The 66957-nt window shown below is 40.1% G+C and overlaps 2 protein-coding genes across 3 annotated transcripts; both read left to right on the forward strand.

The window, feature by feature from the left end:
- Positions 1-9539: 9539 nt before the first annotated feature.
- Positions 9540-24425, forward strand: LOC119647153 (lipase member H-A-like). Of its 2 annotated transcripts, none has more exons than XM_038047959.1 (9): positions 9540-9721; positions 16389-16442; positions 16518-16559; positions 16650-16704; positions 16754-16997; positions 18697-18854; positions 18910-19106; positions 24005-24170; positions 24237-24425. In XM_038047959.1, the coding sequence occupies exons 1-9, from the start codon at positions 9688-9690 to the stop codon at positions 24313-24315; spliced, it is 1029 nt and encodes a 342-aa protein (XP_037903887.1). In that variant the 5' UTR covers positions 9540-9687; the 3' UTR covers positions 24316-24425. The 2 variants fall into 2 exon arrangements, with proteins under 2 accessions (XP_037903887.1, XP_037903886.1); XM_038047958.1 differs by lacking the exon at positions 9540-9721 and adding an exon at positions 9941-10016.
- A 4105-nt stretch (positions 24426-28530) lies between these two features.
- On the forward strand, positions 28531-55960 carry LOC119646596. The gene is made up of 13 exons (XM_038047093.1): positions 28531-28929; positions 36933-37047; positions 41810-41872; positions 41986-42039; positions 42115-42177; positions 43937-44026; positions 44918-44959; positions 45053-45104; positions 45171-45414; positions 54439-54596; positions 54662-54849; positions 55585-55750; positions 55821-55960. Exons 1-13 carry the CDS (start codon positions 28531-28533, stop codon positions 55897-55899), a joined length of 1713 nt encoding a protein of 570 aa, XP_037903021.1. The 3' UTR covers positions 55900-55960.
- Positions 55961-66957: the final 10997 nt, after the last annotated feature.

Raw genomic sequence — 66957 nt, forward strand, 5'->3', positions numbered from 1 at the left:
AATCGGCAAGAGAGTTCTCTGACTGTCGAGTATTATCTCTCCCTTTCGAGGCCGATGTTAGTGCCTCTCTTGTTACGCAGATCCAGGAGATAACTCCTAAATCTGGTTCTGATCGCGAAGTCAGATCACCCATCACTATCACAATGTGCTCCTAGAGAGTATCCCTATTCACTATATTGGAAATCTCTGTTGGTGCATGCTCCTTAGCCTGTAGAAAAATACTCTCCGGAGTCCGGAGCATAACCGAAGTAGGACGATAATGTCCGGCTTGGAGGAAGCGACCAATCTGAGGACTCCCGGTACCGTTCTCGAGAGCACATTCCAGGCACCAATCATAATCTGTCTTCGATAGTCAAAGCCCTTCGGCGTGAGATCAGTCGCTATCTTAAGCGTTGTTGACGTTTCTGTATGCACTAAAATCTCAAAATTTGCAGGCGGCTAGCCCACTAATAAGTCTTAAGTGATGACACAGCATTTTTACTTAATGCGATCAGAATGGACTCCTCTAAAAACAGGCGGGTGGCTGATGGGAAGCGCATCTCCATTTGTAGTGATCTAAAATCAAAAATTTAAACGTTTGAATTCTGTGTACTTGCCTCTATTGTCCGAATTAGGAAAATCGATTTCTGGAACCCGAAAATCGATTTTTGGATTTCTGGAAAACTCCCTCAAACTGAGTAGGTAGGTATCAGTGGCCACTCTGAGGAGTACAATTAGCTTTCAGTTGATGCCACAAACTGCTGAGACCGTGACCGCTGTTATGAGAGTAAGGAGCATTCACGAAGGAAAACAGCTCTCCCACCCTGTACCTAGAAATCTCTCTTAGGTCCCCAAGAATGGTTTACCCAGTGTTGGTAGCCGGACTCTAGCTAGAGCTGGGCAATCCCAAAGGAAGTGCCTTTCCGTGGTTTCCCTCTCTTCTATGCAGCTTCGGCAATGCGAATTTTAGTGTATCCCGAGCCTGGCGGCATCGTCCCCTATGGGCCAGTGCCCCGTTTAGACCATCGTAATCTAGTATGCATTTGCACGCGTCTAGCATAGGAGCTATCGTGACTACGATTAATTATACGCGGGCCAAATCCTCCATCTGAGGCCCGCGGCAGCTAAGTAGTGGGAGTAGATTCCGTCCTTGAAAGTCGCCAGCGAGACACCGACTGTACCCGCCGGGGGACCGCCAAGAGCAAAGCCACGAATGACCAGTCCTTCAGCTTGCTCATTCTCCTCTATGTTCTTATGACCGGGAGCCCAGAGGAGGGTGGCCTTCAGTGCGCTGCTGCAATACCCTACCAGCCTGAAGGATGTCGACGCTGAGTTCAAGACCTTAAAGACGGCTTGGATGTCAGTAAGAATGGCTATGCTACGTTTGACGCTCGGATTATGCCTCAGGCATCGACAGGCTTCCAGTATCGCTAGCATTTTCGCTTGGAAACCTGGGAGACCATATGACTGGGATACACTGCGTGCATTCAAGAAAACTCCCACATCGACTTCAGAGACCATCTTTGATCCGTCGATAGAGAAAACTGTGCCTTGCAACAAGCCGCCGGTCTTTTACTCTGCCCTGGTTGGAAAGTCCATAGCAAAGTCTCTCATGAAGTTCAGCTTGTGTGTGGCTTAGTTCGTGGGAAATGCTCAGGTTTCCCGGGGTACTACGGCAATGGTGCTACTACGACTGTAGGGCTACGCTGTCATCATCGGCACTCACGTAGTCTGACGGGACTGCACGCTACAATGTATATAATGTGGAGGTCTAGGGGAAGGAGCACTTTTAGAGCATCTGCCGGTCAGGGTTACAGAGCCCCGGTAGCACCTGCACACGCAGTTCGTTGAATCCAATTAAGTTTCATTCTATTGTACTTTTTGTTCAAAGCCTGCCACCATACAATAGATCTGTACGTTATGATTAGATGTCCTATAGCTGTGTACATCCTCAGCCGGAGACCCCACTTCTTTGCAAAGATTCTCTTGCAGGCATAGAAGGTTATACAGGCCTTCTTGACTCTCAGTTCTTTGTTGGGATTATACCGAAATATTTTATATTGGAGGAAAGAACCAATCTTTGTTCATACAGCTGCGGTAGGTGGAATTCAGGTACCGTTATCTTCGTAGTATAGCATCAGTTCCGTTTAGGTTGGGTTTCTGCCGAGTTTGCATCTTGTGGCACACCTTTCCCAACGCTCCTCCCATAATGTCACTCATAATGGAAGAAAACATCCCTGACATTAATATAACCAAGTCGTCGGCATAGGCCATCGCCTTCACCCCGCTGCTAGGAATATTCGCAATAGTGGTCCTATTAACCAGTGCACCAGAGAGGTAGCACCACACTGGGGTGTGCTCTTTTTACAGCTCTGGTCAGATGGTTGCCTTTCAGATCCGACTGGATTATCCTGGTTCTTAGCATGGATATAATCCAATGCTTAAGATATCCTTCCAATCCAATACTAGTTAAGGCCACGGCACAACCCTTTCCTGCTGCTTCTGTAGCAGGACTGGCATTATGCAATCTGGACCCGGGGATTTGTATGCGTAGAAGCTGTTTAAAACACCGCTGATCTTACCTTCGGTTATTATTGATTTTATAGTCGCACGGCTGGGATGGCTGCAGACTCTCCAAGGAAGGCTCTGAATTACAGGCCTCCTCGCTCTCGGGAAAGTGCGTTTGAAGCAGCAGCTCCAAGGTTTCACCAGAAGAATCCATCGAGGAGCCTTCCGACTTTTTAAGAAGGGATGGGCTCCTATGTTTCTTGAACAGAATCTGACTGAACCTTGTGGATTCGCTGGTGTTCTCAATGTTCCTACAATAGTCCAAGCAAGACCTCCTCTTGGCGGTCTTGATGGCCAACTTGTACTAATTCGCTTACATCATACAAGTTAAAGTCGGGAGACACGTTTTCTTGGCTTCTACGATGTCGTGTCTCGCGCTCTGTGCTGGACATGGAATATCTCCTGCGGAATCGTATCAATACTCTCATGGTAAATGTATGGATGTATGTATGTATGTATATATGGTCTTTAGTGTCTGAGATACTGGACACACTAGCTGCTGGATTGTATGAATACTTTTGTCTGTGTTGTGTTGGGCACACTCCATGCTGGATACGTTAGCTGCTAGATCGTACGAATATGGCCTGAGATTTGTATATGATCATGATGGTGCGAAGATCCATTTTCCTGTGAAGAAGATAGCAGATGCAACTTAATATACGGTTCGCGTTATTGATATCGAACTCAAGTTTAACTCTTAAGTATTTGATCGATTTTGAACTGCTCGCTGTCGAGTTGCTGGATTAGAGCATTAAGTTGTTAGGCGTCCCTGTGAATGGGTGTCGAAGCAGAAAATCTATATTTTCTCCCAAAAAAGTGCAGATTTTGGTTTTTGCGTGGTAGCGTTGAGAGGGGTTTACTATATTTCTGATCAATAGGTTGAAATTGGAAGAAAAGATGAGCGCGTTATCACAAATTGGATAAGGTCGATGTCGATGTAAGGGTTTGGATGCAAAAAATTGAAATCTTTTAGAGGGTTGAACAGAGAACGAATATTAATTTTAAATTTACTGTCAGTAGGAAGAAAATTTCTTTTCAAGCTAACAAAGAAGTGCCTATCTTCAAAGAAAGGTTGTCGACAGTTAGTTAAAATAAAGCAATGCCAATTGACACTAGAATTGGCAAAGCTTATTTTTCTAAAACAATGTAATAGAGAAGAGAGTAAGAATGCCGAAAAACAATATTAGCCAAGATTAATAAAAATAGAAACAGTAGAATATAATTACATATATTGATAATAGTATATTAGTAATATAATCAGAGGCCAATGATCGAATTGGCTCGACATTGAAAAATAAGAATATTTGCGATAGAATATTGATTCTTTTCGTTCATTTTTAGCTCAACCTTCAATGTTTTTAATATAATTAACACCGTAGCTTTCATAGCTTATCATTTGCATACATTGAAGACCATTTAATCGCTAGACAACAAAGAACTTACTGCCGACTAGGAGTTGATAAGCTTTGTAGCCAATTCAAAACATTTCCCATATTTTTATATGTTCATACATACATATTAGTCAACTGTCCAATTCCTGATCAATAAACTTTGGCCTTCACCTTCCTATCGGCTTTTCACGGACTTCTGTGTTTGTTGAATTCAATTGCATATAAACTGCATAACCTTCTTATCGTCAACAAAACCCAAAATGAAACGTACAGTGTCTGACAATGAAATGTTTGCGACACAAACGTGAAGAAAAATCAAAATTGCAATTAACTTTTTTGTGCTTAACACTTTTCTTAACTGTTCTTCAACTCATTATACAAATATGAATTTCTCATTATTTAAATTAACTTAAATTTTATTCACGGAAGATGAGCTAAAGAAAAACTTACTTTTGGATGAGAGTTAGTGTTTTACTAGTAAAACATAAAAGTCTATGTGCGTGTATGTGGAATGTAACAAGTCGGAAATCATGAAACCAGACGCATATGAAAGGCCTCGTGGATTTATTATATTAGAATATTTGTATTTAATTTACATATATATAGATCGTATTGCATACGCTTTGAATATGCTCGATACCTGATGTGATACTGGAATTTTATCTCTCCAGGAGCAGTAATTTATTGAGAAAGGACCAAGTTAATAATAATAGTACGATTTTAAGGAAAACTCTCCGATGTGGCGATCCATATTAAGAATAACATTGCTGAAAAATTGTCCAGGTATGTTTTTAAAAAATACTTATAGAATACACATAATTGCAAAATATTATAATACACAATTCTTCAGTTTATTAGAGCAGATATCGTGACGCAGAGTATTTTGAGACCTAAATGGCATATACATGGGCCACCATAATTTTTTCACATCAGGAATAATGTAATTCAATGCATACATCAAATTTCATGTCAATACGTGTAACAGACAGACAGACAAACGAGCAATAATAGCATCAGGAGTTGCAACATTATTGGCGAAAATATTGCCGAACATAACCGGTCCAAACCAAAGCCGTCGGTTTCTTATCGCGAGAGTTGTTAGCTCGATTTTGCTTTGTGCTTCTTTTGTTTGGGCCTCGACATGGGAACATAAAGCAAATATGAAAAAAATGCAGGTCCACGCCAATTAAGTGCCTTGCAGACATCGTGCGCTTATCGTACAACATCAGCCGAAACAGCGTGCGTGATAGCAAGCATGGTTCCCAAAGACATCTTGGCGTACAAGGCTAGGGCATCTATGATCCAACATATGCAATAGGCGGGAATGTACCTCCCGTCGACAATCAGCAGAAAGTGAAGCTGAAGAAATGGCCAATATTTTTAAATGATATACTTTCCCACCGCCCCTCCCTCCCGATACAAAAAATTGGATTAACTATTGTCAGTGTTGAGACAAGAGTTCTCGAACTAAAGCGGAAAGATGGCGAATTTTGACCATGCATCCAAATACGGTTTGACGGCTTTACGTGCTGACTCGCCTTTGTATCCGCTTGCGCTAACTAGGTCGGTTTCTTCACAATTACGAACTATCCAGGTGTTGAGCGGATCTACCAAATTTTCCGATAGCTGTGACTGAGGGAGGGGAAGGAGCACATGGACTAGTGCTAGTATCTACGTATCAACAGTTCTTGGTAGAGGTGAACAGGTGATGGGTAGTGTAATATTACAAAAGTGATATCATTTAAAAGTGTGATATCATGTTAAAGTTTAATATCACATTACAATCACCGAGCGCAGAATAACTATCATCGAACATCATAACATCACAAACTCACTTAAATAACATCACTTAACATGCCTACATCACTCCATCACCACCTAGTCGAGAAATGATGATGATATTACTCTTGAATCGTTAGATACAATACTAAAATACTACGTCACAGTTTCTAGGGCAAGTAGCGGTGGCAATTGTCGAGTCGCGTACGCGACTATTGTTTGTGAATGCGCTAGTGTTATGATTGCTTGTTTTCTTGGCTGACTTTGGCTTAGAAAAATGATTTAGAGTTTGGGCATGAAAAGCTTTTAATTCTGGGAATTCTTCGCAATGCTGAGAAAAGCAATAGAAAATGTGTATATTTCTAAGTGATAAGTAAAGTTCCTTCGCAAGGATCGTAATTCCCTGCTCTCTTCCTGTATATGGGATCTTTTGATTTTTTGCTTCTCCTGCAAGAAAGGTTCATTGTTCACCCATACCCATAAGGCCTATGAAAGGGCCTTCCGAGAGAAAATATTTCGATTTTTCTTCTTTCTACCGTTGAATTTCTTTTTAACTTAGGAATAATAAAGAGGAATTGATTGATTTACGTAGTGTAACTAACGTGGGCATACCATAAAATTGCCTGGACTAACTTCTAAATTCAGATCAGAAGCTAAATCGAAAATCACAGAATTTAATTAGCTTTGCAGACGTTCACTGATTGGAATGCTTTAGAGTGACCGGCTGTAATCTAATTTGTCGTTAAGATGGTCTCAAAGGCTCTGCTCTGAGTATACAATTAATATAATTCAACGCGTGACTTCTTTCCAAAGCAGGGTATCAAAGCCGCTTCGAGTCTCTGTTGGTGTTCATCAAGGAAGCGCCCTCTCACCACTCCTCTTTGTTCTTGTTATGGACACCGTCACACGGGATATCCAACGACCAGCGCCCTACACACTGCTTTATGCAGATGATCTCTTCCTAGTATCTGATAGCAAAAATGATCTCGATGTTCAAAAATGGAATGATCACCTCATGCAATACGGTCTCAGATTGAATCTAAACAAAACTGAATTTTCGACAACCGATCCCCATGAAACAGGCACAACCACTGTCAGCGGCAATGATTTGCCCAGAACTGAGCGATTTAAATATCTCGGATCAATGCTATCAGCCAATGGCGAACTGCGTTATGAAATTGCTTCACGCATTAACGCAACTTGGATGAAGTGGCGTTTCACAACTGGTGTTCTTTGTGATTGACGTATCAACGAACGTCTCAAATCTAAAATCTACCGCAATGTTGTCCGTCCTATCGTTCTCTATGCTTCTGCGTGTTGGTCGACTATAAAAGACAATAAACGGCATCTTGCGGTAATGGAGACGAAGGTATTGCGTTGGACTAGTTGCGTGACACGGTTTGATCACACCCGAAATGAGGATATGCGTGATCATTATGGGCTTGCACCGATCGTGGAAAAGTTGCGAGAGAGGCGTTTTCGATGATATGGGCATGGAATTCTGGGTATACAATTCTTTGGGGCCCTCAGAGAGATTTTTAGCTGCAGTGTGGGAGAGCTGTTTTCCTTCGTGAATGCTACAGGCTGGCTCTGAAAATATGGGCTAGACACTGTCTCCTTGCTTTCATAACAGCAGTCACGACCTTAGGAGTTTGTGGCATCAAAACGGCGCACTGTAGTGCTAATCGGCTCCGCGGGGTGGCCACTGATACCTACCTACCTCACTGACCACAGGGCGTGCATGCAGCGGTAGAAATTAGATTTTTGTCTGCTACTTGTAGTCCAGCCTAAAATTAATTGACAAGGGGTAGCTTTGTTCAAACTACAATTTTTGCGCTCTTGTAGTCTCGGTTTCAATAATATTTGGGACAAAAAATATAGGGGGTTGTTGATATGAATCAGGATGACTTGCGCATTGGTTGTTCTTGCTACGAGCCCTGACTTTATTGTTTTGACTGTGGCTGTACTTACTACTGCAAAACCACCTAATCTGAATCCTAGTTTACCATTTCTTGGGGCAGCTGCTGGATGGCTTGTTCTTATATTAGCTTGCTCTGAATTTTGCCAGGTGGTCGTTATTGGCAGTTGATTCTGCGTTAGCACAACTCTGGGTTCTTGCGGACGTTTGTGGGGTTCCAGTGCGTTTTCGTTGGCACCCGTTGCAAGACCGGTTCTGTACTGCACTTGTTCTATGCTCTTTGCCTGTCCGCATATTGGTGGAAACGGCGGCGGCTGTGGTGTGGAGTCGCACACACACCACAGTCGTGGCTATGTTCTCGGAAGAGTTTGATCGTGTTATATATTAACTCACTAAAAATGTGGAAAACTCGTGGTCGCCTAGAGTTAACAACGCATTCCACGATAACCGAATTTAACGATAAAAATTTAACCGTTTGCAAAAACTGCGCTATTTTCGCAATCACTTACGCAATCGCAATCACTCACGTATCCAGGTCATCAATTTATTAAGTGATTAATCAATGTGGTTAAAATATGTTGTAATACTTAGTTAAATTACAATTATATGCATTAACATAAATTTATTATTTTTGTAAGTCAGGCAGAGGCAGACTGCCTTAAGCGGGGTTCCTACGCCGGCCGGCACCGTGGCTGCCATCCTGCTATCGACAGGTAGGCGAGCTGCTCTGGCGGGTAAGTTTCGAATTGCTCAGTCGTGGTGAGTTGTGCTGCGCTACTTTGGTGTGGAGCTCGGGTAAATCTGCCCTAATTGGCTCACACATTGCAGCGTCTTCACATATGCATGCATGATCTCTTATTGGTAGAATATTGTCCTCATTTGATATATTTATGTATATGTTTTATCTTTTATTTTAATTATTTTTTTATTATTTTATTTTTACGATTCTTTTAAAATTTAGTAATTTTCTACATCAGTTTATATTATGAAAATCTATATTGCAATGTATTTTGGCTAAATATTTCTGATTTGGGGACTCCCTTTTTCCCTACTCCTCCTGTTTAACCTATTAAAACTCTCATTGATAAGGGGCATCCTCCAATACGATGGGCTTACGATGCCAAGGCAGGGTGGGCACGTCTAAGGCTGCGTCTTACCATACATCTTAGCAGGAAGAACATCGATAGAGGATGTGATCCGCCGTCGATCGTCTCTTTTAATCGCGGCATTCGTGTTCGACATTTTGTGGCTCCACACGCGTGGTTAAGTTTTTTTCTTATTTCTGGGTTTAGCGATATTGCGCTAGGTTTGCGCGAATCCCTCGGGTTGTTTAATTTTCAGGGTCTGGTGCGAACCCATGCATCGGTAAGGAATGCATGAATTTTTGTACAATGACACGTGAGGGATCGAAGTGCGCAAAGGACCCTGTAGAAGTTACGCAGTTTCCCAAAAATAATTTCTCGCTGTCTTCTCTCCTCCTCTTGAAAACAGTACTAATTAACAGGAATTTTGAGCTAGAAAGACGAATTATAAAACGTTTTAAGTGATCTCCAGCATAAAAATAATACAAATTACCGAGTGGACTTATTTGTTTTGATATCACTTATCAGGATTTTCTCTAGGGGCTGGCAAATTTGTACGAATTAGCCAGAAGCATGAATAATCAGGATACGAAGTATCAGGATACCACTGTATCGTTAAACGGCAAAAGATGTTACTAACATGATATCATAAAATAAAAGAATATTGAAGTGCTAACATTTCATTGCTAGGCACTGTAACACTGTCCATCTCGCTTCACATATTCTGATTACAGGGTCCCAATAAAAGCAATAAAAACATACGTGGATTAATGACTAAAATCAGACAATCTCATTGAACCGACTTTTCGAATTTCTGTTTTTAGATTCTTATGCATATTCCCAAATCAAGGAAGCTGCCATTTTTGTGTATGTAAAGCGTTCAGATTTCGAGAAATCAGTTTCAGTTACAAAATTCATTTCCAAGAAGTCGTTTGACTTTGGCAGAGGAAATATAAATAATATTAACAAAATGAAGTTTATTGGGATTCTATTACTCGCTGCAGGTATTTATCTAATTTTTTTCCTTAAAAAATTCAGTTAATTTAAAGTTTTAAATTCTAAGACAAACTAGGAAATGTGTTTAATTATAATAGAGAAGTAATTTACAAAAAGTGATTGCATATCAAATGCTGACATTTTCGAGGTGATGTTTTCAAGAAATTGGTTTTGAATTAAATATCGTATGTGATTGGTTTGGGGGTAGGCAAGTTGGAAATCGGAAGCACGGTGCTATAAGAATGAAACGCGGATTTTTCTCAAAATATTTGTGGTACAATAGTTCAACTTGTACGGAGCCAGGTACGCAACTGAGTGGATGACTATTTACTTTAACTTGATATGAGACATAGTACGATGTCTTAAGTTGAGGGAATTTGAGACAAAAAATTAACTTCAGCATATTTATATCCTTAATAATTATGTTCGGACTTTCACCAAATTTTCTAGTATTGTATTCCAACTCCACACTTTAGACTAAGTTAATTTCCCAAATATAATAATATTCAATTATTGATTTTCGTTAGGGAGATACCGGAATGGTTGATATTTCGTGAAGTAGGAGTCATATTGGAGATCCCAATACATTTTATAGATTTTTAGGTTCGATAGTTTCTGAGAATGATTCTTTATTTTAGTTTATACTTTTCAACTTCTCGTTGACAACTAGGTCTACAATTACTAATTGAAATTTTTTATTTAATATATATCTTCTATATCCCCGTCGAGTTATGTGTCAATAGGTGAAACGGTTTCTTAATAAATTAAATGTGAAGATAGACAGATATATTGACAACTGGGCAGATAATTAGACTGACAGATGGATTGAGTGGAGAATCTTAATAAATAGCAGAGGACAAGTGCTGCTAGACGTAAATATTGAAGGCACGCGACATTCTGCTTGTAATTACTAGAAACTCCGTAACCTTTGGAAAGGAAAGAGCGAACTCAATAGTGGGTTTCATTTTTATTAACAACACCCTAGTATATAGTCTAGTTGTCTGGCACGTTAATGAACCTTTTACGTTCAGCGATGACTTCTAACCGGTTAAAAAGGAAAGTAGCAGGCAAAACGATAGAGAATAGGAAAAGTCAGAAAAAATTGCAAAATTCAGAAAATGTTGATAAAGAAGTTTTAGCGGAAACCTTAAGTGAGTGCTGCAATCTAACTGGAAAGCCTAAGAACGTTGCGTGATGCTTCTATGATTAGGCGGGCAAATAATAAGCATAGAGAGCCTACCAGCAGCAGGATGTGTATAAAGCCTCGAAGAGAAAGCTGACCCATAGAGGAAAGCAAACCTAGCTAACACAAGTAATTTTTTTATTAGGTGGACATCGATCCCTGGGCGTGACCCTATAGGGTAGTTACGGTTAAGCTTAAGGGGAAGAGATCATCACAAATTAGCTGTGTGGTAAGCAGCGGGTACTCTGTTTCCTTGACGGCCAAAGAATGTTGACCTCTTGCCTAGGATCAGTACTTAGTGAGGGACGTTCGCTGCGCATGTCGACGCTAAGAAATAATATCGCATATGGTTTGAATGAAATTCTTAATAAAGCAGTTATGGTTGAAATGAAACCGGATGCATTAATCGGGGTCTTCATTGTCTTCTCGCGATAGGGAATATTTCCGAAGAAGCGGAAAGTTTAGATGTTTGTGCATTAAAGTGGGGTAGCCGCCATACGAGAAAGAACTACAGACAAATTCTGGTCCGCGACCTAGTATAATATAGAAGTTCTGCGGGGAGACAAATAAGAGTGACCACCTGTGACCATGTACATAAGTCCAACGACTGGAATTAGAATTATGCATCGAAGTTTCTGTATCGGTTGGTTTGATTTTATTTTTTTTATGCAAGCTCGGGAGGAAAAGAGGTTTCTTTTCCTATTCGCATGTTTTCGATCATTTATCACCATCTTTTTCGTATTTTATTTTATTATTTACTGCGACCTTATTTATTTTCTGAGCCCTATTTTTATTCTTTTTATTTTGATATTTTATTTGTATTCCTATAAATATTTAGGTCTTTTTGTTTTGTTTTATTTTATTTTTTCATATATACATTTTCTTCGGTATCTTTATTTCTTTCTGTTTACGCTTCGTATGTTTTTCTTCTTTTTTTTTTAAATATTTTTTGTTTTTTTTTGGTTTGATCAACGGAATACTTTGATGGAGTTTCAATCAGTGTCTATGATAAAAAAAAGAGAAAAATTACTAAAGGAATCTTTCTTGGTGAATGCCGACGGGGTCGCTTTGGTGTACTAGTCACACTTCAAATTCCACCTTCTGGATTCCTGTAGGCCAGCTTAAGCTTGGGGAAGAATTCCTCTTGGATTTGTAAATTTTTTCTCCAATATTGAAGAAAAATACAGGTTGGCTGAAGCTCCGTACTTTCATCCGTACAATGAAGATTTTTGGGAGCACCTTTGTAAATAGCATTCACGACATCGTGAAAATTACTGGGTTATGAAGAACTGTGATATTACTCGCGCAATACAATGCACTCACAGGGACATATTGTGAGAGGCATCGACTTTCTTATAATGTCTTTAATGATCTAGAGAAGTTGCCAAAGAAGAGTCCTTTAGTCATTCCTTCTCTTTCATCATGGCATGATCACGTCCAATCCAACGTCTAGCGTCCTAAACACTTCTCTATGCAAATGATATTTTACTAGCGTCTCATAACAAAATTTATATTAAGTACCTCGTCCCGACATGAATTGATCGCACCATTTAAAAATGAACGACCCTAATGAGACTGATGACTCCCCTCTCAGTAGCATTAACCTCTTCAGATATGAAATATTAAGGTAGCTCGCATCGGTTCCCTATAGATAGGAGTCACTAACGTCGTGTATTATGAAGTATTATGGAGATGAAGACGAGAGTTCCTATCTATCATAGAGAAGCGCAAGTGAAGTATCTTCGATGTTGCAGTTCTTTTACCTGCACTAATGATAACTAGCTTGCAAGGTATAGTTTTAATAACCAAGATGATAGAAAACGACACAAACTCCAACTGAAACCATGATAGCTTGATACGCTAGGCAATTACATAAAGACCTTTCGACTCCACTGGGAATGGCCTTACGACCGAAGAAAATAGCAAGGTCAATGCTAGCGAGCCGTCAGAGGCTACAAGAACCACTGAATTTCTGAAGGGCATTTTCTGTCTTAAAATTTTGAAAGAAGAAAACCTTATTAAAATTGATTCAAGGTGTGTCTGTCTGCCTTTTTTTAACGGGGGGAAATCTATCATACGCATCTGAAATCTAGGACGCACCTGCCAGACTCTTACTGACTAAAACCTTCCATATTCACCACACTCCCCTCGCGGGACCACTGTTTTGGTATTGCTTCCCGGTGCTGTACAATTCTTTATTGTTCAGTCTACATCAGCTGCTGCCGCTTTGCGTGGTGTTAATTGCAGTAGCTTCCATTCTCTGCCTCAACTCTGCTGCTGTTTCTTTTAGTTGCCGGTGGAGCCGTTTCACCATTGTAACCAACGCGTCCTACGCTGTATTTGATTGCATCATTTGTCTAATGAGATTATCCATCGTTAGCTTTCAAATTTTGGGCAGGTGAAGGAAACGTGTTCTGCATCTTCGCCTCACATGTAGGCCAACCGGCGATTCATCGATACCGAACCTATAGAGGTACTTTCTGTAGCCACCCAGAACTGAATCAAATCGTACCTCGTCTTACCGTGGTTTCACATTGTCTAGATACATATTTATGTTTGGAATAAGCCTGTTGTCCACCGGCCATTCTTCACCTGATCTCATGCTGTTTGCGTTGCAGCCAATGCCATTCGCTCACTGTTTAGGGCTCTTGCTTAGGCTTGCTTTCCGCTTCTCGAACAAGCGGCTTGTCTAATGGGTTAAAATATCCACCGTTATCATTCCGCAATTTCGCATGCTGCCTCATAAAATGTTGTTCTTTAGGCGTGGCATGTTTGGAGAGGGCTTAGCCGATATGCAGCAGGAGGCTGTCTGCGATTTTCTATGATTTTAATGGTTGATGCTTACACTAGTACCGCGTATAAACCACTCGCCGTAAAAGTAATCGTCGTCTGTATTTCGGGCCATCTACATATATTTAGAGCCATCCTAATGTTGAGTTGGTGGTCGCTGTTTTCTGTCGAGTAACCTTAAAGTCGGTTTTAAAGCTCCGCTTCGAGTTGAAAGTTACAGGCCTACCTGCCTGCTGGATCAATACAAGCTTTTGTAATTTCCATTCGGGAAAGATTCTTCTTTTAGGCAATCTGTGAACACCTGTGCAAATATGCTTGATGCATTTTTAATGTCAGTTTCAGCGCCTTGTTGGGAAATCCATCAATTCCAAGGGCTGCGATATTCCGGACCCTTTTCACTGCGCCAGAAGTTCGTGTGCGTTAACTGAAAGGATGTTTTCGGTGCTCATTGGTATCGTTGGGAAGGCAATTTTGTCGGACAGACAATGTCGGAACTATCTCCCACAGTAATCTTGGCCACATAATATGAGGAGATCGTTTATTTTTTATTGCCAACATAACCATTTTGTACGTACCTCCCTATGCGTCAGTCTCTTCATAGAGTCGCTTGAAACAATACTTTTTAAGGTTTTGTGTAAAGAAAAATCTTATTAAAATTGGTATACTGTTAATGCTTACATCCAAAAGGGGGCAATAATTTTGGGTTTTTGCTCTTCGTCGTCCTTCGTGTTGTCATGTTGCCATACTTGGAGTGACAGCAAGCTGATCTTTTAGGGCTCCCCAAATTTCCTTATCTTTGCCCCATCGGCTGACTTACTCGATGTTCTTTTGCAGCTCATCCTCCTCTTTTTCTGTTATTACCATCGCTCTTGCGGTTTTATTTCGTAATTATTCTCCCTTTTTTGCCTGGCTCCTTCCTTGTCTTCATCAGAGGCTAACTTGGACTCAGATTCCTTTGGCTGTTGACTCCTTTTACCGTAGCATTGACCAATGTTTTGGTGGAATCCTTTCTTTTTTTACAACTCCCAAAACTGTACTTGAGCTCCGCTAAATAAATTTCTCTTCAAATAGTTAAAATATGTCCGTCCGTCCGCCGAAAAAAATTTATAGCTATTTATGTAATGGTACCTATGCATGAATTGATATCGGTTTTTATCCAAAGCAAAGCGCGACGAGCCAGCTATTTCTTTTCACATTGTATACACCTTGTATAATGACGTATATTAGAGAGTTCAACAGTTTCTGTGTAACAATTTTGAAGGAGCATGTACTTGATTATAGAATTATGATTATAGAAAATCAATTTAAAATTGTATTAAAACCGTTGGAAAATATACCTCAAAGCGGTGCTAATTTGGTGAACAACTGAAGTAACTGGTTAGCAAATTGTGCCTTCAATGAAGCATCAAGGACATATCTGACAGTAATGTACTTAATGGGAATCAAAATTACCCCAACTGCTACTATTTGTAAAACAAAACCTGATTAAAATCGGTTCAATGTGTGTCTGCCTGTCCGTCTGTCTGTCTGCATGTCGGTCTCTATGTCTGTCGCACGAACTTTGCTTAGAAATAGCTGTACCGATTGACATAAAATTTGGTGAGAAAGGGGGGAACTGGGAAAGTTCATACATGTTATAAGTTACATCTTTCTATCTTGAGTTTATGGGGAGAGGGCCTCATACATAAAATTACAGTAGCTCAAATGTTACTGGAACCGCAAAATACTAAATATCAATATCACATTAAAGTGAGCAGTTTGACATGCTAAATATACAAATACGTTACGGGTTACCTACAAATGGGATAGTTCTGCACTCAAATACTTACTTATACTTAGATAAGAAACAAACGAATGCTTTCATACCTGAAGCTTCCGACTTCCCGACTTGTTTATACGTGCAGAATCGCCGAAGAAAAAGGCGGTTTTTCAAAAAAAATATCTATAAAACTATATGAATATAAAAAGTTAAGTTTTTCGAGGTTGATTGTCTACCTTTAAGTCTCATAAACAAAATACTTTCTGGATTTTGAACGCATCTGTTATAGGCAGTTACGAAAGTATCTCACCAGTTAAGACGATATTCCAGATGAAATTCGCAATTTTGCAAATCAAATTCACGATCTTCCAATTTTAAACCAAATTTACAGGAACAAATTATCGTGTAACCTAAAAGAAAACCTATGTATGCCTTTCATACATAGTCTTGAATTTGGTATGGAAAGCGTTTAATTTGATTTGAAAATTGCTAGTTTCGTTTGGAATGTTGTTAATTTTAGGTGGAAATGCCATTGATTATAAATAGACAACTGTTACCGGATAACACTCTTCGGACTGTAGAACAAGTTACAAGAATTTCAGCTTTTTGCATCTCCAAGCATAGGACGAACGTCTTCAGCGCCTTATGTAAATTATGTGGGACAAATCCCATGGGTGAAATTACAACTGGGACCACTGGGATCTTAGATGCTCGAAAGAAAGACACTCGTCCTTCTTTGAGCAGGTAATAATAAAAATAATAGTGTGGTCCCACAATAGATTGATTTTGATGAAGAATTTTACGGAAGGGGTTAAACAGTTGGTATATCCGGTGCTGCTCAGTACCTGTGTTGCGTAAACCATTTTAAACATAATTGCTTTTCGAAGTAGTATTACCTTGTATAAATTTCAATTCAAATATAACGCAGATTATTGTGTTTCAGGAATACAAGCTCAGGTTTTAGCGGAATTAGAAGCTATTCAAGGGATCACTAGAGGTCAGCAGGATTAATCTTTTCTAATTTTCCAATTTTATTCGACGGAGAAATAAAAGAAACATGTTTATATTCCAGATATTCCTGCATTTGATGAAGATCCGAAAAGTTTAGCTCGAGGTAAATAACTTAAACTTTTGAAATCACATTATCTTTTTTAATGTCTATAAAAATAGTAATATTGGTATTTATATTTTCATTTCCTTGCAGAGAAGAGAGCTTTCCTAGGCCTTCTGGATCCCCCCACGCTAGCTCTGTTCTCCACGTAAGTAACTGAATGATTTGAAGGAACAAATTAAGATTTTTTTTTTCAGTGAGACTGACCGTACTAAATATAAGTTCAAAGATGCAGTAAAAATTTTAAAGGATCGAAATTTCGATAATCAAAAAAAGACTGTAATTTATATTCATGGATTTTTGGAAGGACTTTTTGCTGAAAGTGTTAAAGCAGTTGTGAAAACTTATATAGATCGAAAAGATCATAACGTTATCATTTTGGATTGGCATACACAGGCTTCACCGGAATATTTCTTAAATGCAGTGCAAAATGTTTATAAGGTTAGTATTGGGTGATATGGACAAAGAATTGTTTCTTGAAAATGACGTAACATGCAATAGCGAGGTAAACATTTTCGTCACAATTAGGTTCGAATTATTAGATGGGCATGGTTCGGTTTTGAGCATCAGTGTCATAACTTGTTAATTTATCCGATATAAGTATGTACTCCAATGTCTGACTGACCTAGTGGCAAGACCATTAAGCTTTTGAAGTCTCACTTTCGACTGACAAATTCGCATTATAAGCTGTGTTACATTAAGAAGGTTTTCAGCATTTTTGTTTGTTGGAAAAATTAATTGAAATTCAGTCATAAAAAAATACATAAGGTCATAAAGCGATTAGAGGCGCTCGAGTCTGAGTTTGTACCCCGCTCATCAAATTCAAAGGAACATGAATTTCGTTTTTGAAATTTTCGCAATGTATTCTCGGATAGCTAAGTTAATGATTCATCCAATAAAAAACAAGTCGGAATACCGGAAGCTCGCGCTTCGGGTATAAAGGTTTTGTGTTCATCTTATGTAAGAAACTTCAACGCACATTTTTCTATTCCTATATAGCTACAAATCCAACATATCCCTTCATCATTCATTCATTCATTCATTCTCTTCCAAACTACAAGATATACGTACATATTACAGCCATAGATATTATCCTCACCCTAACTAAACCGATTCCGATTACTGCACATATATATGCACGTATATAAATTGATCGTATCCATATTTCCGTATCTATCTGAATTAGACACTACTCGTAAACTACATTAGCACGCATATACTATATACCTACACACACGTCTGTTTGGAGTAATTGATATTCATATACAAATGACTAAAAAACTAAAACAAAATAATTCTTTCCGACCCTATACATAAGAGCTCATTTCGTTCTGGCATTGATGAATTGATATGTGAAGATGACGTCATCCAGGTTGTAAAGTGCACGAAATCGACAAAAATTGCAAAGTTTTATAATTATAATTTTGTTAATAATAGTTGGATTTTCTTTAAACTTGACCAAATTGTGCACTATATTCTTCATTACACTTACACTTCTGGGATGAACATAAGGGGGGTGGCCGGGTAAATTTCTAAAATGTGAAAATATACTATTTTTAACTTTATTTGTGCAGATATCGGAACCGGATGTATTTTGAGGCCTAGGTTTAGTAGAGATGCACCACTGTGATTTTTTTCAGATTTTTCGGTTGGATAGGTTCTGAGAATGAGAGCTGTTACACTTTTTGTGGGTCATATTTTGAGACCTCACTCCCCTATGTTTCACCCAAAATCAAATATGGAACCAGTTTCGAAAACTACTAATTGAGTCCTTTCGTTTGATACCCCACATGGCCACATTTTATGAAAAAAATGTGCACCCTCAATTCACATGTATGGTTAGCCCCCCCTTAAATTTAACACAAAATGGTGCTACTTGCTGCATGTAAAGGGAACACCAAATTACATAGTCTTACCAATTTTCATGACAATCGGTGCAGCCGTTTCCGAATAAATCGGCTGTGACATATAGACAGACAGACAGACATCGAGTCGATTCTAATAAGGTTTTGTTCCACACAAAACCTTAAAAATCGGTTTTAAATACCTCCTAACGTAGTTTCCCTCTTAAAAATAAATTAGTACCTGACTCAAACCATCACCTTGCCAAAGAGATTCTCATTTCTAATTAATATTTTAGGTTGGAGCTGATCTTGGGACTGTGCTAGTCGACATGATTAAGGGCGGTCTTAGCCTTGAGCGTTTACATATTGTCGGTCATTCTTTAGGTGGCCAAATGTCAGGAGTTGTAGGGCGTACGGTTCAAAAGGTATCTGGAGGAAAAATTATACTTCCACGGTAAATTTTACAAACATTGGTGGAACCTCCGCCTTAACAAATAATCTTTAAACAGTATTTCAGCATTGGATCCTGCCTATCCCGGATTCTATGGTATCCCTGGTGCAGAACATTTAACTGCAAGTGATGGCGAATACGTTGATGTTCTGCACACGGATTCTGGATTTTATGGAGCACCTGTACCTACTGGTACTGTTGACTTTTGGCCAAATGGCGGGCTCTTTCCACAACCAGGATGCATCCTGGTTGTCAGTAAGTACATTTTTTGAAATATTTTTAATTTATCAGCATGAGAGGAAAACAGATGGTTATTATTTTTGATTTCATTTTAATTACTAACTTTTTTTGCCTAAGCCATAAAAGTAAGATAGCGCAGCTTTCAAAACTAAAAGAAGGTCCTTTATGCTGTCATTCGCTATATGGGAAACTGCAACTAAACTCTTTAATTCCATATTCGAGTGTTTTTAAGGTGAATGGCACTTCAATGCACAACCAGATGATATACCGAGGAGCAGATGGAAATAGAGAAATATAAATAGTCAGAAATGTAGACATCATTGCATGGCGAATAACTATTTGAATAAATTTTCACTGGAAACAGATGTACATACTGTGAGCATTTGCTAAGAAAAATTGTTCGAGTTTGTCAAAAAAATTGCCCAACACTTGCTGTCGCGGATTAGTTTAATAATTTGGGAATGTATAGGCGTGTTTGATGCATTGCAAATGTTTGGCGAGTTTCAAACATGTTACGGAAACGATGGCGCAATTCAATATGTTGTGTACCTTTTAGAAAAAGCCAAGCGACGACGGCTTTACGGTTTCTTACCAGGGCAGAGGCAAATCGTCAGATGCTGCCTCACCTCTGCCCTGGGAGCAGCGTGACCGTAGCGGCTAGCAGATGTTAAATGTTCCTTTATATAATTCGTAGAAGACGACATACCTACGAATTATATTGAGCGCAAATCCGCTTTATTGACCAGAGCTTGGCCAGAGCTGAAATATTCGTTTTGAGAATGATGGGGTCCTTCTCAAAACGAATATGTTGTGTACCCTTTGTCTCAATTCCGTTGAAAATTCGCGGCGGCCAATCCTCTTAAAAAATCTGAGGCATTTTTCATGGAGGAGGAGCCATGAGTTTTCATCGGGCTTGAAGAGGGAGCACCCCCTCTCCCTCCATTAATTCCTCATCCACACTGAGGATGGGGTTGAAAAATTCAAAAAAAAAATATGATTTCCTAAGATTTACAGAATATGCTTCGACTATGAGGAATTTTTACTTAGAAGAATTCGACCTATAAGCTGAATTTTATATAGGAGAGGAATCGGAACGTCAATGAAACACCGAACTTTGACTGTATATATATATTGTTTCGCAACTTTAAATTCTTATCGGTCGAAAGCAAGTCAGGAAACTGGAAGCTAGACACTTCAGGTGTAAAAGGTTTTGTGTTTCCCCCGTGTGTATATAGTTGAAAATTCCATTGCCGTCAATTTTTAAAATAGGTCATTCACATAAATACTTTGATCTGAAAGGCGCTGTATTGACAATAGTCAATCTCATACGCTTTACACTAAGAGTTAAATATTATTAGCAAATGTGAAGAAGTTAACATATACCAAAGAGGGCTGGGGAGAAGTAGATTCTTTATGAATAGGATTTTCATATTTCACTCGAATATCAATTACTTCCGTTAATTATGACGTCAGCATCTCTTTTGCATGACTTAAGATGTAGTATGGAAGATACTGTCCCCTATGCTGGCGTAAAAGTACTCCCAGGATTAGCTTAAGGGGGGATTTTTCAGTCAATTTCCAGAAGTTGTTAATATACTATTAGTAAGTTTAATTGAGTAGATATCAGGATGGGGCATATTGTGTAGTCGACATTTCATACAAGCGCACCACCCTAATTTTTTTCAGATTTTTGGGTTGGGTAGTTTCTGAAAATGAGTCCTGTCTCATTTTAAGTGTGCACATTTTCACTCTTTACTCGGGCACTTCGTAATTCTTATCAAATAATGTCAGTTTCGGAAGGTACAAATCAAGACCTTACATTTGTATTGTATTCGGTGAAAGGGAGCCCCGTTTAAACTACACCTGAATTTATGTCACTGGCTGTATGCTTGGGATTTCATAGTTCCCACAAGTCCACCAAATTTCGTTCGGATCGATTTATCCGTTTTGGAGAAAAGTGCATGTGACTGCCAGACAGACAGTGAAACAAAGTTAACCAGGTTTCGTTTTACACGAAACCTTAATAAATGAGATCCAGTCGCAGGAAGACCGAACGGTCATGATATCCCTCATAGATCGGAATCATGCATCCTTATGTAGGGGATCAAACATTCTTCGGAGGGTTCTTCTCTCGAACGAGGCCAAGCATTCGGAATTTTTCTTGCTAAGAACCCAAGTCTCCGAGGAATACATTAGGACTGGCAAGATCATAGTCTGTGGCCCTATGGTGAGACGTTTCGAGCGAAACAGTTTTTGTAAGCTGAAATAGGCTCTGTTGGCTTCCGTGCGCGGATTTTATCATCGTAGCTGTTATCGGTTGTGATTTTCGACCCTAGACAGGAGAAATTGTCAACGGTCACAAAGTTGTAGTCTCCTATCTTTATTCTTCAGTGCAGTTTGATGCTGTTGGTCCTGACGTTGCCACCATATATTTTGTCTTGCCTTCATTGATGTCCAGCCCAAGATCTCACACCGATCGCCACCTGCTCGATCTGGATGAAGGCAGTTTGTACCCCTCGGGTGGTTCTTCCCATGATGTCGATATCGTGAGCATAGGCCAGTAGCTGGGTGGACGAGATGAGCATCGTACCTTTCGCATTTACCTCAGCTTCACTTTTCCCAGGCCCAGGTTAAAGAGGACGCATGATAGAGCATCCCCTTGTCTTAGACCGTTGTTGATGTCGAATGGTTTTGAGAGTGATCCTGCTGCTTTTATCTGGCCTCGCACATTGGTCAGGGTCAGCCTAGTCAGTCTTATCAATTTCGTCGGGATACCGAATTCCCTCATGGCCGTGTACAGTTTTACCCTGGCTATGTTATCATAGGCGGCTTTAAAGTCGATGAAGAGATGGCGCAGCTGATGGCCATATTCCAACAGTTTTTCTATCGCTTGCTGCAAAGAGAAAATCTGATCTGTTGCTGATTTTCCTGCAGTGAAACCTGTTTGGTATAGGGCAATGATGTTCTGAGCGTATGGGACTATCCAGTCTAGGTAGATAGCGGAGAATATCTCATAGATGATACTCAGCAAAGTGATACCTCTATAATTGCTGCACTGCAGATAATGCCTCTTTCCCAGTCGTCAGGCATTCATTCGCTGTCCCACACCTTGAGCACAAGTTAATGAACCACCTGGTGTAATTGGTCGCCTCCATATTTAACCAATTCGATTGTAATTCCATCGGCTTCTGGCGACTTATGATTTTTAAGCCGATGATTTGCTCGGACTGTTTTTTCCATACTTGGTGGTGGCAGTATTTGTCCGTCGTCTTTAGTTGGCCGGACCTCATACTTGCCAATGTTCTGGTTGTTCAGTAGTTCATCAAAGTCCTCAAACCATTGCCCCAATATGGCCATTCTGCCGGAAATCAGATTCCCCTCTTTGTTTCGGCAGGATGAACATCGAGGTGTTTAAGGTTTCATCCTGCTGACTTGTTGGTAAAACTTGAGCACCTGGTGCGTTTGCTCCCTGTACTTTTCGAGTTCACAGATCTGTTGTTTCTCCTAGGCTTCCTTCTTCCGTCTGTGAAATCGATTCTCCGGTCGCCGGTGTTCGTGATAAGTCTCCGCGGGTGCCCACGTCCTTTGGGAATGCAACATTACTCGGTATGCGGCATTCTTCCGTTCTGTTGCTAGCTTACATTCATCGTCAAACCAGCCGTTTCGACTCTTTTTGCTGGGGCCAAGTATGATTAATGATAACGTTCTTCAGGTGATTGTGATTGTGGTCAGCACGCCTATTTTACTTTTTTCCAGAGCTAGAGAAAACCCATGCTCAGTCGTTCATCTGCTGACTCGCCGCATCGCCATTCTCAGTTTGCATCAAGCTTATTTAACCGTGCGTGCGGCGATCGGCGCCGCCAAATCATCTGCGTATCCAAACAGATACGATTTATTAGGAATCGGTAGTAGATCCCATATGAGACATTCCAAAAATCTGGATCAAAAATAAGTCGTTGAGCCGCTCCCAATGTGACCCTCATTCTACGATGCCCTTTTTGGATCTTGTAGACCAGGGCGCTTCCCCTTTAAATAGTCCATCAATATCCGCAAAAGATAGACTGGAATATGAAAATAATTTTTCTGGATTTCTCGAGCAGTATCCCTACTGTGTCCATCATGCTGAGAAGATAGTACCCTAACGGCGTCTCGGGGTTATCTCGCGTTTGCTTGTTAGTATAAGTCCTTACCTTCCACTGGGAGGCAGAAACACTCGTTGTGAATAAGCACTTTAGTAAAAAGACCGGCTTATACTTGAAAAGAAGTTTCAGCACTTCCGTGAGAATACGCTCCACTCCCGTTGCCCAGACATACACTGGTTTTCAGTACTTAATAAATTAAAGCGCATACCAGACTTTCTGTCATTCAGAAGGAACAATTCTTTCCATTCCTTGTCTGTAGCGTGGTATATTTCAAATGTAATCTAGGGGTGTTACAATATTGTCTGAAATCTGAACCCAAAACCTTTGCAGGTGCTGCCAATTCTGATTAGATATATAAAAGAATAGTAGATATTGCTTAGTCCACTGTTGTTTGTTTTTTGGAAAAAGTCGATGAAATGCAGGTTTCCATAGTCAAATCTTTATTATTCAGGGTATACTAGCAGGAGTCCCACTAGGAGGTGCACCATTAGCATTAACCTCTCTATTTTGTATTTCGGATTCGATTCGGATTCTTCTTGGTGGTGCCCATGGTTTTTGTGTTTGTACTCCTGTTGTAAGTTTGCTACTAGCAAATCATTGAATGTGCTAATGTGACGAAACTGGAGTAAAGTCTCATTAGAATAAAAGGAGGAGGAATAAACGCTACAATTAAAAAGGAGAGCATGCTGGTTTTTTACTGAATTCTTTACTCTAGGATTTCAAATGTAATGGCTCTTACAGGACGAACTAAAATATTTGCTTTTCTTTTAGATGTGTGCAGCCATCAACGATCTTGGTGGTATTGGAATGAAAGTCTACTGAAGAATTCAACGAATTATTTCAACTCAGTTACCGCAAAAAATTGGCCTGACTTTAAACTGGGAAATGTCGGAGAGTTTAACCCTGATATTGTTATGGGCTATGGTGTCCTTGACAAGTAAGAACTGAATTTTCGAGAAATTCACAGAGCACTTAAATAACTTCTACCTAATTATTTTTACAGCTTAAATGGTAATTACTATCTGCAAACAAATGGTGCATCACCATTTGCTCGAGGAAGAACAGGAATTAAATATGATTAATTCGAACCAAGATGTTTTGGAAGTAGTTAAGATTATTGTTGAATAATTTTTTTTTTAATTTCAATGCATGTTTTAAAGTACGAGTAATAAATTCCTATTTACGCAGCAAACAGTCTTTTATATGCTATACCTAATTAGCTCAGGAAATATTTTTCAACAGACGGTTCCAAGCCCAATTAAGAAAGGATAGTATATAGTCTGGAAGACCTTATAGTATCACCCGAATTTTCCGGGAGTAGGTGTATTTTTTGTTACTTCACTGGGATGGTATTTTCATAGGGTTCCTCTCCTCTCTAGATGGTGTAACTCTGGAGAGCGGCACTGTATTATTGAACTCTGGTAAGCCTTCAGAAAGTAAGCGTGAATCGAAGGTCGAGTAAGTGTTTATTGCATCCACCAGGTACGCCCCAATGTCCTTGAAACTGTTATCAGACAGAAGGTTAACTGCGGGACTTCGGTCCGGAGGAAGGAATATTTCAATAATATATGTTATGTACCAACGGAGATTTCTGATACAGAGAAAAAGAAGGCTATCTATCAACCATTGAATGCAGCTCATGAGAGACTTTTTTTTAAGGCGACATTGCGATTCCCATGAATAATCTGAATATTAAAGGAGACTTTGACAACGCTTTGTTTGTTGGATATGTGAGGAGTGAATGAATGGCGTTTTTCATTGGATGCACATTGTTCGAAGACAGAGTTTGCCACAATGTCAGTTGCGTTTGAATCCATTGACTCAGGAATTGTCTTTTGGAAGTGCGTAACAAGAGGTGCGCAGAGGTAGGTCTCTCACTACTTGGTGGTTGCTGGCTTACGCTTGCGTGTTGCATCGGCCAGTAAGCTTAACTTCAATTGCTAGCCTGATCAAACTGTCGACAGTGAAAAAATCGTCTCATTAATCAAATGGCAGATGCTTTGAATATTGATGACAATAGGACCGCTATTAGAAAAGCTTCGTTCTCATACGCTGTTCAGTTTGTCGGCCACTTCCCGAATGGTATCACAGGAGCTGGATGACTGTCGAATCGTGGCATGTGAGTGATTTAAGGGTGTATCTCGGACAGTCCATCGTAGTGCCTTAGGAGAAGGATGTTTATTAGTGTGCTGGTCAGAAAGTGGAAGGTACCGCAAAAAATACTGTGATTGCAAGTCTTTCGATGGTCCGGTTAACTGTTAACTCCCCATTCACAATAATGAGCAGCTGAGAAGGAGGAGGTGGCAGAAGAAGTGCTTCAACGCGGGTCTCAAGGTCAACACATCAATTATACTTGGCTGAAAACAGACAAAAACGGAAGATCGCAAAAGAGATCGCAGCCAGATTCGCAGATTATAAAAACAAGAAGCGAGGTGACAGTATCCTGCGGAAGGTTAAGACAGACAGTTCTCTCCGGGGTTTGGGTGTAAAATGGTTAAGGTCCAGTGAAGCTCTATCTCGTGAGAGATATGGTAGACGCGGATTGAACTTCTAAGTAGAAGCGGAGTACAGCCACTGGTCCTGACGTGGAACTATCCCTTTCAGCCCCTATAGTTTTCTAAATATCGAAGTTCGTTTTGAATATCGAAAATGTCTTCAACTTCCCTTTATTTGCATTGATTTGTGGTTGATCAGTTGGGTAGCGGAGTGAGAGAAAATCGTTATCATCCAGATGTCGATGGAGACCGTATGGTTCTTCATACGGCTCCTAGTAGTAGATACTTTGACATGGCAGTCTTTATCCAATCTTTTATGGGCGATGTAACCAGTAAATTTTCAAAATATAATAATATATTGTTATTAATTTTATTTAAGCCAATATCGGAATGCAGAGTTTTTTTGGGTCTTGATACCATCTGCGTGGACCACTGTTCTCAGTTTCTTACAACGGGTCGTTGATATAATTGACTTTTTTCAGATCATCGCAATGTGCTCCTTTGTAACCAATGTCGAAACTAATTCCCGCTTCATAATGTACTCATCGATACTTTTTAGGTGATAACACACATGGCTAATAATTATTCGCAAAGACATCCATCTATCCAAATTTTCAAATTTTTTGGATTCGAAACTTCGGAAAATGTCCATTCAATTTAAGTATGCCCTCTTTGACTACCTTTGCAACTGGTGCTAAACTAATAATAAACGCTGGCGCATCAGTTAGATTGGACCCCGAAGTGTATGAGAATCCTTCATTTGAGATCGTAACCTAGGTGAAAGGAAAAAGTGATGTGATCGGAAATACACCAATTGCAAGTGTAACAAAAAACTGAGCAGCAAATGGCGTTAATGTTGCAAATGGCGGGGACTGAGACGCGTTCCAGAAGCGTGGTGATACTTTGCGTACAAGACGAAAAAAAAAATCAGAGCTCCGCAACGGCGTAGGGACACTAATAGAGAATCCCCAGGGCCAACTTCAAAGCATAAGAAGGAGAAAATACAACCGGTGTAGTCAGCAAATTTACGCAGTTGAAGGATACCAAACTATTTCGAGAAAAGTATCAAAATTATCATCATCATCATTAAAGGACAACTGGTATTCAGCCTGCCTTAGTAAGGAACTCCAGACATCCCGGTTTTTCACCGAGGTCCACCAATTCGATATCTCTAAGAGCTGTCACGCGTCCTGACCTACACCATCGCTCCATCTCAGGCAGGGTCTGCTTCGTCGGCTCTCTCTTTTGCACCATAGATATTGCCTTTATAGACTTTCCGAGCTGAATCATCCACATCCATTTGGATTAAGTGACCCGCCCACCGTAACCTATTGAGCTGGATTTTATCCACAAATAGACGGTCAAGGTATCGCTCATAGATTTAGTTGTTACGTAGGCTATGGAATCGTCCATCCTCATGTAGGGGGCCAAACATTCTTTGGAGGATTTTTCTCTCGAACGTAGCCAAGACGCAGCCTAGGAATACGTAGGGACTGGCAAGATCATCGTCTTGTACAGTAAAGGTTTTGACCCTATGGTGAGATGTTGTTATCGGTTGTGATTTTCGACCCTAGATAGGAGGAGTTATCAATGGTCTCAAAGCTGTAGTCTCCTATTTTTATTATTCTCGGTTGAAAATGGCCATTTAATTTAAGTGCCTTCCTTTTTGACTACCTTTGCAACCGGTATTAAACTAATAATAAACTCTGAGGCATCAATTCAGTTAGACCGGTACCTAGGAGTGTGTGTGAGAGTATTTCATTCACGACCGTAACGTAAGTGAAAGGAAAAAGTAACTGGGATCGGAAATACACCAATTGCAAGTGTAACAAAAACTCATCGGAAAATGGCTAGTAGAGTATAGTGCATCTGCAAAGTCTGACTGGGCTTCAGTTTCACTATCATCACACTTAACCTTGTGCAAGTGATAAGCTCCCAGCAGTGAGACGAATACGAGGCGAACACAGACACCCATGAGCACAGTAGATCTACTATAGGCAGTACCCTTACAAAAATGACCCCACTTGCAAATGTGCTTGCAGAAGCTTATCTGTACACATCAGAGACGCTAAACAAGGAAAAGGCATAATCTTCGTCAAATCGTATTGGTAAGAGAGAGATCGGTGAGCTTTTGCTATTCTGGTACTACGGCGTGCTCACCCATATAGCAAAAAGTTGTTTCACGTATTCACTTATACATAAGCAAAAACTTGCCAATCTCACCAATCCATTGGCAAGTCCGGGCGGTATGTCAAACACAGCTGATCGGGTTTTCGGTACATCTCACTCATTCTCAAGGGCAAAACAATTTGAAATCGTGTGTACTCGCACTGATTTCCCCCCTTGAGGGGCAAGGGGGAGTGAGGTAGCTGTCTAGTATCTAACTGTGCCCATGAGAAAGTGGGATACAAAACCAAGGCCAGCGAGATTAAGAGGCTGACACTCTACCCCACCAACCATCGCGCCGTCACAACGTGCACGGTTAAATAAAAAGTCAAGTAGGTTGTATAGGACAGTTCGCTCCGAGCCATCGAAGCGAACAGACGTGCGACGTGTGTCAAATCAAAAAAAAAACAACCAAAGACCAGAAAGTGACCAAAGTGCCAATTGGAGTGCTCTGTAGAGCAATTAAGCATCCAAAGGAAGTATTGTTCAATTAAGAACATACAGTGCATCTCAAAATTATTGAGACACTGTATACTACAGTGCAATTTAAAATAATTGTTTCTAATTATCTTTCAGTGAATTCGACAACGACTGAGGACGGGCTTGGGGACAATAATGTCCGCGAAGAGGACGAAAATGATGTTCCCTGCAGAACTATCATCTGAGGAGGAGGGGACCACGGGCCCCTCAGAAATGGACCACCAACTAAGGAAGGAGCTCGAAGAGATCCGACATGAGAAGGCAGCAATGGCACATCAGCTGGAGTGCCAACAACAGCTGATAATTCAGCTCCAGCAGGAGATAGCTGCACTGCAAGAGGCAGTGCGAGGCAGTACATCAAGTAAGCCAGTGAATCGCGAATCGATCATCATGGACAGCGAGGGAGTACCAGCAACGTTGGAAAAACCATCAAGACAAGAGTCATGCGACATGGACAGCGTGGGACCGCCACCACCATATCCCGAAGTCATCATAGACGAAGACGACCCTATCAACTTCGTCCGGAGGAGGAAGCAGAACAAAGTTAAAGTTAAGGTTAGTGCGAAAGTTGTCAACGCTCCTAATCAGATTACCCCCTCCCAAGTTCCCCAACCTAGTAAGTCAAAAAGACACGAATCCCCGCTATAACTGGGTACGGTTTGAACGTACCATCTTTTTTAAAACTTTTGAAGAATAAGGGGCTAAAAGCATCCCTTAAAAATACGAGGGCAGACAGGACCCTCATATTCACGGAGACGGCGGAAGATTACGGCGAGGTCTTCGCGCTCTTGAAAGAGCAAGGGCTCAACGCCACTACTAGGACGCCTCCCTCCCTTCGCACCCAGTCTGTAGTTATCCGCGGACTCCACGGGGAAACGGACCCCGTGGACATCCTGGAAGAACTGAAAACCGACCATCCGGAATTCCAACTGAAGACAGTTGCGAATCTCATTACGCGCAGGGACAAGTTTCTGCACAGCGAAAATCCGGCCCTCCCGATGAAATCTCAATCGGGATTATTCATCGCGACTTTCGAGCCCTCTCAAGAGCTCAGCGAGGTGATGAAGGTAAAATATATCCTTCATCAAAAGGTAACCTTGGAGAAGGTCAAAAGCTTCGAGGAAGTGCAGTGTTTTAACTGCCAGAATTTTGGGCACATCGCCCAAAATTGTTCAATTGTGGACAGATGTGTTAGGTGCACAAAATCCCATCCTTGCGGGGAATGCGGAAGACAAGCGACCGAAGGGCCTCTTTGCTGTAACTGCGGCCAAGCTGCCCAGCGAGCTGTCGCGGGTGCCCGGCCTACAAAGAAATGGTAGCCAGGAAGGAAGCTGCCAAACAAAGACGAGCCAATGAAAGCTCCCGAGCCAAGCACGTAGTAACACAACTGTCACAAAGCTTGGCCAATCCCAGCGTATCGTACGCTCAAGCTGCCAGAAATGCTCAACCAAGAGTGGCAGCACAACCTGCTCCCATCCCCGCACCAAACGCGTTCCACAAATTGGTGCAATCTCTCGCGTCGGCCTCAGCTAATGAGCAGCGGCAATTCGCCGCTATAAAACTCATTATGAATTTATGGAGTTAAATATCGTCACCTTTAACTCCGCGTCCTTGATCTCACAAGTCCAACGTGCCACTGCCCAAGTGTTGATTGACAGTCTGAAAGCAGACTTCTACTGCATTTCAGAAACTCACCTCAATAGCAGGCATAACGTGCAACTCACCGGGTATAATATTATCCGGAACGACAACAACACTGGCGCTGCCCTTTTAGTCAGAAAAGACTATGAATTTGAGGAAGTCGTTATACGAAACCTGCTTACCTCTTCCGCTGCGGCGGCAATAGTAAATACTTCTGATGGTAGACAGATTTTGGTAGTTTCCGTCTACATCAAATGCAACTGTCTAATTGAGCAACTGGGACAAGATTTTAAGATCTTGGGCAATCTCCAGTTAAAGTACAAGTACCTCATTTTCGATGGCGACTTCAACTCGAGGCACACCTCCTGGGGCGACACGGCAGTCAACAGAAATGGGGAAACCCTGCTTAAATGGATCCAAGACCCTTACTCGCCAGCCTATGTCGATTTGGTCTTGCCAGATTTTCCGACAAGACCCAGTAGCCAATCAACCATTGACTACTTCCTCCTATCTGAGGAAACTTCCCTGAACTTTCAAGTGATATCGTGCACTACTCTACCAGGCATGTCTGACCATTTCGCAGTACAACTTAAACTGTCCTCGTCCTCCCAATTGCGAAAGCGAGTGATGACCACCGTAAGGTCCTTCGCCCACACTGATTGGGACAAATTCAAGGCAGACCTTGCACCAAGGCTGAACTTGAAAAAAACTCGCAACTGACCGCAATCTATCAGACATGGAGATCGACGAAGCCATCACCTTGGCCACAGATGCCATTAATACTACTACACGCAGAAACACAAGGCTCATTAAAGTCGACGAGTTATAATATAACTCAGCCCCCACGATATCATGCTCCACATGAAAGTCAGGCAAATATGGCGTAGGAAACTCAAACGGATTTTCCACAAACTCGGAAATAAAGTTAATGCTGAGTATAAAGCATTGCTTTCCCGGATTAATTGTCTGAGTACGATAATTCGGCAAAGAGTGGCGAATTTCCGCAACAAAGAACTGACAAGGAAACTAACAGATATTAAGCCCGGCCCAGATATGTTTCAGCATATCAACAGGCTAACCGGCAAACATAAGTCCCGCAATATCGCTCTCTCCAAGAACGGGGAGCACATCTGCAGTGACGCTAGGAAAGCGCAAGTTCTCGCGGAATCTTTTGAGACTCAGCTCAATTCCCCTCCGCCTCAAAACAACCCGGCTATATCGTCGATTGTTGATTCAACAATCAAGGCCTTCGTCTCTGAGAGTTCTAAGAAGCTTACTAAATTCACCACAACCAACACCTCAGTTAAGTCATCGGAATCGCAACATTTTCTGAGTTTACCTTAACTCACCGACTTAACCAGAAACCTCAACGGTAAAAGGTCAGCCGGGCCTGATGAAATCCCGAACTTTGTCATAAAGAACCTCCCCAGAGCCTCACTGAAGTATTTATTAGCAGTTTTCAACAACTGCATTAATAACGGCTACTTTCCATCCACGTGGAAAGTCGCAAAAATTATTGCGATCCGGAAAAAAGGAACCTCCAATGAGCCAAGCAATTTCAGGCCCATTTTCCTATTATCCAACCTTGGCAAACTGTTTGAGAAAGCATGGACAATTGGGCTAGTCCAGCATTGTAATCTCAACAAAGTTATCCCTGACCACCAGTTCGGATTCCGCTCTAAACACGGAACCCAGCACGCGCTGAGCTACCTACACGACACTATCGCCTCAAGACTTAACGTCAACAATAAACCCACAGTAGCATGTGCGTTAGACTTGGAAAAGGCCTTCGACTCCGTGTGGGTAAACGGACTTATATACAAATTAATAGATAATGACTTCTCTGTCCCGATAATTAGACTTGCGTTAAGTTTCTTCGAAGATAGGCACTTTTATGTCAGCGTGGGGAATGAATTCTCCGACCTCTTGCCGGGAACGTCGGGTGTACCGCAAGGATCCATTTCTGGGTCAACTTTCTATAACATCTTCACAGCTGACGTTCCGATCCCCGATGATGGCGTTGAACTGTTCCAATTCGCCGATGACACGCTTATCTTCGCTTCGAACCTCCACCCCAACAGGGCAGCCAAAGCGGTTGAGAAATATATTGTAAATCTCTGCAGGTACTACCGTAGTTGGGGAATCAAGATTAATGAGGGAAAAACGCAAATCTGCACCTTTAGGAGGAAATCTAGATACTTAGGTTCTAGAGGCATCCACAGGAAAACTAAACGCTTGAAAATGAGAATCGGGAACAGCACAGTGAGCAGATCTACTTCGATCAAATAGTTGGGAGTAACCCTGCATGAACTCCTCAAGTTCAAACCCCACCTCCAGTTCGCTATCAGCAAGGCACGCGGTGCAGTCAGTGGCATCTACTCTCTTCTTCGCAAGACAGTAGGTCTCAGCACCAAAACCAAACTGACCCGAAGTGTATAGGCGAGCCAAAGTCAAACCACTTCGAGAATACGTTCTCACGCTAATGGAAAGGTTCTTCGAAAGAACGGAGGACCACCCAATCCATTAATTCGGCATCTCTACCAACAGGGTAAAACCTCCCCATTGGTCACATTCTTAAGGCCCTGCCAAATCGTGAGTTCATCCCACAGACCCAAAATCCGCACCCTTTTTGAAACTCCCTGCCTGGTAGGAGTAGATAGAGGCTAAGCACAGGAATTGTAATGTGCTTATTGTAAATATTAGTTAAGGATTAATTATGTTAGATTAAGCTAGGTTAAGTTAAAATAAGTTAGGTTAAGTTATATTTAACTAGGTTAAGTAAGTAAATTTCAACCTTCTCGCGCCTTTAGTGCGGGCGCTGTTTTTTGAAAAAAGCCAAGATTGTAACAAAAAATTGTCAAGATTCATGTATATAAAGAAAAATATACAAAGTATAGTAAATTACAGAGAAGGTCGGGTTGGCCAAACAATGTAATAGTCACCCGTTTGATAGAATTAAGATCAATTAGCTTTTATTTAGGCTAGCATTAAGTAACATTGTCTAGTTGTAAGCCACTATCTGAATAAATTGAAATTGAAAATTGTTGTATAGGATCAATGTAGTTCGAGGCACGAGACGAGAAGCAGCAGCACAAACGTCTTCAAAACCAATACCCCCGATAAAAACTCGGACTACGGGTGATAAGATACTAATAGAGAACCCCCAAGGCAAATTCCGCAGCGCAAGAAGGGAAAAACACAACCGGTGCAATTAGAAAACTTACCCAGTGAAAGGCTTCCGAACAGAGAAACCCGTCAATTATACTTGAATTAAAATAGAGCAAAACGGACCGCAAAAGAGATCGCAGTCGGATTCACTGATTATGACAATCACAAGTGTGCTGGCATATGCGGAAATCAGTTCCCTTCTGGGCTTGGATGTAAAATGGATAAGACACATGCAAAAAGGCGATTTACTCCATAAGCTTGAGTCTGGGGAAAGTAAGTCCTGCGATCTTCACAAGAAGATTAAGTCATAACTGGGCAAAGCAGCGGAGGAAAAGGTTAGAAAGGAATCAATGATGATTGAGTGCAAAAACCTAAGATCAGATCAGCACAAAAGTGGAAATCTGCAAGGTTTTAAAGACTCAACTTTGGCTAGATTTGATCTTTGAGTCCAATGTAATAAGGCTACGTAATGCATATGTCGGTACATAAACGGCCACAATAGCCCTGTCATTTAAAGCAGCGAAAAAAGCTATGACTATTGGTAAAATTCGTGTCGGCTGGATAGCTGCCGACTGCCAAAGAGGAGTTTTAAATGCCTGAAAGTTGGAAACATTTCGAGAAACTGTTCAACCAAGTACGATAGATCTAAGTTGTGCCAAAGATGCGGAGAAGAAAGACATATTTTCTAAGAGTCCAGTGGGAATCCCCAATGTCTGCTATTCAGAGAAACACAGGAGAGCAACATCGACCATGTCGCAGGCAGCAACAGATGCCCCGAAGATGATTTGCATTCCTAAAGTGTGCTTGATAATAAAATTGACGTTTTCATCGTATGCGAATATTACAAGCATCTCCACAGTGGTGTTTTTGTATCGGACAGAAGCGGCAAAGCGCCAATCTTGACCAGTGGAAACCAAGCAATCGAAAATACGACGAATAGCCCAGAACAGGGATTCCTACGAGTTGAAGTAGGTGACATTCTCAGCATTCAGCTCTGCGCCAAGCGCCACGCTAGATGACTTCGTACTGATAGTGGTAAAATTAGTTTCCAGCTTAGGTCGAAGGGAGGGTAGACATATTGTTCGAAGCATTTACACGTCTGAGTGTCGTTCTGGCAAATGCAAAAGCAAAACATATCAAGAAAATTGCAGTAGCAAGAAACTTGATTAACAAATGGTTGAAAAGAGACTATTGCTGGAGATGATGCCGATGGGAAACGCAGAAGAAAATGTGGTGAAGGTTGTTGAAAGTATATAGAAAGCGTGTGACGCTTCTAGGCCACACCGCGCTGTACTCAAGAAGCGAATGTCTAACTCCTGGTGGAATGCCGAAATTGAAGAACTTCGCAACGTAAGGCCAGGAGACATTGTCAACGTGCAAGAGTTGCACAGCCAATATAAAAAGCCGAGGAAAGAACTATAAGTAGACATCTCTAGAAGTAAAACTGAAAACTTCAAGGGGTTATGCAGGAAAGCAGTCTTCGACCGATGAGGGGGCTCGAACAAGGCAGCCATGGCGTCAATCAAGGGTAAACGCTTACGACTGATCACTAGCTTTCATTTTCTGCGGGATATTACTAGTATTCTCTTCATTCATTCTCTTCATCAAATTTACCCACTGTACAGCTAGATCCCGATGAAATTCCCGAGGTAACCATTGAAGAAGTACCGGAAGCCGCAAAGAAGATTGCCGAAAATAAAGCCCCAGGCCTAGATGGCATTCCGAATAAAGCTCTAGTAGTGGTCATCGAAACAGTTTTCTGAAGTATTTATGTTGTGTTTCAAAGAAGGGGTTTTTCTCGATAAGTGGAGGAAACCTAATCCCGAAACCAAGCGATGTTTCGCCTTATAAGCTTATATATTCCAATTAAAGAGCGTCGGCAACGTTTTCTACCATACAATAGGCTTGTATCAATCACCGAAAGGGTAGGTGGTCTCTCAGATAGGATGTTTGGACTCTGAAAGGCAAGATCTACTGTCAATGCGACCACTGGAGGCCAATAAATTTTGCACGGCAAATGCTCTCGACGCTCCTAAATGTCTGATGCGCATGCTTATTGAATTCGATGGACCTAAGACTTATAAAACAACTTGCGGGGTTTCACCAGAAGATAAGATATTAAGGAGATCGAAATGCTTATACACGAGGCAATTTTTGAAATCCGACCTTGAATAAAATACACAGGTTTGGCGGTCGCAGAGCATAAAACCGAGGTTGTTCTGATGACCAAAGGAAGGAAATAAACGTCGGTAGATGAAGGTGAGTATTGGCGTCCATATCATTTTTCGCAACCAACACTTAAATAACTAGGAGTCATGGTTGACCAAGAACTGAAATCCATGCCGCGTCTTGAGAGTTTAGCAATAAAGACTACATAATTGGCGAAGTAAAGCAGAAAGAGGAAGGGTTGAGAGAACTATATTAGGTGAACTTACCAGGAATGAAGTAGTGCAGGGTGCAAATGGGCAAATATGAACCATGAAAAGTCTTAGGATGATAGTGGGAAGGTAGGGATATCTGCGGATCCTGTCTGCAGAGAATGATGCAGTCTTCATACATATTCTGGGACAATATCCTGCATTTGTGCAAAGTAGGTTAATGCATCTATGAGAATAAGTAATGCCACACGCAAGGCTAAAACACTTAGAAGTAGGAAACACCCAATTGAATGACTAACTATAGCCAACGAAGGGGCAGAATAGTTTTTTAGGGCGCATTGCAACTTTCCTTGATTCCATTATTATTAATGAAGTAGTAGTAATTCGCCTACATTGGGCAGATAGGGGTTCAAATTGGAGTCTAGGTATCCTTTGGTATTATCCTTCCGAATTTTAAACAGTAAACAAGTCATTTGTAATATAATCATATTTACAATAAAATATTGTGTATTTTTATGCGCGTTCAGCTTCAATAAGAACCTTGAAAATGTAATCAGTATCCTTGATTTGTTATACGTATTTCACTCGGTGCTTAATATTCAATACGATTAACATCGTCACTTTCATGGCTTATCATTTGCATACATTCAATACAATATATTCTGAACAGAACAAAAAATTTACTGCAGACTGCGAATTAATAGACATTGTCGCGAATTGAGAAGATTTCACATATACATAGCTATACTGATTTCCCTTCCTGATGATTAAACCTTAGCTTTAACCTCGCGGTTGGGTTTTCACAGCATTTAGTTGCATGTAAACTGCATAATCTTCTTATCATCGACAAAACCCAGAATGAAACGTATATCCCGCTTTGCGTATTCTGATTACAGGGCTTCAATTAAAGATTAGGAAAAGACACTCTCATTTAATTAACTTTTCAAATTTCTGCTTTTAGATTGTGATGCAGATTTTGAATTGAATGAAGCTGACTCCTCTATATAAAGCTTTCAGATTTCGGCCAATCGAGTTTAGTTATAAAATTTATTTCCAAGTAGTCATTTGACTCCGTGGTGGAGTAAATATTAATAATATTTTCAAAAATGAAGTGCATTGGGATTCTAATATTTGCTGCAGGTATCTATGTCTTAAGTTTCAAACGCTCAGTGTTTTAAGTTAAATTTTGAGCACTCGGTGAATTTGAAGTGTTGAAAAGTTTAATAAAAGATGTCAAGACGAGGAGAGTATGTGCAAAATGCTTCAAATCTCCTAATAACCGAAAAAGTGTGCGGTTATAAAAAATAGAGTTATTTCCGATGGATGATCGTTTACGAGCGGGAACCTTACTTTCAAGGTGATTCCTTCAAGGGCCTGGTATTGTGTATGCAATATATAATGGACAAACAAGTGTGGTGTCGTTCTTATTATGCCGGATCCACATACTTGCTAAACCCAAACAAGCCATCACAAATTCATGCCTTGGGTAAGTTTGCAAGCGTTTGCCTCCGATCCGATCAAGCGTTGGTTTTTTGGACAAATCAAAGGGAATTTACTTGCCTGGACTAACGTACTAGCAAACGTGTGGATGACGATGTTCTAACCTAGTGTAACCTAACTCCTCCTCCTCTCCTTTTTTGTTAGTCTTTGTCTCTTTAGTTATCTAAATCGGTTTGGTTTGCATTGCACACGGTGAAAGTTTAGTCCAGGTGGAGTTAAAGGGTTTTTAAATTATATTCTAGTGTATGGAAATATTGCTGTTTTGTTCGGCCTTTTGTTCGTTTCTTATCGACACCGCATATAGCTAGCGAGCTCTCATCAACTCAGATATGTAACATGACCCCATCATGAAAGGCTCATTTTGAACTTGATTTGATCATAGTGGATAGCCCATGTTCCTTTGATATGTACGCGATTTCATGACGCCGTCAGTTCTGAACACTGGCCGTGGTAACCTTGGAATCACTGGGGTCGGTCTTAAACATTTTAATTTCCTTAAATTTACCCATAGCTATAGATCATCTTGTCTAAATCTAGACGAGTTGCTCAAGATGTTCTTTGTTGTGAAAGGTCAGAAAAACGGAATCTGCATAGAGCAGTGTGTAGGACCCTGACATTGAATGTCTAGCGTAACAGCGATTATGACGAGGAGGAAAAACAACAAAAGAGCGCTGTTTAGTGAACATTGGCTGAGACGTGAAACGGTTTTGATGTATTTTGTCACACTTCAACTCTGCTCTTTGAACCGTGGGAGAACAGCTCGATCTACTTCATGTATTCTTTGGCAATAGAAGATATCGTAGTGGGTGTTAAGTGAGATAATCCAAGTAAAGTTGGGTCTAAATATGAGGTTCGGTTTTATCAAATATAATTTAGTAAAAGGTGTTCGGCTTAAAATTAAATGAAGTTAATTATAGCGTTTCGAAATTGGTCAGTCTTAATTGCAATAAATTAAAACAAGTCGGGAAACCGGAGGCTTGACGCTTCAGGTATAAAAGGTTTTGTGTTTCCCTATGTGAGGAGCAAAATGTAGTTCTTATTGGATGATAACATTGACCCGAAATATTTAAATCGCTCAGTTCTGGGCAGGCTACTGACCTTGCCAGAACTGAGCGATTTAAATATCTCGAGGGGCAGGTTACTGCCATTGCCAGAACGATTTAAATATCTCGAGTCAATGCTATCAGCCAATGGAGAACTGCGTAATGAAATTGCTTCACGCATTAACGCAACATGGATGAAGTGGCATTCCACAACTGGTGTTCTTTGTGATCGACGTTTTAGCGCACGTCCCAAATCTAAAATTTACTGCAATATCGTCCGTCTGCGGTTCTGTATAGTTCTGAGTGTTGGTCGACTACAAAGGACAATGAATGGGACTTGCGGTAATGGGGACGAATATGCTGCATTGCACTTGGGGCGTGACACGTTTTGATCACGCCTGAAATGAGAATATCCGCGATCGATGTGGGTTTGCACCGATCGTGGAAAAACTGCGCGAGATGCGTTTTTGATGGTGTGGTCATGTAATTCACGCTAACGAGAATTCACTTACCAACATCGAAGTCAATGGTAAGCAACCATAAAGCCGGCCTAAACAACGGTAGCTTAATACGCTGGATGGGGATTTAAAGGACTCGCGATTACATCCTGATCAGGCATTTGATAAAATAAAATGGTGAAACCGATCACGACGAGCCGACCCCTCTTGTGAACGGGGCAAAGGCTGAAGAAAAACAAAAAGATCTGAGAAGCAACGAGTGCACGACAGCTCCGTGTCACATAGCTAAAAATTCCATAGCCGTCTATTTTTTAGAAAGTGATTTAAATTAATCATTTGATGGAAACCCCTGTATTGATAATAGTCAACTTCATACGCTTCACAATCTGAGTTTAATATAATATTATTAGCAAATGCAAAGAATTTAACCTACAGCAGATGTAAAATAGGGCTGGGGAGAATTAAATTCTTCTTGAATGGAATTTTAATATTTCACTCTTGTTAATTATGACGTCAGCATCTCATTTGCATGGCTTTGGAAGCAGTTAATTCGCGCGAAATTGCTAAGTTTGAACTGCCTTGGCGTTAATGGCGAGATTTCCATAAAATTTTACATGTGTATAGGAGATATTGTCTTCTATGCTGGTACCAAATTCGAAAGTCCTAGGATGAGTTTAAGGGGGGTTTTTCAGCAATTCTCTAAAAGTTGGTAATATACTATTAGTAAGTTTATTTGAGCAGATATCGGAATGGGACGTATTTTGAGGCCTAGGTTTCATCTAAGGGCATCACCCTGATTTTTTTCGCATTTTTAAGTTGGGTAGTTTACGAAGATGAGTCCTATCGCAATTTAAGGGCGTACATTTTGATTCCTCACCCACGCGCTTTGCAATTTACGCCAAAACTAATGCCAGTTTTAAAAGTACAAATCGAGACCTTTCATATGATATCCTATACGGCTATATGCGGCCCTCCTTTAAACTCCACCTAAATTTATGCCACTCGCTGTATGCGTGGGATTTTATAGTTCCCATCTGTCCACCAAATTTTGTTAGGTGCACATTCTTCTACAATATTCTGATCAAAGTTTCGATCGACTAGAATATCACTTTTATTGAAAAATAATTTCATTTAGTCGTGTGAAGAGCCCATGAAAGCTTACTTACATGAAGATTCTTCCACCTTTGACGCTTACAGGGTTCAGTTTGAGGTATATAACTGCCATTAACTAAAAGATATAATAATAATCTTATCTATATAATAAGCATTGACGTGACAATCCAATTGGATCTAGACCTTGAAGTCTATTAGATACACTTCATTCACGAAAATGGCATTACACTGCAGTACTACTGTTCGCGGTACATTGGGCGATCGCTCGTGATTTGACTGAGGTTTTCATCCACAGCTGAGTCCACTGGTATCCGACATCCAGTCTTGATACAAATCCCTCTGCCACCAGTGAGATTTGAACCATGACTTTTCATTGCCATAGTCTAGCGCCCTAATTAGCGAGGATAATTGTCATTGACGTGAAATCCAGTTTATTAAAAATCTACTTCTCTCTCGCCCTTTTTAAGCTTTTGTGGAAACACTTTTATGAAATTTAGGCCTCAAAATATGTCCTACTCTGATCTCTGCTCAAATAAACTTACTAATAATATACTACCAGCTTTTAGAAATTGACTGAAAACCCCCCATAGTTTCATCTTAGGACTGCTGGCAGAGAGGACAGTATTCCACATATGAATGCAAGTTTCATGCGACGATTTTTCTAACGGACCCATTCTCAGAAATTACCCAACCGTAAAATCTGAAAAAAAAACATGAAGCTGCCTCTGTACGTTGTCCAGGGCTGAAAATATTCTTCATGTCGATATCTGCCCAAATTAAGTTAGTAATAGTAAATTACTGTATTTTTGGGGAAATTGAGTAAAAACCCCCTTAAGTTTATCCTAGAGTTATAAAAATTGTAGTAATATAGATTCTAGTTTGAAAAATGTTATCCTCAAGTTTGATCAAAATCATACTATTACTACACCGTTACAGTAGCTCAGACTTTTCGTGTAAATTTACTGCAACTAAATGTCAATATTACACTAAAGTGAGTAGTGACAGGACATGGTATGTTAAATGCACACACATAACGGGCTACGTACAAATGAGATAATTCTACACTCAAATATACTCACAGAAGAAACCAACAAAACCTTTCATACCTGAAGCGCTGAGCTTCCGGTTTCCCGACTTGTTTGCATCTGTTGTAGGTCGTCTTTTTCACATTTGTTAATAATATTGAACTCCTAGTGTGAATTTTTTTTCCACCAAATATAGTCATGTTGGGTATCAAATGAAAAGTCTCAATTAGTACTTTTCAATGCCTGCATTTGTTAGAAATATCGGGAGTACGGGGGGTCGAAAATGATCTTTTTTTTTAACAGACCCACCCTCAGAAACTATTCAATCGAAAAATCTGAAAAATATTAAGAGGCTGCCACTATATGGTGCCTAGGCTCAGAAATACCCTCCACTGCTGCGATATCTGCTCAAATAATTGTGTTTTACTATAATTTTTAGTTAACCTCTCCCTTAAGTTCATCCTATTACCACGGTAGCATATATAAGCTATAACATCGAGGTGAAAATTGCACTATTACTAACAAAGTTATAATAGGTCAAAGTTGCCATCCAGTCAGTGTCAATATATGGAAATATGTGCACATAGTGTATGCATATATTACGTGCTACCTACCAATGGGGCAAATGCATGCCGAAATGTCTTTATCAGAGAAATACACAAAACCTTTCATGCCCGAAATGTCCAGCTTCCGGTTTCCCGACTTGCAGCCAAACTTCAGGTTTTCGTAAATATCTGGAGATTGTTGGGTAGTCCTTTAAGCTTCTGTGCTTATTTAAATCGTTTTACTGTCTGTTTGTTTGTCAGTCTATCATACGCCGTTTTCATGGAAATGGCTCCACCTATTGTGATGAAATTCGCTGGACATATGTAAACTACGAAATTCTATGTACGCAATGAAAGAGATTATAATTTGCGGAGTATAAGGGGGATGCCGATATGAGCAAAGTGAACTAGTGTTTTTTGTTCCAAATATACGAAACCAAAAAATCTAAAAAGAATAATGAAATCGGCGTCTCCAAATATAAAGTTTATAGTTTTATAGAGCTTGCGGAATGTATTTATTCAAAGTAATAATAAACTCAAAAGTCTGTCTGTCTTTTTTTTCAGGTTTTATTGCAGCGCAGGAAGTCCGTTCACGCATGGATATAACGGATGAATGGAATGACGAATGTAATTTACTATTTACTTATCTATAAGTTTTATTCTTGAATTTTTGTCTTACTTGAATACTTTCTAAAGGTTTGATTTTTAGTATTTAATACTTTTCAATGTGCTATTTCTAGGGTCAAAGCCTGGAGTTTTATCAGAACTAGCTAGTGCTGATGCCAAGCAGAGAGGTTGGTATCAATCTGTAGCTACCTATCCGACGCATACATATTTCTTCAATTGAATAATTTTGATTTTGCTTCCAGGTTTGCCTGAATTTGATGAGAAAGAATTCGCAGAAGCTCTGGGATGGACTGGGGAAAATAAAAGTAAGTCTTATTGAAACAATTTTTAGGAAGAGATTCTATGGTTTCAGATTAACCATATTCGGGTTTCACACATTTTGCTATCAGTATTAGTCACTAGAGCAGTTGGGGCATCTGACAAAATTCTGTAAATTGCTGTGCACCAACAGAGGCTGCTTTCTACGAGAAATTACACCCAGTTTAGCAGAAGCTTCCTAAAAGTGACAATGTGATCGTGTTGGTTAATCTGAATGCCAAAGTGGGCTCCGATAACACTTTGTTCGAACAAATGATGGGGAAACACGGTCTCGGCGACCGTAATGGAAATGGTGGGAGGATTGTGGATTTGTGCATATTCCACCGCCGCCATTCGAGCACAGACTCTGCAATAAGGCCAGTTGGGTTCGAGCTGACCGACACCGTATGAGCAGTCAAATCGACTGCCTTGCGGTTAACGTTAGATTCAGGGAGTTGTCTGCTGGATGTAAATAACAAGAGATGCGCTGCCATCGGCCTCGAAAAGGGTCACCATCTGGTGGTCGCTCACGTTCGTTTGCATCCACCACTTCCCGTAGAGTTGCTGATCGGACGAGAGATATACTGAGTAGCCCATCTGAGAATATCGTTGAGCATTCGGTCATCATCAAAGATGTCTTGTTCTTGGGTGTTACGCAGGTCGTCGGATCGATGAACGGAAGTGATTGAAGATTCTATTGACGGGTGCGAATCTGATATCATGCAAAATCCTGAGAAGTTGAATGTAGTGCGCGCTTTGAAAAAAGGCAATTTGCCATTGCACTGGTCAGAGAAGTAAAAGATGCGCAAAACTTGACCGACTGAGAGGAGGCTGGCTTCCGCTCCTGATCCTCCTGCATTGACCACATCAATACCCGCGGGGTTTAGATCTTCGTTGCACCTGCTCTTCATCGACTTCGAGAAAGCTTTCGATAGTGTGATCACGAAGTGTATCTGGCATGCTCGTGCTGAACGTAGGAGGGGCGTTCCGGGGAAACTAATAACTATTATCAGGGCCACATATGATGGCGGGAAATATCACGTAGAACACCGAAAAATTTCAGATTATTTTGCGGTCCAAATCGGAGTTCGCCATGGTAGCATCTTCTCACCAATAATATTTTTTTTTGTAATCGGTGAAGTTCAATGGACGATTATATCTCGACTATCTGATGACATCTGTTTGCTCTCAATGGGTGATGGAGCTTGGTCAAATACCTCTGGATTTGGAGAGAAAGGAAGGAAAATTTGGACTCAGATGAATTCATTAATGCATTAATTGGCAGAGCATCGAAGTCGTTGATCAATTTCCATGTATAAGAAGAATGATTTCTACCAATGGTGGCACTGAACTGCATGTTGTGAGACGCATTAGCAGCGCTTGATCCGCTTTCGCTGTCTTATGTAAAATCTGGAAATGCAGTTATGTCAATACCACGACGAAGTTGGGCCTGTTTTGTGTTAGTGTTTTTTCTGTAGGAAATGTAATTGAAAGGCGGAAATGGCAGTGGATAGGTCACACAGTAAGCAGGGGCGACAATTGCATTGGTGGTTAGGTAATGCGGTGGAATTCACCCATCCAAGATGGCTGGACAAGGGCACTTGGGAAAGAACAATAGGAAGGAGTGCAGGCGTCTTGGGAAATCGTGAGGGGAGTTGAAAGGCATTCCAAGTAACTGGTTGGTTCAATTCTCAAATGTGAAGGGCGTGTAGATATAGGCATATTATAAATCATTCTAATTTTATTTTATTACTATCGTGTTTTCAGCTGCAAAAGTGCATATTGTATCTACAAACGGTACTCAATCGGAATATGAAATTGATGCGGGAAATGGCACTTGTGTAAACGTAACCGTGGGTAAGTACATTGACCGACTATCAATAGAAATGTTCTAAATTATTTCATATTTTGGAAAATGTTGATTATATTGTTCTGACCTACAATAATGGAAATCAAGGGCAAAGCATACCTTCCATATCTTAAATGATAGAAAACTAGACAACAAGTTGTCCCATCGCGTATACATATATTTGAGAAGAATGATGCCCTCCCAAAGGTTTAACGTGGATGACTGTGTTATAGTGTGGAATACATACCTGGTCCCTTTGGTTTTGCAGAGGAGAAGAGCATTCCTTATGACACAATATCTGAAGCTGAAATACTTTTTCAGTCAATTTCTATTGGATTTCAACAACATTATGCATCTATCCTTAATGCAAGGATAGTGAAAAAGTTTCCTCCAACGTCACTTATAATGCAATGCAGTGGCCACTGTACTTCTCCGTTTTGGATTTAATATTATACACTAAGCTTGCGGTCGGAGGTCGAATAATGTTCATGATAACGGACGACAGTTTCATAACATAGATAAGCTTTAATCAGTAATTAAGAGAGCTTGTTGAAAATATTTACTAAAATCAAGTTCCTTCTTCATTCTTTAATTGTTTTATCGGCTACAATACATATACATACACATATTTTAAGGCTTTTTAGCTCATTTTTCATAAGCTTATGCATCGAAAATGAAATGCGACTTAAGTTTCCAGATTACTTCCGACAGGGAGATGAAGTATGCGACTCTGTATTGTACATGTAGTATGTAGTATAATCTCGTCAGAATGATATATTCGTTATTTGCCAAAATAAAAAGAAATTTATTGCAGAACTATCTTATTGATTCCGGGTGACTATATGAAAGTGTATGATTAGTAAAAAAAGCAAAGAATAGTAAATAATTCTTTTTTGTAGATAACAGATTTGGTCTGGACGATATAGTTGCGGTAGCCAATGGTAAATATATGCTGTTTCTATTTTAAACTTTTTTCCTTCATAAACAAGAAGGAAAATTGGATCAACAAAATACAATGATTCGAATCTTTACAGTAATTGGAATTAACATAGAAATTGATCATCCTGCATTGGTACTATTTGATGGGTAACTAAACGCTTAGAATACTTTTAAATTGTGACCTCACTTTTAAAATTTGTTGAAATATTCTAGGAATAATATCGTACATGCGTATAACTTTTCTCGTGCCGCTGATATTTTGGATAACCCGAAATTCGATAGAACGAAGGATACAGTAATTTATATTCATGGTTTTCTCACATCACTTAGTTCAGAAAGCACAACAACGATCATATCATCTTATGCAGCTAGAAATGACCACAATATTATAGTTTTGGATTGGCATTCTCAAGCGCTACCTCCATATTTTTTGAACGCTGTGAAAAACGTCTTTAAGGTAAGTTAAGAAATAACAAACAAATCGGAATGTGAAGCGCTACGCTTCAGGCATGTAAGGTTATGTTTCCCATGCTTGAATGCCCTATTGAGCGTAATATACATGCGTTTGTTATATCAGATTAATCGCTTACATGAAAGAAAGTACTTTTATCTACTATACAATAATAATAGGATTTTTTCCAAACTTTCCGAATGCAAAATTGTGTTCCTAGTATCAACTTCCTTACCTCTAAATTCAACATAAAATAATATTGTTCACCACATGCGTGGCGGATCACAATTCTAGCATTCCAACCATACTTCCTCTCAAAGAGGATAAACAATTTGCACATTTTTCCATGGTAAGTGTGTTCCCTACATAGACCGAAAACTGCTCAGCAGCTGTCTGATATCCTTTTCCAATATAAGGTTGATATCACAGTGTTGCAAAAGAGGCGGTGGACAGGGACCGGTTATCTGGAGAAGAATAATTGCATCATAAATTACAGCGGCCATCCAGCCATGTGTTCGGAGTGTAGGTTTCTTGGTCAGTCAGGCATTAGTTTTGAAATCATAAGAGGACCACTATGCACTCTTTCTTTGTAGGGCAAATTTCGAAATATAAGTCACATTATAGTTAACGCCCCTACAAAGGAGACTTCAGAGTCGCATGAGGCAGTGGAACAAAACGTCGAAACCTGCTTCAATATCACAACAAAGTCATACTTACAAAAGAAAATGGATTACGAACTATCCAACTAACAATGTCACACGAAATTGTTCTTGAAAGTCCCTGGTTTGCGTGGAAGAGAATTCACAAAGAAACATGGGTCCCACCATATAGCACCACTTTCAACCAAATTGACTATGTTGTAATCGAATGGCCCCACTTCCCGGTCTTGATGAATGCAACAACATATTAGGGGGGGGGGGGGGGGTAACCCAACCTGGAATCATTATTTGGCTGACATAGTACTTCGGGCTTGAATCACAACACCACTCCGAATCCCTTCTCTCAATTAGATGAGAGTAAACACTGAAGCCCATTCACAACAGAGCCTTCCATAGCCTCGACCCAGCTATCAGAAGTCTGGGAGATGAAACATTCAAAACATATTTGATTTCAGTCGCAAAAAAGATCTGCGGTGGTTTAATGATTGTTGTGTACTAGCAATGGAACAGAATGATGCTGAATATCGGGCAGTGCAGCAATTTTAAGGGGGTCATCCCGTGTGAAGGCCGTTTTTTTCGCCTTCTTTTAGAATTTTTTTATGAAAAACTGGATAAAGATACAAATACGATTTTTTCACCATATATCGATAGCATAGTTCATTATGGAAATAGAATGGAACACCCATCTCCAAAAAAAGGTGTTTTTCTGCTGCCACGCTAGAGGGAAAAAACGTAAACCGCATTTTAGCGTGCAGACTTAACTATAGTCCGCAAACTAGGATTATTAAAAAATATTAAACGATAAATTTTTGGTGCCCTGTTAAACTTTTTTTTGTGAATTTTGGTGTTATTTTAAGGCTTCTTTAATGAATAAAAAAAAAAAAATCCGAATGAATCGCAATTATCCTAGTTTGCGGACCGTAGAAATATATTCTGAATAAGTCGTGGAAATTTCGAAGAATTTCGTTTGATAGATTTTGGGCATGGTGGCCGCAGATTTTCAACATGCAGTTGCGAGAAAATGCATTTAAAAGTAGAATTTGATTTTTAGCCTTAAAATATTAACTGACCATTAATCTGCTATACTTAATCCATAAACCTTAGGCTTTTCCAAGAAATACATGTACAGTCTTGGCTTCAATTTTTGTACTTTTAGCGAAGTCGGTCGAACGTCATTTGGACCGATAAATACGCGCTTTATTACGGCGATCGACATAGATCGGGCATGCGACATATTACGTGTTTAACACTATAATTTCCGAACGACTCCGAATATCAAAAAATCACTTTGCCCATATATTCTACACTATATCTAGATACAATAAATACCAAAAAATTTAATTCTTCGGATCCGACACACGCGATGACCCCCTTAAGGCGTGCGGGCATTCACAGAGACTTGCCAAGTATTCCATCGAGCGGAAAAGTGACTTTTCAGGTAGAAATGGAAATCCTGGTAGGGCCAACAGCGTGGAAGTTTTAAAAACAAGTTATTATGATAAAGCCATACATACCTCGATGCTCATTTTTCGGTTTTGGTTTGCTATACATCTGAAGGGTTTTGTGTTTTCTTGAATTTCTTTTTAGTCGATTCCAATTTTATTGAATTAAGGGCATGTCATTTGATCGAGATGACTCTTCACATGATCAACGTTTCCTTCCTTCCTTCTGCGTTCCCTTCAGGCAATTGGGGCTCCACTAAACGTGCAGGTTGCTAGGGCGACGGATGGCTATTTCGCTTTGTGAGTTGAATAGTTGGTTGAATAGCGAACACAAACATGCGCTCAGTGCATTAGGATGCACTTTGGATGTTATTTGTGATTTCGATGATCAAGATTGGAGATCGTTTTTGTCTTTGAGAGAAGCAAGTTTGGAAAAATAGAGCGATATTAGTGAAAGAATTGGGATAATTACTGAAGTTTTTCTGATAAAACTATTCCTTCTGGCTAATTTATGTTTGTTGTGAAGTGATCTAAGAAGCTCGGAAAGGAAAAATGAAGATAACGGCAAGAATGCTAAATGTGTGCTGGGTCCTGCAAAAACGACCGAGAAAGGCGATGTGGTATGGAGTTTGCAGATTGTGTGGCAGCGAATCGTTCAGGTGATTGGTGTGGATCACGGCAGTAATTGTTCACCGACAATGGTTTTCGACCTATGCTGACGATATATATATAATGAGAAGAACAACCCGAGATGTATAAACTGCCTTCATCTAGGTCGGACAGACGGTGCTAAATTTTGGGCTGAACATTAATGAAAGCACGGCGAAATACATAGTGGCAAAGTTTGCACCAAAAAGCGGAGACAACAAGAATATTGAATGATACTGGTCAACTGAAAACAACAAAGATAGGAGAGTACAATTTGAAAAGCATTTAAAATATATCTTATGTGGTTTCGAAAATCAGAACCGATAACTGCTGCAACGATGGAGTCCGTTGGCAACCAAAAGACCCCATTTCAGTTTATAAAGACTCCTAAGATCAAACTGCTTCCTGTACGAAATAATAACCTTCAACATATTCAATATTCTCCGGAGATTTTGATTCCTAGTACGAGACGACCTCTTTGCCGCGTTGGAGAAGAGAATCCCCCGAAGAATTCTCGACCACTATTGCAGGAAGTATAACGAGATATAGACGCGTCTGCCCCTATACTTAGCCAGGAATTCGTTGACTAGCATTAGAAGAATTGAGTAATTCAGGATTTTAAACAAATGGAAAATTTTCCTTCCGAAATATTCAACAAGCAAGTGCTTGGTGATCCATTTTATTGGTTTCATAAGTTGGAGCTTTTGATGAGAATTGGCTTTGCGATATGCTGAGCTGATCCCAGATGTTTCCCAGGAAGTGGAATAGGGATGATCGTTTAGATTCCAAAAAAAGCACACATGTTGAGGGCAATTATTTTGGTTTTTGTTGCTATTGTAAAGATAATGCCTTAAACAATCCTGGAACCCATAAAAAAATTGAGCTATTAAGGGGTAATATACAAAGTTTATTCATTGATTTGAAGAAGCTATTGACCGCGGCAATTAGGAGTATCACTGAAGTGAGAAAGTAACAAATTTTATCCTATTAACATATACCATACATATGATGATGGGACATAGCGCGTCAATCACGGCTACGCCCCATCGTACCCGGTTTGCTAAATTGTGGTTCAACTCCTTTCAAAGCTGGCGAGACCTCTTCACTCCTCTTCTACTGTTTCGCGCCAAGGGCTTATGGGTCGACCTACTCGTCGGTTAGCGCACTCCAATGACACTTCCCAGACAAGTTTCGACGAAGGTTTGGAGTTTTTGGCTTACAGCGATTGTTACTCTCAACTTGATTTTGTTGTTGAGATAATTGTATTTCCAGATTTTGGACGAAGCAGCGGAAAGGGATCTAGCGCTGTTAATACGTCGGGCGACATTCAGTTCGGTGTCACGGTTGGCAGAAACCACGCTCCTTAGATATGCAAATTGATCAGCGAGAAAGTGTTCAATGGCCCATCAAGATTCTCATTCATCTTGATTTTGTTAGTGTGTGGGTTTGTGTTCAGCTTTGATCCAACTTTACTGGCTTCATTTTCCAAATCCAGTGTCATTTCTCCAAGGTCTATGACACAATAAGATCTGCAAGAAAGCAGGCAGATGTTATCAGCGTAGCGGTGGTTTTTGGGGAAAAACGTCATAATCCATTGAAATCTTCCATGTACTCCGGACATGGCAGTATGAAGAATATCACCCAGAAAAGGAAGAAAAAACATCGGTGACGGGATACATCCCTCGGCTCTGGACCTACAATTCCTCTGAGGTTTCATCTAAGTGCAATACGTGATATTTTTTTATCTTTAATAAACAGCTATTAGTTTCTCTGGAATATCCCTCCTGCGTAGAGCACTCCGACTACAATCCCTGTTGAAGTGGACGAAAGCTTTCTTGAAATTAATGAAGAACAGGCGAAGGAAAGATCTAAACTGTTCTAAAATAATCCGAGGAATGTTGATGTGATCAATGCAGTAGGTTCTAGAGCTAAAACCAATCAGCTTTCCTTCTTGCAAGTTTCCCAGATGTTTCTTGATACGTTCTAGGATTACTTTGGCTATTAATTTAGCGCATCATCACAAGGAGCGCGCAAATGCCCGTCCAATAGTCGCATTCAAAACGGGTGCTTCTCTTTGGAATTTTAACGATCATCCTTTTCTTCCGTTCTCTGGAAAAGTTTCGGGTTTCAAAAATTTCTTTATAAGTATAAAATTCGCTGAAAGTACAAGAGCTGAGATGAATGCTGCTCTGTTTCGAGAAGTAGTCTGCATCCACATGTTACGGTGACTAGCCAGTTCATCCAGAGGAGTCGCAACTTTGCCGGATGGGATTTCATTTTCTCTACCGAGTCTACCGTAAACATCCCTTACAAGACCATTGGAATATTTACGACCACATGCAAATTCTTTCGTGATGCAGTATACAGTTCCTGGTCAGCGCAATAAGACATTTCCTTTTTGTCGCAGCGCATATTACATTGAATTTCCCGGGATTTTGCACTATATCAGAACTCGAGTATGTCACGCTTAACATCATTTGCAGCAATCTATAGAGCCTTCAATCCCTTCTGATTATCAATAGGCTTCCATAACTCCACAGCTAGCCAGATGTTGCGACGCCCTTTTGTTATGATATTATCAGGCGTCTGATAAGCACGATAGCTTTTCCTCAATCGAGTTACATCTGGCTCATATATGCGGGCGATGTTGAAGCTATTCAACTCAGCGAGAAACGACGAACATGACACACAAGCGAAGGAAACTGACGATTAGGTAGTGATCGCTTTGGAGTCCAATATGATGGCCTCTCTAGTTATGCAGGAGACAACTCCTAAGTCTATTGGTGAATGTAAAGAGGTCAATCCGATTGTTCTAACGTATCATCATTGTCTTCCTATTTGCATTAAGGGGCAGAATATCGAAGGCGTCGCACGCTTTGTTTATCTAGGAAGCGATGTCTGTCGAAAGTAGAAATGAACTTGATGTCGATGGATGTATCAACTGCATTAGGCTCGCCTTAATTGTTGCCATTATTCTATTTGTACTAGTGTATAGAAGCAGCACTTAGAAAATAACCACCACAGTTACATAAAAGCTCTAAGCGATACTTAGAATTTGTTGAGATTTCGAAGCCATTGTTGCTTAGACGTAAGAAATGATACCTCCATTTGATAGCATTCGTTCGTCGCACAAAATACCCAAGTTGCCCACCCAAGAAAGCAAGTAACTTTCAATATTAACATGCGAACTGGCTAACAATAAAACCGATATAAGGGGTCGAGCATAGAACGTCAACTGCGAACATAGCTTGCCGGATCCTTTGGTGAACTTGGTTGGCCTTGTTGCAAAAGTCTACAGCCAGGAATAGAATGGCTTCGATTTGATAATATACTGACCTCCTACCAATATTTTCACCCTCTTGGAAAAAATCATAACTAAAATATTGGAAATTTGGCCAAATTATCATCCGATCTATTCAGGACGATGGAGTGATGATCAACTTATTTGAAGATCAGCCCCTCCGTTTTGTTGCATATCTTCAAACCCCACTTGGAGATGGATGATTTTGTTTTTTTTTTTGCTGTTCAGGTGAGAATGAAACTGAAGCGCAACCTAATCGAAAATCAAATAGAAACAAGTCGGGAAACCAGAGGCTCGGTGCTTCAAGAATGAAAGGTTTTGCTGATGTTTCATGTAATAATATTCGGGTACACGGGTTTCATTTATACATAGCTCCTAGTGTATATACGTTATCCTTTGTTAATACTAGTGGGATTTCGACCAAACTTTCAAGTAGGTTGCTTCATATTAAAGCCTATTAAAATGCATTTGCATTAATTTTACGGGTCTTGGATGAAGGAGAGTTTGCAATAAATATATTCATTGCAAAAAAATATATTCATATACTTTTATTATTTTTTTTTAGCAGATATCGGTACGGACAGTATTTCGGAACCAAGGTGTCATATACTCGTAGTAGGCGTCTGAGAGTGGTACTTTAATTTAAGTGACTTCCTTAGGATCCCTTTACTCCTCCGTTTGGCAATCAGTTTAACAGTTAATTGATTGATTGAGAAAGTACTAATCGAGACCTTTCATTTGACATCCCACTTGCTCTCAGTTTCCACCTTCCCACCAAATTTTGTGTCAATCGGTATAACCATTTCTGAGAAAAGTGCGTTTGACAGACAGTAAACCGATTTTAATAAGGCTTTGTTTTCAACAAAACCACAGCTCTTTCTTCTCTACAGTATAGCATAGCATGGTCCTCTATGCCCCAAAACCGTCATCCTGGTTTTTACCTGGATCGGGAGTTATTAAAATTTACTTTATTCTCAACCATTTATTTCCAAATTAAGCACATTTATCTTCAGGTTGTATAATAATAAATGAAAATATTTATTTACCTTTTATTGTTGTTATACTATGTTTCGTCAGTATTATAGACAATTAGATGGTAAATTAACAACATTAAAGGATAATGTAATTGGTGGGAGAAATTTTTACTAGGATGGTTAGAAGGGAAAGTTAATAATAAAAGCCTTTTTTAGACTAAGAGTGAAAAATATTTCGTTACTTCGATTAAAATGACCAAACATTCTATATTGGATTAGATAAGCATATTAAGAGAAAACAAGTCGGAATACCGGAAGTTCGCACTTCAGATATAAAGGTTTTGTGTTCATCTTATCTAAGAAATTTCAACGTACATTTTTCTATTCGTATATAGCTACAAATCCAACATAATCCTTCATATTTTTCCAAACTACGAGGGATACGTACATATTACAGCCATAGATATTACGCTCACCCTAAACAAACAAACTGCCTATTTCCGAATACTGTACACATATAGGTACGTATATAAATTGATCGTACCCATATTTCCTATTTACTTCGTCTATCTGAATTAGGCACTACCCGGAAAGTCCATTAGCACGCATATACTATATACCTACATACACACATGTCTCGTTGGACTAATTGATATTCATATACAAATGACTAAAAAACTAAAACAAAATAATCCTTTTCCACCCAATTCATACGAACTTACTTCGTTGCGGTATTGATGAAATGATGTGTGATGATGACGTCATGCACGAAATTCACAAAAAATTGTAAAATTTTACCCCCTATAACTCTGTTAATAATGGTTTGATTTTCTTTAAACTTGACCAAATTATGCATTATGTTCTTCATTATACGCATGCCAAATTTTGTACTTCTGTGATGAACATAAGGGGGGTGCCGGGTAAATATACTACTTTTAACTTTATTTGTGCAGATATCGGAATCGGATATATTTTGAGGCCTAGATTTCGTAGAGATGCACTACTGCGATTTTTTTCAGATTTTTCGGTTGGATAGGTTCTGAGAACGAGACCTGTTACACTTTTTGATGGACATATTTTGAGCCCTCCCTCCCCTATATTTCACCCGAAAAGTACTAATTAAGGCCTTTCATTTGATATCCCACATGGCTACATTCTGTGAAAAAAACTTTTGCACCCTCCTTTCACATGTAAAAGGAACGGCAGATCACATACTTCTACCAATTTTTGTGACAATCGGTCTAGCCGTTTCCGAATAAATCGGCTGTGACAGACAGACAGACAGACGGACGGACAGACAGACAGACAGACAGGCGGACAGACAGACATCGAACGATTCTAATAAGGTTTTGTTTCACACAAAACATTAAAAACGAGAGATGAATTGTTAAATTTAATTTTTTGTTCAATTTATTATTACACTTAGCTTACTGTCTTTCATTACAACCATTACATTATAAAATTGCCCGAATTATAGTGTATAGTATATTAGTTAGCACTTAATAGTGTGACCGCAAAAGCCACCAAAATAGATTTCTATCAAGGTAGGTGCTAAATTGGCAACCGTAAGGCAAAATAAATGGTCGCGTATTGTATAAAGAAGAAATATCGAAAAGATTTGTGAAAGAAACGTCAAAAAATTGATGGGGAATACCCGATAGGTTCTACCTGAGAAAGTTATAAATGCCTCATACCCTAGCTAGAATATGAGGAATAGTCCCAGTTTTGCGTTAAAATTACCAGATATTTTGATCGGCATCGCTTTATTTTCCCCATTTTTTACTTCAGTGGGTTCACGCCCCAAATTAATATTACTGTGTGTGTACACATATTAAGTGAAAGGATTCTATATTTACACAACAATTCTCAATATACTTACATAAATAGTATCTGACATAGTTTACAGAGAGAACGAAACTTCTTGCTTCGTCTAATAGTTTTTTAAACTGAATTAAAATAGCAAATACTTCAAGGAAGCAAATTTCCTGTCATTTTATTAACTACAGATTGGAGCTCAAGCAGCAGGAGCAATATTAGACATGATCGACAAAGGACTCAGTGTTGAACGTTTACATCTTGTTGGTCATTCATTAGGCGCTCAAATGGCTGGAGTCATCGGAAGAACAATTCAGAGGGAATCCAATGGGGCTATCAAATTACCGCGGTAACAATTTGTTGAAATTCGGTAGAAATTTGCTTTAGTAACATAATATTATTATCACTTTTCAGTATATCTGCCTTAGATCCTGCCTACCCTGCATTCTATGGCAAGGATTCGGTGCATTTAAGCGAAAAAGATGCAGAACTAGTTGATGTTATTCATACCGACAGCGGAGTTTATGGAGCCCCTATTTCTACTGGCACTGTTGATTTTTGGCCAAACGGAGCAGAAGGTCAACAGCCTGGATGTATTCTTAGTAAGTACTTTTAATAAATGGCACGGTTTTGCTGGAAGAGTTCCTGGTAATCACTACAATGTTAGCATTGGTTTTGGAATACTTTGAACCTCAGTTTTCAAGCAAGGTTTACAAGTGCAAACTGGTGAGAGCGAGCACAAATCTCTTGAGGAGTCCTAATGAGATTTAAAGCATATAATTAAAAATCGACAATCATGTTACATAGGAGTTTCTCAACAGTCATGTGCAACTTTTCTATTTAAATAGTCAATCGGTTTTCCCTGCTAGGCAAGATTCAAGAGGTAGAGCAGAGGGATAACTCAAGGACACTCCATTAGCTGAGTAGGTGAAGTTTGGGGCATGATTTAAGATATGCGTTTACCTTTGTTTGCTGAAATGCTCCCTAGAAATAATACCATTTACGAATTAAACTGGGTTCTGTCAGATAATCCTTTTCATTAGTAAATTTAACTTCGAGTTCCGAAGGAAGTCCAAACGGACTAGACCAGAAATTTATTACGTCCTGCAAGTGTCAAAGCTCAGATAGGTTGTAGTTCCCGTAATAACTTCAAATGACTAACATCATGGCCAAGGAATCGGGTTTCTTTGAGTTTAGGGCATCTTCATAATGACATAGCAGATTTTCATGCTTTTTCCATTTATGATCCTTTAATAACTTTTTTAATTTCGGTATATACTTGACTTTTTATATTATATTTTGCCAAAACAAACTAACTTCATAACTGTCTGTTTTAGATGTATGCAGTCATCAGCGAGCTTGGATGTATTGGGCAGAAAGTCTGCAGAAAAATGCGCCTCTTTATTTTAGTTCAGCCTATGCAAGGAGTTGGATGGATTTTAAACTATCCAGGATTTGGCGATTCGATCCAAAAATTGTTATGGGCTATGGATGTCTATTCGGGTAAGACGGAACTGTATGCTCGATATTATCGATAACTCTATTATTTCAATTTTCTTATTTTTTCCAACAGTACAACAGGCAATTATTATCTACTGACAAACAACGAATCACCATTTGCTCGTGGGAAACAAGGAATGTTATTCCGATAGGTTCTGTGTGTGTAATTAATTGGTATTGTTAGAAATATATTTTATTTAAGGAAAAACAAAATCGTCTTTTGCTTTGTTTGCTGCGAAATTTTGATTACAGAAATAGGTTGACCAGATGAGGAGCAATTAATCACTGTCAAATTCTTGTTGATTAGATATGTACTATAGGCCAAATCCGACCTATCCATTTGAACTTCAAAGGGAGATAATAATAATAATAATCTTTGGCGCAACAATCTATCTATGGATCAGAGTCTTAAAGTGACCGTAACGGTACAATAAAGTACACTGTAGGAGGCAATGTGGTCAGAATTGCGCTCGCCCAAGATTATTACCTTGATTTGTCTCAGGTACTCATTCACAGCTGAGTCAGTGCCATCAGTCAGATTTGAACCGCGAGCTTTCGTACGATAGCCTTGTGCTCTAACCACGCAGTTATCCGGACACTAACCAGCGATCCTATGAGTAAAACAAAGGACATGGTTAGCATTCCATTTGATGAAGATGGACAGTGAAATGTTAAAAGGCACTTTTGAAGGCTACTATATTCTGTTAAACTGCAGACCCCGAGAAACGTCGTAACCAAATTTAGAAGGCGGAATATATCATTAATTAAATGTATGCTCATTCATAAAAAGCTAGACGATCTTGTGACCTTTTCTGCTGATAAACACGGTAAACAACTGAGATCAAGGAAATCAACAGATAGTGAAACAGAACAGAACTTGGATATTTATTAATAATTTTCTCTCAACTAGGAGGGGAGAGTCGAAAAGAGTAGAAAGTGGACGAATGAATCTTTAGCATCTTTGTAAGATGCGAGAAAATGTCTCTCAGCAGAAAGGAATTTCCCATATTATGAGAAAACTCAAAGTCAATGAAATGGTGACACCAACTCGAATTACTGAATTTTCCCTCATGTTTTGGAATTGATCATTTGCCTACGATATTTAGCATTCGTAAAATATTTATGATTGGATTCTGGATCGATCCTCGACGATCGAGGCTTCACAGCGTGCTCGCTCGCTCCAACTTTAGCGATAAAGGTTGGTCATTATTGAGTTAAACGTGGTTAGATGAAACCTTAGGGGAATACACTGTCGCACTCTGGCAACCCTCCCGGGAGTAAGTGTGAATCTGGTGTCGAATTAGTTTTTAATGGATTCTGCGCACATCACGTCCTAATTTATATTGCACAGTATATTTACTGAGAATTTCTGGTCCATAATGGAGAACACCTGCAGTGCAGTGTTAGGTATCAACGGGGACTTCTGATTTAAAGGAGAAGCAGGTTTTCTATTAGCAACTAGACGCACTCAAGTCTGAGTTTTCTGAAGGTAACATTGCCCTCGTGGTAGATGGCTTACATGCCAAGGTGGACTGTGATAATACATGACATGGTTTTGGAGACCATAATGAAAACGTCGAACGGTTTGCTGCCTTCTGCAACTACCACGCTCTCTTCATTGGTAACATATAGATCGACGACATCACGATCAGTAATAGATTCGGTCGCCTTCTGAATGGGCGAAGGAAGAGAACCGCTAACAACGATCTTGAGCGATATCATCATTTGATGCTTGCTAGCCTTTGCCTTCGCGCATGGGTAGAAGACCCTGAAGATTCAACATGGTCTGCTTACATGATCTCCCTGTTATTAGGCAGTTGGATAATTGTTTTTCTGGCTCCTTGAGAAGTTTGCCAGAGATCAGGGTGATTGCCGAAACTTAGAAGCGAATTGACCAGCATAGGAAACTAAATTTTGAAGAAACTAAAATCTATTATCAAAGCAACATATGATGGGGCAAAATGTCATGAACGCGGTAGATTTTGAGTGGAATTTGAAATTTAAAGCGGAGCCGCAAATATTGCGTCATGTAACACTTTCTTCTAGTTATCGCTGATATTTTTGATGGTCATCTACTTAGAGCATATCAAACGGTTGAAAGGATAATGTCATGCTTTCTCGAACACTTTGATTGCGTGAAAGCTACTCAAAAACTTTCATCAATTCATGTGTGCGTTGTGTCATCGTGGTATTCTACCCGAAGACAATAACAAATGAAGAACTTGGTCGGTGTATGACCTAAGTATCCATGGACTTATTGAAAAGGAGGCGGAAGTGACAGACGACAGGTCTGACATCAAAGACGGTCGATAGCTCCATTGTCTTTAATTCATGCAATGTAACTCAGTATGCCAGGTTAGCCAACAATTTGAACCTCGAATAGTAGAGAGAAGTGCAAGCTTCTTGGAATATCGTGAAAGCTGCAACGTGGGTGGCCAGAAACCAAAAGGAGTAGCGCGAGGGAACGGTAGACGTACTATACCCCATGTAGGAAAAGTATATGGCTACCTAATGCCTTCAGAACCGCTTGGTTATCGTACCCTTTTTCTGCGCTTGAACCATCGGTGAAGAAGATTTCAATGTATCCTTCCACGGATTTTTCTGGTTCGTTTCAGTCTTCTCAGCGTTTGCGGATAACTTTATATCTTTAATTAAACAAATGCATAGGAATCTGAGGAGATGAAGGTATTACAAGGCCTGCATTAAGTTCTCCCAATGTCTTTTTCAGTAATCAGTGCCCCTTTACATTACTAAAGGTTCATCAATCCTGATTTCTTTCAGATTTTTTGCTTTGATGAAAGACCTATTAAACTTTATGATGAGTATATTTTGAGCTATAGCTTTTACAATAGGCTGTTTGATGGCACCTAACCATATTCTAAGGGAAAAAAATTACACCCCCAGTCCCCCTTAAAGCGGTGCTACTCAGTGAATAAAGAGGGTTTCGACAGACATACTCAAGCAAAACAGAATTTTACTCAACCTAACCGCTTTCGCGGTCACTATTAGGGCTACTGAGACAATGGACAAGGACACGTCAACCGCAATGTTCCCCGGCTTTGCGATTGCCCAAGGCGCTTACGATACGCCTGCTATTAACGTATACCTTCGCGCCGAACAGACTGCGCTGCCCTCATTAAAAGGGCCTTGCGTGTTTAATGTAAGACTTTCAACGCTTGCCATTAGCCGAAATAACGTCGAAATTGTAGTTACAGCCTTATTCGCTCCTGCTTTGATTTGCTCGAAAAGGTTCATCTTCGAATCGAACTTCAATCCAAGATACTTACCCGTTGATTCTAATTCTATTATCGACTCGTCGATCAACACAGGACGCAGGGTGTTGACTCTCTTTTTGGTCAGGATGCATTGGTTTTTACCACCATAGAGTTGAAACCATGAATAGGAATCATCCACTTACCGTTCGAATTAATATGCCAAGTTTGCTTTGTGCCCCTTCAAAACTTTGGGTAGCAACAAGTATCGTAAGATTCCAGGATCGTAACATCCATCTAGAAGAATACACTTAAGAAGGACAGTGTAATATTGTTTCGTACCTTGCTCCACAAATTACTTTACAACATATAGTTATTTTCGAACGTGGCGAGTCTATTAAAGAAATTTCTGGCTTGAAGCGCCGCGTGGTGCACTACTCTACTACTAACCTCTACGACCTCCATGACAGAATCTACCGAGGATCTCCTTTTATAAAACCAAACTGCTTTCAAGATAGGTCCTCGGCAGTACGTACGGCTTCAGTGAGTCTTTTCCTGATGCGTCTTTCGAGCACTTTCCCCTTCGTATCTAGCATAAAGAGGTTGTTACACAGAGGGCAGCTCAGGATTTTCTTTCCCTAAGCTAACTTCGCCAGCTGATCTGTACTTTGCCATTAAGATTTCCCGCTAATTTAAACGCATATTGAATATGGGCAATAAAAATGCCTGCCTAATATTATATGGAAAATATTCAACAAAAAGAACAAGGTGATAACGTGGAACTGAAAAATCAAGGCATAAAGATATGAAGAAACATGCAAGGGGCGATACATGCATGCTAAGAGGGAATATGTACATATCTCGAAGAACTTATATCGTTGCTGAAGAAACTAGCCGTCGATGCAAGCCGCTACAATGTCAAACGGACAAAAAATTGAGGCTGCAATGTTGTCTGGAGAGAGCTCCCCTGTGTCTGCATAAAGCTCCTGGCGAAAGCGTCCCACCTCTCATCATCATCAACAATGGCGCAACAATCGGTATCCGGTCTAGGCCTGTCTTAATAGGGAACTCCAGACATTCCGGTTTTGCGCCGAGGTCCACCAATTTGATATTCCTAAAAGCTGTCTGGCGTCCTGGCCTACGCCATCGCTCCGTCTTAGGCAGGGTCTGCCTCGTCTTCTTTTTCTACCATAGATATTGCCCTTATAGACTTTCCGGGTGGGATCATCCTCATCCATACGGATTAAGTGAACCGCCCACCCTCTTCTTACTAAGAACCCAAGTCTCCGAGGAATACATGAGGACTGGCAAGATCATAGTCTTGTACAGTAAGAGCTTTGATTCTATGGTGAGACGTTTCAAGCGGAAGAATCTTTGTAAGCTGAAATTGACTCTGTTGGCTGACAACAACCGTGCGCGGATTTCCTCATTGTAACTGTTATCGGTTGTGATTTTCGACCCTAGATAGGAGAAATTATCAACGGTCTCAAAGTTGTATTCTCCTACCCTTATTCTTCCTGTTTGACCAGTGCGGTTTGATGTTGTTGATTGGTTAGTTTTCGACGCTGACGTTGCCACCATATACTTTGTCTTGCCTTCATTGATGTGTAGCCCAAGATCTCGCAAGAGAAAAAGGTTTGCTCAGCGTCTTCCGCGACTCCATTGCAGAACACACAATCAGGAGTTCGCGCCTTCCCGATCCCGTGCAGGTAAGACTCAAAACCTCCACGCCCGCTTAGAAGTTGGGTAAGGAAGTAATCAATCTCATCGTGCGCACGGTTCAGTCAAGGGTCTAAATAAGTAGCTTTGTACTGGTGAAGGGGGTAAGTTGCTCCCGAAATATATATCTACACTGAAAAATAAAATTGTAGTTTCGAGGAGGCTACTGGTCTATCAATTTTAGGTCTAAATTGTCGATGAGCCGCGCAGTCCATCTGCCCCTTGGCTCATTTTGCCAAGAGAGTTGCCAATCAGTAAGGGGGCATTGATGTTCTTCATGGGCAACCATCTCTTTTAAGTTCTCGCCATTACGGCGGTATATAGCTTTGCGTTTCTAGGCAAGGAGGGCAACGGGAATCAGCCCCGCGATCACCATCACAGCCGGTTTGGAGACAGTGCGATAAACAGACGCCACTCGCAAAGCTCCCCGCCTCTGCACTTGAGCAAGGCGCTTACGATGCACCCCCTTGTCAAGGGCATCAGCCTATATTTCCGCACCATAGAGCAGAACCGTCTGCGTTGCTCCCATAAGGAGACTTCTCCTAGTAGATATAGGGTCAAAAATTATATTTGGCTTTGGCGGTTTCGATCGCAGCGTAAAGGCGATTTCATCACACGCTGCTTCAGCGCCTCTGGTTTTGACTTTATAGTCAACTCGCTGATTGATATGGGACGTAGGGTCAGGATTCTCCTTCTGGTCAAGATAACTACTTCGGTTTTTTCCAGCGCAAGGCTGAAACCATGAGCCGTCATCCATCCGTTTACCCGTCGCATCAATATGCCAAGTTTGCTTTTCGCCTGTTTAACAGTGCGTCCGGCAACAAGTGCCGCAACGTCATCTGCAGAATTGACCAGGCGCGACTATTCGGGCATATCGAGTCTCAGCAGACTATCGTTCCAGAGGTGCGGCCCTAGGATGGATTCCTGTGCTACTCCCGACTTGATTTCCATCCTCCTCTGGCCCTCTAGCGTCTCATAGAGCAGGGAGCGATCTTCCAAATAATCCATCAATATCCGCAAGAGATAGCTTAGCATGGGGAATGAGTTTTCTAGCGTGCCTAGCATATCTGTCCATTTTACGGAATTGAAGGCATTTCTAACATCAAGCGTTATGAGGAGCACTATCCGTCGCGATCCGCAGCTGTGTGCCTCGGCTCGATGAACCGCATCCACGACTTTCATAATAGCATCCACTATGGATCTCCCTGTTCTGAACTCGAACTCCCTTGGGGATAAATCCTCGACAGTGCGGATCGCTTCTAAAATATTATATTTTGGGTTATGAGTTATTACACATGTCTCGCTGGGAATCCTAAGAAAAAGATGTTTGGAGTTGAATATTTTCTTATCCTATGGCACCACTTTGCGTAGCATTTAAAGGTTTGCTCTCTAAAAACTGTCAGCCCATAAAATGTACAGAGAGGCGAGAACACCATGGAATTCGAAAAATTCCCATTAAATGTAGAGGTATTACCGTGAATTCTCCCCTACTTTCCCCTCCTGCCAAGTAACCACTAGAGAAGTATTGCAGTAGTCTCTCTATTTCCTCTCTCCCTTTCGGACGCTCCACAGCTTGCTCGTTTACTGTCTGCCTTTAAAAATGTTAATATCTCATTAACTTGAATATTCCTAAGCACTCACTATTCACTAGTCTTGCTAATTGTGAATTACTGGAAAAGTAGTCTAGAACGTTCGCCAAAGCTAAGCTTTGTGGTTTACAAGGACGAATTGGAAGTAGTTAGACTTGTAGGAGGAAGAGGCACAACTAGGTACAAATGAAAGATCTATCCACCTTGTATCTTCCACAAGAAAAGTGTAAAACCTCTCCTACGGCATGTTCTCTAAAAAGGTCTTGGTTACACTGGTGGTATAGTCATGCTTGCTCTTCAACCTTATTACGGATTTCTGCCACATAGCTTTGGCTTTTGTGTTAGAGCCACTGGCCAAGTTAGACTTATTACGAGGCAGTGTTTATCTGAATTTCTTTCGAAGTTTTCCTTGCCCTTACAGACTTAGTTGTTAAAAGGAGGAAACTTGGACAGTTCGAGTATTGTTGGAGAGTATCTTCCAAAGGATAATTTTCGAATTTTATTAAATAAAAAATCTATAAAGAACAAATACGACTCTTTTCAAAAAGGTCATGCTCATTTGCTTGCTAAGGGAAATGAAGGAGCCTGAAGAACGTGTTCTGAAAATTGCACGTGGAGTTTTAAACACCAAATTGCTAATAATATAATAATATTGATGATCACATGTTCAAACATCTAAACAGGCAACAAATAGTAATGTTTCTATTGTTATTGTTATTCTCACTTTCAACTGCATATTATGCGACCCTTACCATTGAAGTCATTGTCAAGGGGAATGAAATTTGATGTATTGATAAGCGTTTTTATAATTGCTAATTTGATTATTTTCATTTCCTGCAATAGATGTGCAACTAGAGAAGGAAAGGTTACCTATATAAAACTGAATGAGTGAATAATAAAGTATAGAGTTGAAAAGTTTCTGTAAAACACTGTTAATACACTAAATATCTGATTAATTAAAACTTCGTCTCTCATCGTTCGATTCATTTTTTGCTTTTGGGCTTATTCTGGGGGTCAGATTTTATGCACACAACAGGGGGATCCTGAATGAAGTCGGGTAGAGAACACGTGCATATTTTTATGCATATGGACAAATCCCATAAACTGTAAGCATTCACATGTCCACACCTCACTTCGCGTGTTCTGACTTCAGGATTTTTATGAAACCATATTTATTACAGATTAGAATAATATAATCTATTTAATTCTTCCTTTTAAGTTTTAGATCTTGATAAGGTTTTTGAATAGGGGAAGCTCGTATGTCTATATAAAGCGGGTTGATTTCAAGGAATCGCTTCTAGTTGCAGTATTCAGTTTCAGATAGTCAATTAATTGAATTGTGGAAAAGTGAATATTTGAACAATGAAGTGTATAACAGTTTTACTGCTAGCCGCAGGTATCTATTTCTTTATACTTTGGCTAAATTGATAGTGCTTTAAGATTTTTGGAAAGTTTGGTATATTTACATATATGTTTAATGTGGAAAATTTGAAAGAAAACTTGATTCCGACAAAATATAGAATTGCACCATCAACTCATTAAGTTTGATGAGCGACTAGTTCTGAAGGTCTGTTCCAAACCACTATTCTCTCCAGTTTCAAAGAATTTCCGTGCGATTTTTTGTTTGATCTGAAAATAATCCAACAATTTGTCACTTACATGACGTTCTGAATACGATTAGAGTGATTTTTGTTATATTATCTAAGCTGGCCCTCTATAATGATGACCTGACATCCATAACCAAACCAGAACTGCACCTGCAGTTATAACCCCGATGAAGCAATGTTAAGTGAAGACGTGATTTCATCACTAAACTTTGGGAGTTAAAGTACATATGAAGGTTGGAGATGATCAAGTGATTACCCCAGTTAACTGTAATCTATAGGAGAAAGGTTACATCTAATTTTAGAGAATTGGCGAATTTTCAAGGTCCGTCCTTATCTAAGTGCAAGTTGTTGCCAGCCAGTTCGATAACGTGGGTCGGGTTTTTGCGACTTTGACTTCTCATATGACACATGTTATGTCAGGTACGTATCATGCCTTCAACCTGTTACCCTTAATACTTGCATTAGGATGAGCTACCAACCACCGTCGCGTTGAATTTGGATATGGCTCCAACAAAAAGCTAAAACAAAAATTAATATAAGGAGGCCCATTACGCACGCCGAGTAGAAAATATCGTTATCCCGCATGACCGTTATCGATTTTATCATCGTTTGAGACTATCGGTCAAGCTTTAGCTTAGACTTCCACCTACCTTTGGTAGGAACCTGGAACCTGGTTAGGGTTAAAGAATATGCTCAAACTATTCCCTATATGTTGTAAAAAGCGACTAAAAAAATTAGACCAGAAGGGACATGTTCCATAAAGACGACATTTTGCTTGTCATAGGTGATATGAGTACAAAGGTGAGCTCTGGCAACACCTTACGTGGGTATGTGATTGGGAGACATTATCTTGGTGACCGTAAAAACAACGGTGAAGGGTTTGTAGATTTCTGCCGTTTTCACCGCCTCCTTATCGGCGTCAAACTGTTAGAGCCCAGAGTCGACCACAAGGTTATTGGATTTCATCTCATCCGCTGCGAGCACCTAGCCAGATCGATCATATTGTGACCAGCTGTGGGTTTAGGAGCGAGTTGTCTCTTGAATGAAGGTTACAAGAGAAGGTGCTATCATTGATTTCGAAAAGGACCATAATTTGATGGTTCCTCACCTTCGCTTGAGTGTCGTTACTGCATCTGCTCGTATTTGACACCCTGGAGCAAGATTACCATGAAAAAGTATGAGAAGTTCAGCGTAGCGTGCATCGTGACAAACGCAATTCCACCATTTCATTGATGATATGGAAATTTCCTTCCGGAACTTTTCAATGTAATTTCAGCAGTCTTTGCAGAGTTGTTCCTATAACTCATTTGTTAATGCTGGGGAATCTTCCTTTTGAATAAGCTTTCGACAGTATCAGCAGAAAGTGTATCTAGAATGCTGTATTTAGGAAGGTCATTCAGGAAAAACTCATAGCTATTATCAAAGCAACTTATCACTGCATCGATTTAGAGAAATTTGCAGTCGAAAACGGAGTCCACCAGGGTTACATCGACGACGTTCCTCATATTGCCTTGGTTTTTCCTCAAATTCTTCGATACACTGATGATATCTGTTTTGTCTCTCATCGAAGCATGTGACTTGGCCAAATGGCTTTGAATCTAGAAAAGGAGGCAAATGGAGTCGAACTGAAGATAAATATCAACAAAACTAACGCTCCCAGCCTGACGGGTGATCGCACTCTTTCTACTAGCATTGACGTCGAGGATGTTGATTAATTGATACATTTAGGAAGCGTTATTTCTGCCGACGGCGGCATTGAATGAGGTCATTTGACGTATTGATAGTGCAAGAACCACTTTCGCTGTTTTATTTAAAATTCTTAAGTCCAAGAATCTCAACCAGGAAATCAAGTTGAGACTGTTCCCGGCAAATGTTTTTTCTGTGTTACTGAGCGGGATTAGTATATGAAGATTGACGGCAATATTACTCAAAAGATCCATGTTTGTGTCATGTCATTCGGATATCCCAGGCTGAAGCAACAAATAATAAAGAACGGAGCTGCGATATGGGCCATATATCCGTGGATATATTGATGGAAAGTGTAGGTGGCAGTGTATAGGCCACGCGTTATGAAAAGACGATAACTTCTCTGCAGGTTATATCATCCAATGGAACCCATTTTGCCAGGATGGTCCACGAGAGGGTCGCCCTAGAACTATTTGGAGTAGAACAGGGAAAAATGAGTGCAAGATTCACGGAAATTCTGGAACACAGTTGGAGCACATTGCCAAGCAATGACAATGATATCGCATAGATAAAGTTGAAGTCCTGTGAGTCAAATAATGGTTTATATCAACCATCTATATTTTTATTATAAGAATCCTATTGGCAGTCAGAGAAGGAGAAGGAAAAGTCCACAAATTAAAGAAGAGGAAATATATTAGGATCCAAAAACAAGAACTGTAAAGATGCTGAAAATACGAATAGACCATAAGGGAATTTGACAAAGCCTTAGAGCAGAGGATGATAAAAATAAATAAAAGCCAAAATCAAAACAGTAGGAAAAACAAGTTGGAGAACCGGAATCTCGGCGCTTCAGGTATGAAAGATTTTGTTTGTTTCTCCTGTGAGTATATTTGAGTGCAGAACCATCCCATATGAACGTAACTCGTTATGTATATGCATTTAGCACGTAAGGCTACTCACTTTAGTGTAATATTAATATTATATTTAAGCGCAGTAAATTTTCACGGAAAAGTCAACTTTGAGCTACTGTAACTTTGTGAGTAATGGTATGATTTTTATTAAACTTGGGGATAATATGCTTCACATTCTATTCTATACTACTACAAACATAACTTTTATAACTCTAGGACCAACTTAAGGGGGGGGGGGGTTTGCAAAATTTTCCTAAAAATATGATAATATACTATTATTAACTTAATTTGAACAGATTTTGATATAGAGAGTATTTTAAGGCCTGGGCACCATATAGAGGAAGCTTCATGATTTTTTTCAGATTTTTTGGTTGAGTACTTTCTGAGAATAGGTTCTTTAAAGAAATCATAATTTTCCACCTCTCCCACTCCCCGTCTTTCTAACAAATGTCCAAACTAAGACCGGCATCGAAGTACTAATCGAGA

This window comes from Hermetia illucens, chromosome 1 (assembly GCF_905115235.1).
Source record: "Hermetia illucens chromosome 1, iHerIll2.2.curated.20191125, whole genome shotgun sequence".
NCBI classification, from domain to species: Eukaryota; Metazoa; Arthropoda; class Insecta; order Diptera; family Stratiomyidae; genus Hermetia; species Hermetia illucens.

Bases quoted from the DNA above. Each gene is read 5' to 3' on its own strand.
- LOC119646596 (XM_038047093.1), top strand. From the start codon at position 28,531: ATGATGTTCCCTGCAGAACTATCATCTGAGGAGGAGGGGACCACGGGC. The intron at 41,873-41,985 runs GTAATTTACTAT...TGCTATTTCTAG, and splicing joins GGATGAATGGAATGACGAAT to GGTCAAAGCCTGGAGTTTTA. The intron at 44,960-45,052 runs GTAAATATATGC...GAATCTTTACAG, and splicing joins TATAGTTGCGGTAGCCAATG to TAATTGGAATTAACATAGAA.
- LOC119647153 (XM_038047958.1), top strand. From the start codon at position 9,956: ATGAAACGCGGATTTTTCTCAAAATATTTGTGGTACAATAGTTCAACT. The intron at 16,998-18,696 runs GTTAGTATTGGG...TTAATATTTTAG, and splicing joins CAGTGCAAAATGTTTATAAG to GTTGGAGCTGATCTTGGGAC. The intron at 24,171-24,236 runs GTAAGAACTGAA...TTATTTTTACAG, and splicing joins GGCTATGGTGTCCTTGACAA to CTTAAATGGTAATTACTATC.